The sequence below is a fragment of the Protopterus annectens genome, chromosome 4.part0 (assembly GCF_019279795.1).
Source record: "Protopterus annectens isolate FY-2018-M chromosome 4.part0, PAN1.0, whole genome shotgun sequence".
In the NCBI taxonomy this organism is placed as follows: Eukaryota; Metazoa; Chordata; order Ceratodontiformes; family Protopteridae; genus Protopterus; species Protopterus annectens.
This window is the reverse complement of record NC_056733.1, coordinates 1,340,907,493-1,340,979,581: the sequence shown is the minus strand read 5'-3', so window position 1 is coordinate 1,340,979,581 and position 72,089 is coordinate 1,340,907,493.

Sequence of the window (72,089 nt, the reverse complement as noted above, 5' to 3'; positions counted from 1 at the left end):
CAATAATTTATTTTCTGGATTATAAAACAGTATTTTTCAAAGCTACCAATACAAATGTTAATTGTGTTTCTAAAGTAAAACAAACACCTTGAGTAGTATTCCAGTAACCTATTATGATAACTATGTTAGAATTGTATGTACTGAACACAGGTAAGCCATCACAGCATAGCAGAAAAGGAAAAGAAAGCTCAAAAAAGTTACATTTCATTGACAGTACATGTGCCTTCTTACATTGGCTAATGTAGTGCCATAAATGGAAAAAAAAAAAAAAAAAAAAAAATATATATATATATATATATATATGGATTCCATACATTTGGTCGAATTACACTTAGTCGAAAATGATTCCAGGCATTTCACTTCACTGAAAGCTCACATGACTGAAAGCTCACTTGGTCGAAATTCATTTGGTTGAAAATGGAATATAGCCCCTGCCACACTGTAGTGCAAACCTGGAGTGAGAATATTAAATAAGGGTGTGTGTGGGGGGCACAGCCCCCCACCCCCCAGATTATGCCAATAGTTTTTACTAAAGATATATATATCAATGCATTTCTAATGGATATACCTTCTTATAATAGTGAATACATTAAAATTATGTGGGGGGCACCCCCCCTTATTTAATATTCTCACTCCAGGGTTGCACTGCAGTGGGGCAGGGGCTATATTCCATTTTTGTCCAAATGAACTTCGACCAAGTGAGGTTTCAGACAAGTGAGCTTTCAGTGAAGTGCAATGCCTGGTATCATTTTCGACTAAATGTAATTCGCCCAAATGTATGGAATCCATATATATATATATATATATATATATATATATATATATATATATATATATATATATATACATATAAAAATAACATGTGTAGATGCTGGCTAATGCCTGGTCAATTGAGGGTGGAGGGAGTTGATCTATTGTACTTATGGAATAAGATTTAACTGGCAATAGATCCTCATCAGCCATTACTGCCCATTTTTATGGTAATCAAAATATCTCACTGATGAGGAGACCACTGATGGCCACAGGGTTGTAATGCTGCCACTTTTCCCAGGTCACATTCCCATGATGCCAAATTTATGAGTCAACAGAAGATCAAAGTACTCTTAATCAACTATTTATTTATTTACATTTGTTAACAGAATAGACTCTAAAACATATGGACCAACTTCAGGCATATCCTGGAAGATGCATAAACATCAGTGAAAAAGAAAAATATAAGCAGAAACACATACTTGTTGAAATTGTCAAAATTCCAAACATAGTCTTTACACAGCAATTGTATGAGGATCACAAAGTATGTCAAATGTAGTGTAAACACATAAAATGTAGCATTAACTTATGTATGTATATATATATATATATATATATATATATATATATATATATATATATATATATAGGAATTTATCAGTTCCACGAAAGAACACTTACCCGACGACCAGATCACCGAGACCACATCGTCGACAGACCAGATCTCCGACAATGGTAAGTATAAGTAGTGCAGAATGGGATGTATTCCTGTTTCTGCAATGTGGTGTGATCTCAGAGTTGGTATATTTAAGTAGGGGGGTGTGGGTGTGGGGGGCACAGCCCCCCACATGGGGGGAGCAGGGGTGTTTGCTCCCCTGCTTTATACATGTGTTTTTTTATTTTGTTGCGGAAACGGGAATACATTCCATTCTGCAGTAGTTCTACTTACCATTGTCAGTGATATGTTATGTCGGCGACGTGGTCTCGGCGATTTGGTCATCGGGTAAGTGTTCTGTCATGGATCTGATATGGATCCATATATATATATATATATATATATATATATATATATATATATATATATATATATATGTGTGTATATATATATAAACCAAAGGGTAAAAAGTTCACCCACAAACTATTCAGTAAAAAGTACAAGAAAAACTCAGCCAAGCTACAGCTTTTACTGTGTGATATCTTAAACCTCCAGAAATGGAGGTCCATGGGATATATGCAAATAACCCATTAAGTTCACTAACCCCTGGATTTAATAAAGTCCATGTAGGCACAGTGTAGAGCCTACACAGAATGTATCCAGTACACAGCCACGTTTCCCCCTCGGCAGCATGCCATATATATCAATGATGACACACCGCCGAGGGAGAGCTGAGGAACATGGATATTGAATTAGTGTAGGTAGAGGTGTAGCAGCTACCGTTGGCTGCAGATGAGTGTGAGGCTCCCTGTAATACTCTCTTCCACTGTTGTAATATTGTGAAGTGTGTCAACTGTATAATATGTCATTTTTATGATGTGCTATGATTTTTGTAATTATTTTTTTTATAGCGTGTTTGCATGGCATGGCACGGAGTGCAGTAATGCCAAACTGTGCACACAAATAGACACATGATACTTGGCAGATATCTAAAAATAGAAATCAGATGTAATTAATTATCATAATAAAGTTTTTACTGTTTTTCTTACTATTCCTTTATTTTGGCACATTGTGGAGCACAGCAGAGCCAAGCAGAGCTGATACATACATGGATGACACCTGCCAGACATCTAAAAATAGAAACCGGATGTAATTAATTAATTATTTATAGTTGTGTTTAGGCATGTTTGCGTGGCATGACTTGGTCAGCAACTCTAACAGGTAGCCTAGTAGTATATGTAAAGATATACTAGCTTTCATATCATCCAACTAGCTACATGGGTAGAGTTATGGTCTTATGTGTTGTAGGTTCTGGGTTCACGTCCTTAGCAGACAGAGTATGTCTGTAAATGAATGCGCTATTTTTACTTAAGGTATTGTGAATTTTGGCATGGCTGCACTTTGCTAAGTACTGCTCATTCATGTTAACCAGTGCATAGACATTATAATGGCTACCAATGTTTGTGCAGTGCTAAGCCTCACTAAAACCATGGTAATGTGAGTTTTCATGCTGCTTGGCTTTGCTTAGCTGGTTTGCATGCTGCTAAGCAATGCAGTGTTTTTTTGAATGTTGCTGAATGACGTCTAATGCAGGAAAACAGCCTATATTAAACCCAATAGACAGGAATCCTGCATCATTCATTGGAGTTCAATCTACTGTTGGTATGGCTGGCGGTGTTGGTAAAGGTGTGGGCTTTTGGGTGCAGAGGTTGGACATTCACAAGTCCAGGGTCATGGCCAGGCTTCTTGTTTAAAACCATGAACCCCGGCTGATGCAGGGCTCAAAGTGTAAGGTGGAGGCCTGGGACTGTTTGGCCAAGGAACTCACCAGTGTTACTGGTATCCCCAGCACAGGTGAGCTGTGTTATCACCACCATGATGACTTAAGAAGAACAAAAAGGGGAACCTTGGATACCTGGGTCCAAGAGGCAAAATCAGGGAATGCCCCATAAATATGTAAGCAATTTTACATCTGTTTTACCAATATGCAAGCTGAATGTCTGCAAAACAATTATGCATAATGTTGTGTGTCTCTCCCCATAGATGTAGCTGAGAGGGCTCACAATGTTGAGTCTCATGCTGGGTAACTGACCAGGTTGTGCCATGAGCTTGCTAAGTACAGAGTTAGTATACTAACTGTAATGCAATAAGCAAGAAAAAGTAAAGCATTTACTGCAATAAAGTATAAATAAGAAAAACTTGTAGTGCAATAAATGTTCAAGTAGGACTGTAGTGCAATAAATGGGCAATTAGAGCTGTAGAGCTGTAGTGCAATAAATGAACAATAAGAACTGTATTTCAATAAAACAATAACAATACCAATAACAGTGAGCAAAATGTTGTTCAGCAGGATTGTGTTATCAAAACCATTGCAGTAGAGCTGCATGCATTGATTGTCTACATTAAGTTTGCTGCAGCCAAGAGTAACACTGTAATTGCTGTAGCCAACAAATCAAATGGCCTGCAAACTGTATTGTTTAACTCATAGTACTGTCCAAGGCTGTCTCTAGGCCAATATTGGTCACATAATGCTCTCTCGTCCTCAAACAGCAGGTAATAAAGGTATATGGGTGAAGTAGCCCAGTCCATGGGCAGATATTGTGTGTGGACTTCCCAGATATTTCAAACCAGTAACAATAAAATGTGGTCATTAGCAGAGTTGATTCTAAAATACAGCATTTTTAATGTATGTAGTATGGTTGTATTCCATGCATGTGTGTTCTAGTATCACTGCAGTCTAGTATAACACTGTAATAGTACTAGAATGTCATAGGAATGTCCTGTAACTTGCATTGCTCAATTCATAGTATAGTTCCAGGTGATTTCCAGGCATGTATGAATCACTCAGTAGTCAGCAGTGACTCAGTAGCTCAGTCTGTTAAGTGCTTTGTATGCAGTACATTTTGCCACACACAGTCCTGGGCTCAAATCCTGTGGTATATACCACTAAAGTTTCAATATCAGTCATGTAATGCTCACAATTTCTCTCTCACCAGGAACACAACAAATATATGGGTGAGGTAGCCCATATTTTGAGCAGGTATTGTGATTAGAATTCAAGGAATGTAAACATCAATACCAAGAATGTGTTCAGCAGCATTGCTGATTCATAAATAAAGCTATGTAATCCCAGTATGGCTGTATCCCTTGCATGTCTGTACTAAGTTGCTGCAGTCAATTAATACATTATTTGCAGATGTCCCTTGCATTCACAGCTATTGGATTCTACTCCCATGCCTGCCAATTAAGGCATGATGGCTATCTAGTTTACTTGCTGTACACAAACATGCCTCTCAAGTGTCACAATTTCTCATAATCTACTTAAAACTGCCTAATCCATCTGTCACATGATTAGTAAATAAAGTATTATCTGGAATGCAATGTATTACCAAATCCGTTTACAGAACACCTGGGTAGTTATATAAGTCCACATTATGTGAAACTGTCCTGTGTAGTGGTGTACCTGCATTTGTTATTGCTTGGCCCATACTGACCCATGCTAACAGCCTGAGAGGTATGTACGTGCTACTTCAGCTATATGAGAATTGTAGTCACTGTACTCAAATCTGACACTAAACAACTATACAGTATATATTTCAGTGTTTTCAGGGATATAATCTGCAATGTCAGCAATGGAATGTTTTTCTCTCTCCCTACCCCTTATCTTCATTTATTTATTGCTGTTATTTATTATTATGATTTAATATTAACATATATTGTTAAACTAACTATATTTTGGAAAAATGTGTTTCATTATTGTTATGTTTTATTATGATTTAATAATAACATATTTTGTTAAACTAACTATATTTTGGAAAATGTGGTTGATTATTGTTATGTTTTATTATGATGCAATGTTAATATATTTGTTAAACTGTTTTGTTAGCCCTATGGTTTTCTTTGTAATGGCATGCAGTTACTATACAGACTGTTATGTTACTTAATGTTGTGTTGCACATAATACACATTAATATGTATTTGGATGAATAGATATATTTTTATTTTATTTATTTATTTTACATTTGTTAACCGGGCTAGTCCAACTGGATATATTTCCATTTTCAGCAGAGGCCCGAGGAGAAAAGCTCCACAGTAACATTTAAATGTTTATAATGTACAATTTTGATGGGAAAAAAATGAAAATGTAAGACAAACAGTACATGAGAGAACAGTAGTTCCAAAGTCAATACTAGCTAAGAAGATACCATATTCAAAGAGAAATATTTACACCAATATAAAGAAATGCATTAGTTAGAAATAATTAGAGAGCCTTAGCTACAGTAAAATAAGCTAATTAAGAAATACAGAAACTTTGAAAGGAATTAGATACTCCTACAGTAAGGTATGTGAGGTTGTTAACAAATATGTTCACAGTTATTTCATCTCCTATTTTCAGGAAATAGTTTAAAATAGTTTACACTACAAGGGGTAAGTAGTGTTTAAAAAGTAAAGGCGAGAGACGATAGGGAAAGATGGCAAAAAAGAATGCAGACAATTAGTCAGGTTAACAGCAAGGGCATAACCAATGTATTTTAAGATGTTGCTTCAGCCTTTGCTTAAAGAGTGGGAAGGAGGGAAGTGCAGTTAGATCTGATGGCAACATGTTCCAATATTTTCCAGTGGTATTAGAAAACAAGGAGTCACCTGCCACGTTATTAGATTTGGTAATGCTAGCCAGTAGTTTAGTGGAAGAGCATAAGGAATTGAGGTTTACATAGGGGGTGATAAGGTTAGAGAGTATCAGTGTGTTCTTGGGCTGGTAGAATATCCTATGAACAATGGTAAGTTGGGAGAGTATCAGAATGTTTTTTTAGTTCAAGCCAGTCAAGCTGCTTTAAGTTCAGACAGTGGTGAGTTCTAAATGGGTTCCCAGTGGCAAACCTGGCAATATTATTATAGGAATTAGTTAGTTTAGTGAGATTATTTTTCTTTAGGTTGGTATAAATGGGGGAAGCATAAAGAAGAGTGGAGATTAAATGGGAGTGGGCAATAGTAGCTCTGGCTGTTGGTGTTAAGAAGGGTTGTATTCGATATAGGGAGCCCAATTTTCTATTTACGGATTTTATAGTGTTATTGATATGATTGTCAAATGTAAGGTTATTGTCAATTAAGACTCCTAATAGTTTGGTGGTAGAGTCTGGGGTTATAATGGTGCCATTATTTGATTTGATAGAGAATTTGATTGGGGGGGGGGTCTTACTGTTAGGTGTAAAGAGTAACAGCTTGTTTTTTTTGGCATTCAAGAGGAGGCAACATTTTAGGAACCATGCCTCGACTGAGTTGAATACTATCCGAGTTTGGGATTATAGTTCAGATGCGGAGTTGGCAGAACATATGAGTGTGGAATCTTCTGCATATTGTATGCAAGTAGTTTGAGGGATTGCTAAGTAAAGGTTGTTGATGAACACTGAGAATAGAAGTGGACCGAGAATGGAGCCCTGAGGTACTCCAAGGGAGACTGGTACGTTGGAGGATAGTTTATTCTCCCAAAGGACTGCTTGTTGCCTATTGTTAAGGTAGGACTTAAACCAGTGAACAGCCTTGGTGTCAAGAGCAAGGGATTCAAGAGTTTTTAGGAGTAGTAGGTGGTTGATCATGTCAATTGCTTTTGACAGATCAATAAAGAGTGCAGATGAGAGGATGTTGTTACGGTTTTTATTGACAGAGTCAGTGAAAGGTAGGAGGGCTGTGGTCATACTATGAAATGGCCATAAGCCATGCTGACACTTAGCTAATATATTATGTTGGGTTAGGTGGTTGATAAGTTGATAGTGAATACATTTTTTCATAACTTTTGCTAAGGGTGATAAGAGTGCTATTGGCCTATAGTTGGAATACTCATTGGAGTTTCCACCTTTATGTAGAGGGATAATGTGGGAGATTTTCCAGATATCTGGGATGGTTCCTTCATTTATGGTTCTGTTTATAAGGATGAATATAGGATAAGACACTGCTTTGGCTGCTTTTTGCAGGTATTCAGATGGTATTTGGTCTGCAGAGGGAGTACATGGCTTAATTTTATGTATAAGTTTTTGGATGTACGTGGTAGCGATGGGTTGTATTTGGAATGTTGGGAGAGTATTAGGTAAAGAGGTTTGGAGATTAGATTTGTTAGTGGACAGTTGGCAGGTTAGAGATTTTATGGTGTCAGTGAAGAAGGTATTGAACGCATTGGCAGTTTGAAGGGAGGTACTGTTATTGGCCCCTAGAGGGGGTGGTGTACTGGAGTGCCCTGGGTGTAGGAGTCTATTAACGCTAGACCAGAATTTTTGTGGATTGTTATGGTGAGATTGCTATAGTTTACAATAGTAGTTTTTATTGTCAGTCTTTATAGCTTTTTTAGTAGTATTCCTTAGCTGTCTGAATGTTTGTTGCTCTGAGATATTTGATGCTTGATTCTGTTAATACTAACAATGGTTTGGTTATTATTAACTGTAACTTATTTCTATATCACATTTACCACAGCACATCAAGGTAGGCCGGTTCTGGCTGATCCCTCTACCTTGCCTTAACTGGCCATGGCACCGGGTCCCAGCACATCTGGGACCCAGACCATTAGTGCCCTCTCTCTGCTGCCTCTGCACTGCCTGTGGCATCAGGTAGTTCCAACCCAGGGGCCAGGGCCCGGCTCCCCTCTGGGAGCAGTGGTGGAAGGGGGTGTTGTCACTCATGTGGAACTACTGGTCTTGGTGCACAGGATAGTCCACTGTGGATATGACCGCCACCTGCACTGAACTGAGGGCATGCTGGCCAACCTGGTGGAGCAGTCTCACTTTGCTGCCCAGCCTCCAGCACAGCCACCATTAGGGCAATGCTGGAGCAGTGTTGACAGTCCCATGTGTTGGGATGTGAGTCACACTGCTGCTGTCTGGTCTGCTATCTTGTCTGTCTTGTCTGTTTGCAAGAAATGGATAGCTATTGTTGGTGCAGAAATACATCCATATAAAGCCATGCACATACTATGCAGAAAATGCTGCCTGCTTACTTCCACCATTGGAACAACAGTGCAGCCTGAGCTCTTTTTCAGATAATCCATTTGTAATACCATACAGAAAACAAATGTTCATATCTCTTTAACAATAAGAGCTAGACTAAAAATGTAAAAGTGAAAGTTGTTCAGCAGACACTGATCTTTCCAACAGTGTAAATGTTGATAGTGTGTATCTAAGTCATTGTTAAATATTTGCCAAGGAATGCTGATACTGTGCATAATTTTTACCTTTTTGTTAAAACAAATCACAATATCTTGGTGAATGTGCCATGTAGACCCATACAATTTGTAATTACTTTGTATGAACATCAGCTTTAAAATGATACCATAGCCATTATTGTGTGTTGCTCTTTTACAGAGATATTCACAGAAATATGATTAATATAATATTTCTCATACTTTATAAATAAACAAAGCATAATATCTCATCACCTGTAATAGACAGTGTACAAGTTGTGTGGCTCAATGTCAGCTTCAAAATGATGCATCATTTGTGTGATCACCATGCTCCCTTTGCAAAGATATGGGCATAATAATGAGTAATATTGTGAATGTATAATTTTCATAATCCTACAAGACTAAACAAACTGTGATATCTGTACATATGTACAGTATACAAACATAGTTCTTTGACCATGTTGTAAGGAGTAATACTGTCTTCAAAATTATGTATTTCTGGGACATTGACTGCTCTCTTGCAAAGTTATTTATCAAAATATGAAAAAAAAAATCATAATTTCCATAACCTAAGTCCAAAACAAACTTTGATATCTGTACATTTGTAAAGCATGCATACACAGCTCTTTTACTATGTTGTAACTATTAATACTGCCTTCAAAATGAGGTATTACTTAGCACATTGACTTGCTCCCTAGCAAAGTCATTTACCAAAATATGAAAAAATCATAATTTCAATAACCTAAGTCCTAAACAAACTGTGATATTTCTACATGTGTACAGCATACAGACACAGTTCTTTTATCATGTTGTAAGGACTAACACTGTATTCAAAATGATGTATCAATTGGCACAATTACATGCTCCCTAGAAAAGTTATTTGCCAAAATATGAAAAAAATGTAATAGCTTTCATAACCTAACTCCTAAACAAACTGTTATATCTGTAAATGTGTACAGTCCATGGGCACAGTTCTTTTACCATGGTGTGAGAACTAACATTGTCTTCAAATGAGGTATTACTTAGCATGTTGATATGTTCCCTAGCAGAGGTACAATTACAATTATTTCACTGTGTTCTAAGTAGTAAAAAAGGTTTTCATGAAATGTAATAGGTATTCACCTACCATACTGATCCTACTTGGTGATAGTTGTTTACCATCTTTTCTCACTAAGTGCATGTTGTCAGTATGTCATGCATTGCTGCCATCATGCAATTTTGCAGATCACTCAAGAGCCATTCAATGCCATCTTCATTTAGTTGAACTCTGTCATTTCTGAAAAGGTGAGCATCTTCTGCAGTGATGCTGTTATGGCTAATTGTAAATCCACTGACCCTGAGCATCAATCCATGCATGAACCCATTCTGCAACTGTCTGGCCTTGTGTGCTCCCTGTTGGCTGTTTGCATGTCTCCAGGTCTGGCAAGGAACTATGTCAGACCACACAAAATGACAACATGGCCACTCTGGCTAGGCTTATAAATGCCCTCAGGCAGATAGCCTAGTACCTACCTATGAACCTATGACTGCACGCATTCAAAAATCTCCTTAATTTGAAACCTCAGCTGTGCAAGTGGATGAGTGATAACACTGTTCCCGCCAATGTGCAGGACAAGAATGTCAGGCTCAGGTTAGATGGAACACTTTTTTGCCAACAACCACAGGAGTCTACCCAATCCACACCTCTTCTTGCAATCCAGTGCACCTTCATGCTAGATGTGTGAAAGCTCATGTTGTAGTATTCTTTATTTCTGAAGGCATGTCTGGAAGCCCAGTGAATGTAGAAATGGCCACACATCCACAATCTCACTTGTCGTTCCCCTGCTCTTGAAGCCATTTCACTGTCACACTGTAGAAGTACCTCACAGGGAAGAAATGCAAGTCAGTTACTGATGATGTTTGAGGGATATATTGCATTACTATGACATGTATATGTATATAATGTTCATTACCTTGTTTGCCTGTTGGGATCTTCACTGCTATTCACATAGGCATTATTCTTTTGGTTCATTATTTGCAAAGATGATGCACAGGTGCATACATAACAACCTGAAAACCAGCAGCTCACACACACTCTCAGATCAGTAGTAGACACATATCACTGTAAACATACACATTTTTTGTAGCCAACATACTGATGAATGGCTACTGATAAAGGACTACTGACAGGGCACATGTAAAGAGAAAAAACAAGGTAAGGACCACCACTCCACTAATGAACCCAGAACAGGCATGGGACTTCAGTGGCACTCGAGGGCATCTGATGTGTCCGATACCTGTGCTGGCTACCCACTCAGGCTGCTGATACAACTACTGTCTCATGACCTCATTCAGTGTCAGCAGTCTGCCTTACCTCTGCCTTTTCCCTTTGCCTCACCTCTGCCTTTTCTCTTTACATGTGTCCAATCATCAATGGACATAAGGGATCAAGGACGGAAGCAATGTAATACTTCCTACCATGACCTACATACATTTACAGTGCCAGAGTGGAGGAAGAGTGAAAGGACACATCACAAAAGAAAAAAATATATACCAAGACTTGCAGGATGATCCTAAGATTCATTGTGTCTAGGTAATATGCCCACTGATGTACACACCATCATGAGGACTTTACTGTGTATAAAACAAATTGTAAAAAAATGACAGAAATAAACCAGTGGGGGTGGCTTGACATTACTCAAAAACAAATATGGCTTGTGTATTCATCAATGTGATAATAACTTCTGCTTATATGAATAACAGTGACAGCTGCTGAGAGTTTTAGCTGAAAAGTGATAATGACTCAGTGCTATATTGTAACTGCACTCATTGTTAATGTGCTAATCACCTGCATTTCATTACTGCAAAGTTATGCATTCTCAGACACAGGTGATAATTGCTGCACATGACCTGTTGAGTAGGCATTCATTATATTACCTTGTGCAGCTGTTATGTAACACATACTCAATATCATCTGTTAGGAGAAGACCTGAGTAACTGCGTAAAAACAGTATAACACTTCCTTCCTCCCACCTATATAAGGTAGCTCCATGCTGGTAGTAGTCAGCAAGTAATAACCTTTGTCTTACTCAGGCAACTACTGAGTATAATCAGAAGTAGAATAATACAAGCAGAAATGTCAAACTTATCTGGTTGATCCATATAAGAATTAGTCCAAAAAGTATTAATTCATTTCATCACACCTAACCATCCCTCTGGTTACAATAAGACAGTGAAGTAAAAAAAGCAGATATATTGTCCAAATTATCTGGTTAAGTAATGCCTACAATCAGCAATAAAATATATTTAACTAAGCCTCTCATACCACCCAGACATTATTCTGCAGAAAGAAAGACTAAATCAGAATATACGTGCAGAACGTTTGGATATATTTATCAGCATTGATTCTGTTATCCACCATTCCAACATTTCTACATAATCAGGGACACTTTTAAAATATTAGTATTGTTAACTTGAGATATTGATGGAATAAGATTATGTGACTTACTAAACATTTTTTGAAGTAAATGAAGTCTATAACCATAATTATAATATTATTTTCCTTTATTAAGGGTATTTCACAATCTTCTTTCCAGAAATCATCTGTTTTAGGAGGGATAAAGAAGGACAGAGCTAAAATTAGCATGAAAACCAGGGATGTTTCTGATAATCAGGGACACTTTAGAGGTACAGCGCTACAAACAGTGTTTTGTTTAACACTAACACAACCATACCAACTGTTTATGCAAACACACTTGGGTTAACTATAAAAATTAAATAAATAATCATAGTAATCGTACTTGGGCGTCTGTCCTCTTCATCATTATTTTATCCATTAGCCCCATATCACTCACATTTCCTCATCCCTTTCTTCGGTGACACCTACTTGCACAGCTCATGCTTCACCACTTCTGCATTCTGCCTCCATCTCTTACTAGACAAGACCCATAGCCAGCCTTAGGCATAGGCCAACTAGGCAGCCACCTAGAGCGCCTCTGTAGTAGAGGTGCTTTTCCAGTAATCTGGATGGTGTAGGTAGACCAGGATGGGGGCACAGGGTGATGTTGGGGGTAGCTGTGGAGACCTTTTCCCTAGGGCACCAGTTGACCAAAGGCCTGTCCTGATAAGACCACCAACTCATTATTCCCTCCCCACTTACACTATCTCAGTACCATATTAGGTCCATGATTTCAAAGGCTCAGTGCTTCCCACACCTTAATTTCATATGTTAGAGCAGTACAATTATTTTCATCCATCCTTCATAACCTCCCCATTATCCTTTATCTCTGAAATGTATCTAACCCATCTAGAGCAAACATACTGGCCCAAAATGTCATCACTACTCTTTCAGACTGCATTGCCCCTTTCTACGCTCTATCAACAACTCTATCCCCACTTTTCTACTTTCCATCCTGTTAGTTGTTATATCCTATGCAGGATATACCCCATACAGCTTAGGCTACTGCAGCGATAATCTATTTAAACATCTACTGTTATGGTAAGTTTACTTATACAATGCTTTCTAATGCTACTTGTTTTGCAGATATGCAACAAATCCCTCACCAGTTGTAGAGGGTGCCTTGCTGGCTAGGCATAGACTGTCATGCAGCAGTTTGTAGAAGTCCGAGTAAATAGATAGGGTGTTGAGATAGTCTGCACAGGACTTGTTTACTCTCTGTGGTCTATCAAGCTGTTGCGCATGTCTGTTGGTACATGTTGAGGGATGCGTTGTACTCATTGATGGATTTGATGACAGAACAGTACAGTACAGCACAACAATGACCTCCTTGGAGCTGGATGTCATGCCCTTACTTAAAATTGTGCAACACAGAGTGATTTTCCCACCACAGAAGATACGTAGTGGTCAAAGGTCAGGTTACTGTCAGCACATGTTCCCATATCCATGACCACTAGTCCACATTTAGGGGTGTATTATCAACATAGTAATTTCTAGAAGTGGCTGTCTTTTCAAAGGGTACTATTATGCATTTTGTCACATAGCACTTTGAAACTGTCTGCATAGCAGTTGTTTACTGTCTGTAAATGTCAGTTACTGAGAAATAAGGGTTAAAAAGCAGCTTTACTAGAAAAATACAGAAAACAGAAGAATGCACTGTAAACTCTGAAAAAGACAGCCGTGATAGACACATATAATTTAAACTTATCAAGACTTACATTTCTAACAACTCAGATCTCAACATATGCACAAAAACAGAAGAAAAAACAAGAATATAGAAAAATACAAAATAAACAACGTAATCAACTGGCAGAACAGTAGAGCAGCAGATAGCATTGTCACCTCACAGCAAGAGGTTCCCAGATTTGATTTTTGGCTGGGGGGGGGTGCCTTCTGTGTGGAGTCTGCAGGTCCTCCCTGTGTTAACATGGGTTTTCTCTGGGTGCTGTGCTTTTCTCTCAAATTCCAAAGACAAGCAATCAGCGACTAGGACTCTCCAAACTGGCCATAGGTGTGAGCATGAGGATGCATGCATGTGTGGTATGGAAGACCAAATGTGACAGGGCCAGCCACCCAGCAGAGTGATGCCTGGCTCAAGATGATTGTCACTGCTGAAGTGACACCCTGACCCCATGTACAAAAATATGAAAAAAGCGTTGTGGATGAAAACCAGAGAGGTTACATAAATTTTAAAAACCTCTAGCCCTTGAGACAATTTATTTTTTACTCTAGGACTCATATATTAGAATAACACTTCCCCATACAAAACAATCGACTTTAACTATATTCTGGATAACCCAAGTTATATCTTTTACCAAGTTTAAAAATGCTATTGTTACACATTAATTTACTTAATTAATTTGTCCGGGATCAATTATCTAGACTTACCAAATGTGTTCATTTCTTTATGAAGGCAACTGACTCAAGTCTGGAACCGTAACACTGTGCAAAACTGAATGCATACCTGCCTTACTTTTTAATAGATTCTGAAGTTAAAAACAAAAACTCACTTGTGTATACCTAAAACACATGTATGCAAAATAATCTATAATAATACAATATTATCCGAGATAATATATCATTGTCATAGACCGTTTTGTATGTACTTAAGGTTTTTAATATACAATAAATTTCATCTATCACAGAACCATGCCGCTGAAACATTCCGTCGTGAAAACCTAAGAAAGAATAGTTTCACATTTTTGGAGTTCAAAGAGGAAATGAGTACAGTTACAATAAATAATGAAAAAAAAATTGAAAACCACATGATGCAAAAAATACACGACTGCTACAGCATTAAACAACTTTTCTATTCAACAAAAAATACATATAAATATCCAACAAGGGTAACTTATGGGCGCAGCCATCTTGCAAAATGTAATCAGGCATAACGGAACAAACATCAGCCCAGAATTTGTTTTCCCAGGTGAATAAAAACAATTCTGGGACTGTCACTAAAGGGCATACATAATTAGAAGATAAGCAGGCAGGATGAGAAAATGGTGTCATCACGGTGTGGGAAGGATTATTGAAGTACAGTGAACACAGGACACTGAAGAAAAAAGAACACTATTAAAATATGTCTAGAAGAAGGAAAAAAATCAGGAAGTAAAAACTAAGTGTCATACTAATGATGTATGCTATCTACTGGGATTAAAAAAAATGCTTTTCAGAGACACCCAACGTTGACACTTTCCCTTGGTATGCATCCAAAACTCTTTGTATACCACATAGTGAAGCGAGCCTGGCCATGATTACTCTCTTCAGTGATACACTTAGCGGCAGAATGAATGTAACAGATTTTCAAAGAGTGCATCTTAACCCTTGGTTTCTATTTCAGGAGACAGAGAATATGGTAAATTCTAAAGGCAGTAAATATCCCATTATGGTTAAGCTAGCACTACATTAGCTTCTACAGGATCATTTGTAGCTTTGGAATACATATTATGAAGACTGAAGTTTTACACAAGCCTTATGTTGACAGAATAACAAGGTTTGCAGTATGATTAACTTTCCAAAGGATATGGAGTCTGTAACTGTAATGGCAGGCATGAGTTGTCAGTATTTTGCCAGTAAAATGAATTGCTATGAAAAACAGACCACAAATACTTGTGGTGAAAGGTTGACAGCTAGGAACCTAAAGTAATGGTTTGATACTTGGCACTTGAGAGGGCTCCAGCTTTTGTGACCTATATCAATCAGTAACACACACACACACACACACACACACACACACACACACACACACACACACACACACACACACACACACACACACACACACACACACACACACACACACACACACACACACTTGACTTTACAGCTGATTTTCTCTGAAAAGACAAATATAAACATCAGGTAACTCCACACTGAAAAGTAAATTGAGAAAGTACCTGAAAAAGTTCAGGTACTTTTTCAACTTATTTTTTAACAGTGGAGCTACAATATGGCTGTAAATCTAGATGCACTTGTGGAAGGGAATCGGATTTAACTGCATACTTACTACCATATCACAGCACACTCGGATGTAAGCACAGAGGCACTGTGAGATGGTACTCAGCGTTAATTAGTTAAAATGAAAGCAGCTGGCTATGGGCAAATATTCTGTATGAGACTTTCCTCACACAGAGCACACCTTTGCGAAACAGTACTAGTAGCACATTTCAACAGAGGAGTATTGCACTCCACCAGGTATGTAACTGTTTTTTGTGTATAATAGGATGCAGATGGGAAGATAGAGATATGGTGAATAGGCAGTACAGCATTAAGCCTGTCTTAAACCTGTGGTAAAGACATGTTATTAATACCCTGCTGTCTTACACATACAGGGGATGTACTCAGGGTTGCATTGTCTTTTGTCATTGTGGCACACTGGTGTTGTTGGACTGTCCAATATAGTGGTCATAATATCACACTGCTATTTGTCTGGCATTGGTCTTATGATATATTATTGGGTGGCTACCAGAATGTTGGGTGTATAATCATTCAGCAGAATCTGTCATGGCACACAGGGAACTTCCTCAGTAATGTTACTATCTTGGTTGTATCCACACACATAGTATGTTGTCACACTATGGGGTATGATGTGTGAGTAAGCAGTGGATAGTGCCAGCCATTTTGTTCTTGCTGTATCTGTACATAGTGGACATCCATGTATTTGATCCTGTAAAGTGTTTCCATTTTGGTGTGTTTCAGGACTAATGTATTGCAGACAGCATTCCCCCTTCTCAGATGCAGAGAATGAACTAATACTTCAAGGACTACAGCAGCATCATCACATCCTCCTATCCAGGGGGAGGCATAATAGGAAGCAGCAGGCAGAATTGTGGACAGACCTTGTCTGGGATGTGAATGAGACTGGTCACCAGGGCAGGACATATGAGGATGTTCGACACCGCACTACAGACTTGGTGAATGCTGCATGACAAAGGGCAGCTGATGTAGCCAGGAACCATGCTCTCACCAGTGGAGGGCCTGCAACAGAACAGCCACTCATGGCCACTGAAAAATTCTTGGTTAACCTAGGGACACATGACAGTTCCAGGCATGCATCACAGCATACATTGTGGAGGTGGATGCCACAGTGTCCATAGCAGAGGAGCATGCAGGTAAGCTTACTGTGATCACCATTGTAATACTGTAGCAGTCATTCTGTCAGGCTGTACATATCCTTACGTGGGTGTCAGGTCTATGTGCTGTGGGGGAGGGAGTTTAGCTCAGTTGTACACTCATACTCAGAATGTCAGCAATACATCAAGTAACACAGTAGCTACTGCACATGTGTGATATATGCAGGTATTACCTTGTTGTACTGCAGCATGCGGTGGTACTGAAATTACCTCACCCTCACCTTTTTTAAAGGTCCGTCAGGAGTTGTCCAAGGCCATGGTCCTGCTCCTGGTAAGCTTGATACTGTTTTGTTATGGAAAATATACATCATATTAAGGGTAAGAGCCAGGATAATTCTCTATGTCCAGTTAATGTCATGTGTAACCAGAGTAGAATGTTTGTATGTTCCAGTCTGGAACAGTTACCTAAGTTTGCTAGAGTGAGTAATCACAGGAGTGTAGTTGAACAAGCAGAAACCCTTTTGCAGTTATAGTTCAAAGTGAATTGAATAACCCTCCTGGTTTACATGAGGCAATTAATCCAGCATGCCTTGTACATACCAAAAGGTTGATGGTACATATAGACATTGAAACTTGTATTTTTATATATATTTGTTAAGGTAGGTGTACTGGGTGTTATGTTTTGTTTTATCAGGTATAGTGTCATATTGCATACCTAAAATGTACAGTGTACTAATCAAGTGTCACATGATTTACCCGATGTGCTTGTTATAAGGGCTTTGAGTCGAATGTGTATTTTGTTGTGAGGAAGTCTGTTGTGGATGAAAGCAGAGATGAGAAGATGTGAGAGGGATAATGCAGTTCTGGATCCTCATTATTATGACTCTTTGTGGATTTCCCATGCATAATAGTGCAGGTAGTAATGTACTGCTTTTGTCTTGGTTTCCACAGGTGACCAGGGGGTTGGGGTCTCTCCCCCACACAACCTAATGTTAGTGTCTCTTTGAACTCTGATCATGATGATGGTCACAGCAAGGCACAGGTGGGGTTGACGGGGGCTGAATCTGTCCCAGAGGTTGACATCCCTCTTCTGCCCCCACTGTCACCTCACACAGTCAGTATACCCACACATACCCAGTCCCCAGAGGCCACATATATTGAGCAGTCAGAGGGTGGTGACATTGAACAGGCCAATATGGCAACTATGGGTTCAGTGAGTGTAGACACTGGCCATAGCCAGAGAGCTGCTGAGGTCCCACATAGGCGTATTCACAGGTGTGCTCATACGACTATTGCTGTCTGTCCATCACCTGTTGCAGCTGTCACATCATGGGAAACTCAGTGAATGATTTTGGCCAACATGGAGGCACAGACACATTCTGAGCAGAACAACAGGCATATGCTTAGGGTTATAGATGCAGCACAGTCTGACATCCATGACTGCCTCCACCACATTGGGGGCACCCTTGATCAGTTCACTGATGTAGTGAACAGACGGTGGGCTGAGACAGTGTCTGTCTTAGACTGCACATTTTCTGTGATGGAACGTGTGATTGGAGTTGGGTGACGAACTCGTGGACATAGGTTAGTAACACCATCTGCTGATAGTCCATGCGGCCATGCACAGTTATGATCCCATAGTGGCAGTACATCCAACGCTACAAAGAAGAGTGTGCTGTACACACCATGACATGGCAGGCCATGGGCACATGGTCCTGGGTGGTCCCATGGGGGACACAGTCCCAGCAGACGGCAGTCAACATCAGGTACTAGCACCATGTCTGACCTTGGGCATGGTGGTGCTAGTGCAACTCCTGGCAAAACCAGTTCCCATGTTCAGGGCCAGAGATGGTGAACTGTCAACTCTGCCATGTACGGTCCACAGCTGTCCATCATACACGCATGTAGAGCTAGCACTGAGCTTGACTGTGTACATGCACATACTCACACAACACTGTCACATGCAGGTCTCCTACAAACACACACACCACCTCTCCATGGTCCATCTAACTCACTCCCATTACTGCCTCACATAGATGCTGTCAACCATGTGGGCCAGCTTAGGCATCCAGCACCCCTACACATCACCTTGTGCAGGTGATGATGCCTGTGCCACATCCCTGTCATGCTTCCCATCAATGCAGAGGAATGAAGCTATGTGTCTGATGCACAGGGTGACTATATTACTTGACATGTACTTGTGTAATGCAGTATTGTTTTCCATGCCACTTGTAGTGGTCACCAACATACACTGTATGCTGACATCTGTCATGAGTATGCAGCATACATTTGTGGACCTTATGTTGTATGATGTTGTACTGGCAGTATTGTTACAAAATGACTGGTATGTCACAGACCTGTGTATGTTTCTGTTACAGGAGTCTGAGGGGATAACCTATGGACACACAGTGTCAGTGAAGCATCACAGCATAAATATAACTTCAGCAAGGTACAGCAGTATATGTGCATGGCTCCATAGGTTCACATCTGTATGACAGTCTACCAAGGACAATCACAGTGGTCAGCATACTCATGCAGTCAGAATTTGTGATAAGGTCTGCTACATGGCAAGGTGTGACTTTGCTGGACTGCATATGCTACCTATCTGTAGGGAGCATAGTAGATGTATAACTCACTGTAGGGACATTAACTTACTATGTGATGTTAGCACTACATGCTTGTGGGAAACATATGTCTAGCAAACATAAACACACCTTTGAAACAAACCCTGCCTAATTGTACACAGAGCACCTCAGTGCACCTCAGCACATACTATCTGTTTGACTGGCTTGGTGGCCGTCATCTCAACACACTTCATTTGCCTGTGTCCATCTTGGACTGAGGTAATATGTGCTGGTCCTGTGCTGAGGGGTATACAAATGTCTCTGATCGTGAGGATGTATGACCATTATGCTAGTTTCATACACAGGCCCAATGGCTCCATAACATGATGTATACTACTGTAACAGCCTCACATGCAAACATTGACATATTCAGGCTGGCACCACTTCCACTTACAGGACATGCCAAGGCACACACATACTGCAAGTTGGCCATATGTAGATTAGAACGCTTACCTATGTACTGGTACACACAACAGCTCACAGTATTCAATGCATGCAACACAACTCATGTCTGCTAGTACTATTAGCTTACAACATATAATGCTTGTTGATATCAGCAAACCTCATTGTGATCTGTCATTTGGGGGACCACATCCCCTGCTACAAATAAAATGATGCAAAACATGAACTATGTCTATGTTACAAAGGTTATCATACATATGCCATATAGATATACACATGCACCATGTTGGGTAGAGTGAGATTATTATGCCATATGGATATACACATGCACCATGTTGGATGGAGTGACATTAGAATTCTTACCTATCTAGTCTTATATACTATTGATCACAGTACTTATGGCCTACACCACGGCTTAAATCTGATACTATATTGTCAGCTGGCAGTCCTAAGGTGCCTGACATCAGCAGGCCTTGTAGAAGAGGGCAGTTTGGAAGCCAGCAGCAAGTTATGGGCCCAAAAAGTGCATAACCATTGCTGCTGGATAGGCAATGATGGCATATCCGTTGTTTGATAGGGGTGTATATACATATACACATACACACCAAGTGGGCTGCAGTGAGATTAGAACCCCTACCTATCTAGACATATGCAGTATAGATCAAAGTATTTATTGCATGTGCCACATCTTATGTCTGATACTATACTGTCAGCTGGTAGTCTTAAGGTGGCTGACATCAGCAGGCCTTGTAGAACAGGGCAGTTTGGAAGCCAGCAGCAAGTTACAGGCCCAAAAAGTGCATAGCCATTTCTGTTGGATAGCCCATGAGGGCATGTCTGTTGTTTTGCTGAAGTAAATATACAGACACAAAAATTAAATGGGAAATGGACTGTAGTGAGAGTCGAACCCCTACCTATCTTGGCTTATACACTATAAATCCCAGTACTTATCGGATGCGCCATTACTTACATCTGATACCATATTGTCAGCTGGTAGTCTTAAGGTGGCTGACATCAGCAGGCCTTGTAGAAGAGGGCAGTTTAGATGCCAGCAGAAAGTTATGGGCCCAAAGAGTGCAAAACCATTGATGCTAGATAGCCCATGAGGGCATGTCTGTTGTTGTGCAGGGGTGTATACACACACACACACACACACACACACACACACACACACACACACACACACACACACACACACACACACACACACACACACACACACAAAGTGGCCTGCAATGAGATTAGAACCCCTATCTAGGCTTATACAATAGAGATCACTGTACAGGTTAAGTCTGTTGTATATGTGATTGCAGGCACAATACTTGTGCTGTACAGAAACTAGGCTTGTGTTGAACAGCATCTGTGGCCTGCAGGATGATATTGTTTCATACTGTTATCTGTATCTGGTATCCCAGCAGTGAGATAACTGTTGTTATCCTAGTTATGTGTGTACAGTTACCAGTATGGCCATATGTGGCTGCTTACAGTTAGACAGGTAACACTGTGAGCAGGGACAATGTGCCCTGCCCATACGTGCATTGACACCATTATACATTACACCACCTGCTCACCTGCATCTGTCTACATGGTGACATCCAGCAGGCACAGGGGTCTGTAGGTAAGTGGATTATGTACTGTTGTGCCCTTAGTTTGGATCCTTTGAGCAACATTATGGCTGTGTGATAGTGCAGTGCACTCACCATTATTAGGGTATGTCAGATAATGGGGACATCCACACACATATTTCTGTATATAACAGGGATGTATATATGCATGTAGCTGTGTGTCTGTGTATGATATGTATTTGTGTTATGTAAATATATGGGGGAAGTCTATGTATCATTTTAATATATATATATATATATATATATATATATATATATATATATATCTATTTGATTATATAGTGATAGATATACTACACATGTGAGAGACACTGACAAATGGATATGTATACGTATATGTCTGTATGTACAGACGGTTATACATAACAGGTAATTTCAATGAAGAGCCAACAGAACTGAGGTCATTTTTACTAAGTGTACAGGCATGCCAGTGGGACAGTCAGTACTTATAATGTGACTCCAGGCCACATGTACCTGTATTCCAGTCCAGGATTTTGTCCAGGATTTTGTATGTTACAGACATTAACATTCTCCCCTGTTTTTTTAGTACTGCACTTCACTCCAAATGTCCACAGGATTCCCCAGCTGTCTGCTGTACTAAATATTTGCTGAGGTTGGTAATGTTACACCACCGATAGAATTACAGTCTGCATACCTCTCAGCTGTCCTGATTTTCATAGAATGTCCAAAGTTTTGCCTTATATGTTTGGTCTATTCCTCATAGATTCATGGTCTTCTGGTGCTTTATTGAATGTTGACATCAATATATTTTACTAACTACAGACAAACAATTGTGTGTCAGACTTTATATCCCTCAGAAAATATGTACTATCTCAACACCTTTAATTCCAGCAACTGTCTAGGTTTATGTGACCAATATTTAAACTCTATCCCCATGTTTGGGCCTTTGAATCCCCCCAATCTTTCTGGCTTTGTTCTGATTTCTTGCACTAAGAGGTTGGGAGGTATGACGTTTTGTGAAAACATCAACATACTACTACCTCACATGCAAAAGATGTGAGTAATTCCAGATTAGTACTACCAACACCATCACCCATGTTAGCTTCCCTAGTCCACTGAGCCATGCAGGTCACTAGACAGAGAGGGGCCAGTCAACAGCATACATATGTAAATTGTTATCCTGTGTGAAGAGAGACATACAATGTGTGAACGCTATCTGTGTTACAGCCCTGAGATTACTTGGTCCACTGATACACCATAGCTGATTTTCTGTTAACGTGGTTATATGGGTACACTGCTGTGTTGGGGTGGGGGAACAACAGCACATGATCAGCATTTGGTAGACAGTAGTCCAACTATCATGTGTGCCCACTGTTTAACATCTCCCTTGTCTGATGTTGTGAATATTCCAACCATGAGGCCTAGTGAAAATTAAGGAACACATACTACTGGATTGGGTATCAGTTTTTCCATGTGGATGTTAACTCTGACCAAATAGCCCACTATATTTCCTTGCATAGCAGCAGCAGATCCATACATATGATACATTCTAGTAATCGTTATGATTACTGTGTAGATTAGAGACATCTTGAGAATGCAACAGTTCACAGAACTGTAGTTCAGGGCTGACTCTGTGTGATGCAAGTGGTACACAGCCAATACATGGATAGGTACAGGTTGTGTGGGTTGCCTGGCATCAGGTATTTCACTATATGTATGTGTGTATGTGAGTAGGGGAAAGGTGTCAGTCCCTCAAAATGCAATCACCTGAGGCACACCTTAAAATTGAGAACATCGACATCTGTGCAGTGACAGAGACTTGCTTCAAGGCTCCAGAAAGCACTGCTGCATTACCAGGCAATAATTCATACCACACTTTTCAGCCACCTAACCTGGACTGAAACACTAAAGGTAGAGGTGAGTCCATATTCATTAAGGATATCCACACCTCCAGGCTAGTTGCTCAGCATAGTGCATCCAAGATTATTCAAGTGCAACTAACTCTGGGCAAGACCGCAATCCAAATTGTAACTTGCTACAGATCCCCCACCATGCCCCAGGATTCCCACTCCTCATTTCTTGATACAATATAAAAAATTAGGGTACAACCCAACATCCTAATAATGGGCGATTTCAACTACCCCATTAACTGGGAAAACTACTCATGTACCAACTCTTTTGCTCAACGTTTTCTGGAATTTATAAATTCCATCGCCTTAGATCAGCCTAGCCACACCCCCACCAGGGGCAGCACTATCATAGACCTGGTCATTATCAACATGGGTGACCAGTGTTCCACACCAGAGGTCAATTCCTTGTTGGTCAGATCTGACCACAAGCTAATCATCCTAGACATCCAAATCCTGCCCCCACCCCCATTAGGGAAACCACAATAAAAAATTTCTCCAAAGTCAACTTCACGCTTTTTAAGAGAGAACTGGCAAACTTCACAACACCCATGCAGATGGACAATAGACGTACAACTGCTGAATCCTACACAAATGCACTTTATAAGCATTTACATGAGTGCATGGAGCGTGCTATCCCTAACAGAACCAAGATACTGTCCTCCAAAAAAGGAAGCCAATCTGGTGGTCCCCTACCATAAACAAACTCTACAACAGAAAAAAAAGAAACTGTTGCAAAAAAGAGTAAAATCCCATGATTGGAGGAACTCCCTGGTCAGTCTCATTAAGAAGCTGGGATCCCTCTTAAAATCCTCCAAAGCTAGTTAAGAAAACAAAATTGCCACTGATTCTGAAGACAACCACAAATCATTCTATAGCTATGTCAAGAACCTCTATGGCAATACTCAGATCTGCTCTGAGTTATAGCACAATGGCACTAAATATACAGAACCAACTGATATTGCCAACATCCTAGCAGATAGGTTCAATGATAACTTTACCCCCCTCTCACCCCCTAAAGGGCCCATCTCTATACCGGAAGAATACAAAGCTCCTGTAATCACAGCTGCACAGGTAAAAACCACACTCTCCAAAGCCAAGAACACAGCATCCATGGGACCTGACAACATCCCAGGCTGCATTCCACATGAACTACAGAATGAACTGGCACCCCACCTAAGCACCATGTTCAATCATAGCCTCTCCTCAGGCTTTGTGCCCACTGAATGGCGCACAGTGATGGTTATCCCACTCCACAAAGGGGGAGCCACCACGGACTATGGGAACTACCGCCCCATTAGCCTAATGAGCCTGGTCTGCAAGGCCATTGAACATGTCATCATGGAACTTATAAACAAAGACACTGGTAATCTCCAAACTCTGGACCACACCCAGTTCGGGTTTGTAAAAGGCAGATCATGTCTCCTAAACTTGATAGACTTCTTTGAAGCAGTCACCAAAGCTGTAGATGAGGGTAAGGTGGTTCACACAGCCTATCTAGATCTCACTAAGGCTTTTGACACCATCCCCCACTCTGGAATTATAGATAAACTCACTAAACTAGGTATAAAGCCCTATGTCACAAGATGGGTTGCCAACTAGCTCACTGACAGAAGCCACACTGTGAAAGTTGCAGACTTCAAATCTGACTTCTGACCAGTGACAAGTGGAGTACCACAGGGTTCAGTCCTGGGTCCTCTCCTGTTTGGTATCTACTTTTCTGAAGTACAGGTTAACACAGAAGGTCTTTGGCTAATGAAGTTCACAGATGACTGCAAACTAGGAGCCATAATTGAAACTCCTAATGATGTGGACATCCTACAAAAGGGCCTCACTGAGACAGATGCCTGGTCTCAAAGCCATGGCCTCAAGCTAAATGTCAAAAAGTGCATTGTCATCCCATTTGGTAAAAACTCTGTACCCATGAGCTACCACCTAGGTGGTAGTCTACTTAACACTGAAAGTGTGGTAAGAGACCTAGAGACACAGGTGGACAGTAGTCTCTCCTTTGTTAATCACATTGCCACAGTAGTCAAGAAATCCTTTTTCATGGCACACCTCATCACAAAAGGTTTTTCATCCAGGAAAAAAGAGGTCATTGTTCCCCTCTACTCGTCACTCATTAGACCCATTATAGAGTACAATGCCCCTTTTGGTATGTACCTCACAAGACATCTACAACAACTGGAAAGGCCGCAGAAATAGCTCACAAAAAGGATTACTGGCCTCAAACATATGCCCTATGCAAACAAACTGCTGGAGGTAAAGACAACAAGCTACTGAAGAAGGCAATGAGAGTAGTAAGCAAAGCAAAAATGTTATAAAGCGCTTTTCATCCTGCTCACTAGCAGGACTTCTTCAGATCAAAAGAAGAAGTCCTGCTAGTGAGCAGGATGAAAAGTGCTTTATTTTTATTGCTGGGTTGCAGTTTGTGTGTACTTTTTAGTACCTTATGAGTGTTTGCTTCTGGATATAACATCGTTGGTTTGCTTACTACTCTCATATGCCCTATGCAGACTGTCTCAAAAAGCTCCAGCTTTACTCCATCACATATCGCCTACTCAGAGGTGATCTCACCCTAACATACAAAGCTATGTCAAACCCAGAGCTGTTAGACATGCTCCACTTAAAGAAATCCCAATCCCTTTGAGCTACACGGTCTAGGGCCTAAACCTTGTCACCACAATAAACAGAACATGCTGGAGGGATAGATTCCTGTCTCAGAGACTTCCCATACTCTGGAACAAACTACCTAGCTATATTAAATGGGTCTATTTCACATTATTAAAAACTGATAATGTCAAACAGCCATAAAATGAAAGTGCCGTTCATTGAAACTGTTCTTGTGGGGGACTGCCTCCCCCCACACCTTCCGCTAATTATATATACTAACTCTGAAATCGCACTACAGTGAGGAAAGGGCAAATTTACTGATCCTCACTGTACCGTGATCCCACACAGATAGTTTCGATGAATGGCACTTTCAATGTTATGGCCATTCGACATCATCAGTTTTCGATAATGTGATAGGAACCTGATCAAACAAAGCTCCTCATTAGCACTCTTCAAGAAAAATCTTGATGATTAGATGGGAAATAGGAAATTCACCCCAGGGATCACCTCTGTGGCTCTGCTCAACAGGGGCACAAGAAAATAATTTTCTTGGGTGGCGAAAGCCAGGGTACCTTTTTGGCTAGGCTTATATAAGCCCTAGGGCCAATAGCCTTGTACCTACCTATGAACCTATGAACCTAGGACTCTAGGTTGTCCGTGAATGTGCTATGGATTGTCTCTTAGCCAACACCAGGGAATACTGGGCACACCTACATCTGCCTGCAGGGGACATCATCGGGGGGGGGGGATCCTCCTCAAAGACCTCCTGTGAGTGCAGCCATGGTGACCTAGGCACTGGTGGCTGCTGTGCATTGCTTTCCTATGGTGATTCTACTGCAGCTGCTTCTGCAGGATTATATTGTATAGCATGGCATATACAGTACTGTGAACATATGTGCACATGTGACTGGAGAGTCCTGCAGGGCTCCACCAGATATATCGCGGTACCAGAACAGTGACTTCAACAACCCAAACACACACTCTGTGATGTTCCTGGTTTGTGTATGTGCCTCATTATGGCATTCTTCCATAGGTGTGTGTGTGTTTCTAATGGGTGTCATCATCCATGGTTTCAGTGCATAGCCAGCATCCTCCAGTAAATGGCAATGTGGGATGTCCCCCTAGCAAACATCTGGTACAGCTGTGATACATTCCAGATATGAGAGGTGTGATAACTGCCAGGACTGCCAACAAACACATTCATGATAATGCCCTGGACATTGCACATGACCTGGCAGCTGATGGGAGTGGTACACCTTGTGGTTGACATACATTCTACCCTCATCACCAGGTGGTGCCTTGATGTGTACATGAGTACAATCTATGGCACCCGGTACCTCAGGGTAGTGTGCTACATGGTAGAAGTGTTGCATATTGCTGGCCCTCACCTCAGGGGTGAGGGGAAAATATATGTGCTCACTGCATGTGGTAGCATGGCGTCAAGGAACTGGTGGCGTACCCTGGATGCTCATGCCTGTGAGACCCCCATCATGTCACCAGTAGGTACCTGTCGCTATTATCCTAAGGGATACACATACCTTTGTTGCCACTGTGATAGGTTATCCTTTGTTGGCTCTGGGCCTGAGTTGAGGGCAGCATAGTTCAGTGAGTTCTTATAGCATGTCCCTGTCCACCCTGTAGCACTCTGCAATCTCCAGTTCATGTAGCTCCTGGAAGGTTACTCTGGGCCTGAGCACTCTTCTCTTTTTCTGCCTAGGCCTATTGTCAGCAGCAGCAGCATTGACTTCAGCATCTAATACATACAAATGTAGGAGACTTGCAGAAGCCCCCAGCATCCTTTTAGTTAAATTCCCAAGTCTGTACTCTAATAGTGCAGAGTATGGAGGAAAAGTCAGATTGTAGGGGGCACCTGCCTAATATATCATTGATATAATTTAATGGCCCTAGTTGAAGTTAAGCAAGGATGAGCACTAATTAATACATCATTTTCCTTTTAGATACTCTGAACACTGTGGTGCATGGTGCAAATGCACACCCATAGGTAAACACTGCTTAGCAGACAGTGCACACCCCACCAAAACTTCCCCACTCAGCACAGTGGCATGCCATGCAAACATGCGGAAACATGTGCCCCATAGGTAAATAAAGCTTAGATGTCAGTACATCTCCCCCAGAATTCCACGCTCAGCATGGCAACTCCCACTCAAACAGGAGCAACTAAGCTCCAATCAGCTTAGAAGTTATTGGACACACCCTCTCCTGATGTCAGCTACCTCCTGTGTGGACACCAACATGGTTCTCTACCTAGAAGTAGGGGATATGTGGATACGGTTACCCCATTATTCTATTCAGTAACTCCACCTCATTTGCATAAGGATCAGTGGTCACAACCTGGATACTAAACACTTCCAAGCCCTTCCACATTACCAATAGCTTCAGTGCAGCATTGTAGATACTGCACACAGGGACCTGTTATATATTTCTGTCTCATGATATTCATATTTGATTTTTCCACTTTTTTTTTAATAAGGCATGTTTGCGCACTGTAGCATGCCTCCCAATCATGCCAGCATTATTAAAAAAAAAATTATTGTAACATATTTACTGTAACTTTTGGAATACACAAAGGATAGTTTTTCTCATATCTGTGTGCACTATGGCATTTCTATCTCCCTACATTTTTACAGCCCCTTTTGTATGTCTGCAGTCCTGTACACAGAATATTTCTATGTACACTATGGACACTGACCCAGGGTTTGCAGGGTTGCCTGTCTGCTTGCTGGATCGCTCTACCTGCCTCCTTTGCATAAGATTCACCTACTTATGAGGTGATTTGCATGCCATGGAAGTTTCCATGTTGGTGTGCTCGTGAGTGCTGCTCAGCAGCGTTTGCTGAATCTATATCTGTTTATGGCTGTGTTAGCAGCATAACATGATGCTTACACAGAAAAAAATGTGTAGTCTTTATTAAATTCCCCACTAAGTGTTTCAGCTACATGACTTCTGAATGCTCATTAGTTTTACTTTTTAAGTCTTTAGGGATACATTCAGGCCAGTAAAGCCAAATCAGACTAACTGTTAACATGCATGTTTTGATCTTCCTATACACACAACAATTATTTGAGCTGTCTACCTTTTAAAATATGATGTTTACAGCAATTTTTAAATAAGCATGAGAAAGTGAGGAACACAAAAAAAATGAAAGAAAAAGAAGAGAAGTAAAATGGTGAATCAAGCACAGACTGGGGAATATTCATTTTTTTTATCTGAGAGTTTCATTTCTTTGAAGCTCTGCCATTGAAGGAGCTGTGAAGTGATGTTATGGTGCCACAGTTTAATAGTGTAACTTGAAATCATGCATTTGCATTGAGACTAATTATGAAGATGTACATGTAATTGAGAAAATAATTTGTTACAAGATATTAAGTCTTGAAAACTCCAGCAAAGCTAGAACTTCCACTGAGTGACCTCCCCAAACCTCTTGTATCAGAGGCACATGGGATATACGCAAATGATCCTTATGAGCATCAGGTGTTTCATCTAATTTGTGATACTGAATGCCCATGACTTGTTTCATCATATTAATGGACAATTGTAGGCCAATAAAGCCAATGATAATGGGCATCAGCTCGGTATAACAGCCCTGCATTTCTAATGCTTAGTCAAACACTCTTGCTTGTGCTGTGCTGATGAAGTCACAACAAGGCCAAAATATGCATATCCACAGCTATTGGGATTTGGCTTTATTGGCCTGAAAATGTCCATTAAAATGATGAAACAAGTCATGGGCATTCAGAATCACCAATTAGCTGAAACACCTACTGTTCATAAGGATTATTTGCATATATCCCATATGCCTCTGATACAAGAGGTTTGGGAGGTCACTCAGTGGAAGTTCCAGCTTTGCTGGAGTTTTCATTTTATTTTTACTGATTGGTTTTTCAGTGACCTTCTTACTCATTGTTTATTGATATTAAATCTTGGAAGTCTGAAATTAGTGACTCTCAATTTAATCTGAGAGAAGAAAAGCTGTGCATTGTGCAGTACAAGTTTCTCTAGGATGTTAGTAGTTTGAAGAAAGAGTGTGTCTGACTGCTGAGTTTGTAGGGTGAAATCTTCATTCTATGTTTGTCTGCTAAGGCAGAGAACAGTTCTAGTTTTAAAGGTTTAAATACATTTTACTCTAGCCTAGTCTTTTTTAATTGGTAGCCATTTTTCTTTTTTTGATTGTCCAGTGTTGATACTTGCCTTGTCTATGGAGTTCATGAAATGACATATTTTGTTAAAAAGAGTTTCTAGTGTTTTATTATTTTTATTTATTTATTTATTTATTTAACATTTGTTGACCGGGAATGTCCGACTAGGTTCCACAGATCCTGTTTTCAGCGGAGGCCCGGGGAGAAATGCTCCAGACGCATGTCTTTAGAAATTACTTTTGTTTGAAGTGGATACTATTAGATGCAAGCAGACCCACATCATGGAATAATGGCCTTAGGCTGGGTAATAGACCCCCCGACATAAAATATATGCCATTATTTGTTTCTTCCCATTTATCATAAAACACCGTTCAAACTTGGCAGTGCACATACTGTTTTCTTCATTTTTACAATAATCACATAAATCTATATTTAGTTTTAAAATGTTTATTTCAAAATTTACAGCAAAAGCCCTGACATACATTTGCTAAACAAACAAACAAAAAAAAAACCTCTCATATTGAAATGATTTAGTATGGGCAACAGTAAATTTCTCCTCCCTTGAAGTTCACATTTATTGAAAACACAGCTGGCAAACCATCAAACTACAACTGATACGCTGGGATTCTTAGTTCACTAGCAAATAGAGGAGCACTAATTAATGGTTATGTGATGGGTGTAGTTATTCAAAAGGCAATGTATAACACATTTGCTAACTGTCTGGATCAGCCCATTGGTGCAAGTGCCCCTTTGCCCCTTTTCAGGGCCAGCCCACGAGCAGTGTCAATGAGGTGAATTTGGTTAGGATTTAGAAAGAACTGCAGCCAGGGATGAACTCTAACACAGGCTGTTAAAACAGATGGTGCCACTTTCTAATTCAGTCAGCCCTACTGCAATGATCCTGCATGGCCTGTAGGATACTGTGGTGAACCATATCAGCAGCCATGCTACATGCTATTGTAGTATTCTGAGTAGCCAGACTATGCTAATTAGCCATAGTATTTATTCAGTGAGCAGTACTGCTCATCAGCATACATTAGCATTATTGGCAGTGTTAATGAACACAGCTGAAAAGCTCTGGTTCCCCATTGTAGTCAATGGAGGATAACATACAAAAAAGTAAGATCAGCTAAGTGTATGCAGTGAGGTGTGAGGTGGTGGCATACCTTTCAACTGTCCAGATTTTTGCCTGATATTTTTGGTCTGCTCCTCATAAAACCTGTGGTTTTCTGGAAAATCATTAAGGATTAAAGTCACTAAATGAAGACAAATATATGAGTTTCAGACTTCATATCCTTCAGAAAATGCATGTAAATGCAGAACTTATTATTCTAGCAACCTTCTATGTTCATAACTACAATATTTAAAATATGTCCCTATTTGTGGGCTTTTATCTCCCTATTATTTTTGCTTTTGTCCAGATTTCTTGTGCTAACAGGTTGAGAGGTATGGGTGATGGTGGTTGAATGTTTTGAGTGTGTGTATGTGTGTAACAGTGTGTGTGGGCATGTCTATAGAGGTGCGAGTGGTGTGTGTGTGTGTGTGTGTGTGTGTGTGTGTGTGTGTGTGTGTGTGTGTGTGTGTGTGTGTGTGTGTGTGATTGTGTGTGTGTATGTGAGTGTGATTTTGTGTGTGTGTGTGTGTGTATGTGTGAGTGAGTGTGCGGTTTGCTGAGTGTATTCGTAAGTGTGATTGTGGGTGTGTGAGTGTGTGTGTGTGTGTGTGTGTGTGTGTGTGTGTGTGTGTGTGTGTGTGTGTGTGTGTGTGTGTGTGTGTGTGTGTGTGTGTGTGTGTGTGTGTGTGTGTGTGTGTGTGTGTGTGTATGTGTGATTGTGTGTGTGTGTGTGTGTGTGTGTGTGTGTGTGTGTGTGTGTGTGTGTGTGTGCATGTGTGTGTGTGTGTGTGTGTGTGTGTGTGTGTGTGTGTGTGTGTGTGTGTGTGTGTGTGTGTGTGTGTGTGTGTGTGTGTGTGTGTGGTTTGCTGAGTGTATTCGTAAGTGTGATTTTGTGTGTGTGTGTGTGTGTGTGTGTGTGTGTGTGTGTGTGTGTGTGTGTGTGTGTGTGTGTGTGTGTGTGTGTGCGGGGGTGGCTGCCATACCTATGGATTCCCCTAGGAGACACTGGATTGCAGCATATGGAGGAGGTGCTGCTCTCTTGAGTGTGTTATTCTTCGGATGAGATGTAAAATCGAGGTCCAGGCTGTTCCAGTTGCTGGTAGCTTAGATGGATGTGAAAGATTATACAGTTGTTGTGTCTTTCGGCTTTTCCCGGTTAGGGGCCGCCACTTATTAAAAAATTTGTAGGGGAAGTTATATGAAAAGAAGCCATTGGCCTAGTGGGTCTAATCCAATCAACAAAGTGAAAGCAAAACAAGTAAACAAATATGTGAAGTGGTACAAAAATGGAATGAATTGGGCATTTTTTACATTTTTTACTAAATGACAATGTGAACAGTTCAAGTATATAATTTAAACAGTTTTAAAAGTATTTGACACAATATCCGCCCTTACATGTACTGAATTAGTTAGCCTGACACTGCTCTCTCAGTATATGAAAACATATGGTCAGTTTGGTGAAATAAGCGATATTGCTGAGCATTAGTATGTGACTTTAAATAAAAAAAATGAATTAATGGGAAAGTTGAAACAAGTAGATTGTCAGCTTTGTTAAGTAAAATTTATATGATAGATATTGAATTATGGGAATGCAATCACAGGCATGCATTTGCTAGGCCTTCATTGTATTATTATTATTATTATTATAACTAGAAAAAAGCACAGTATAGTAAAATAAAGATAGCATGTTATTAAATTATTCAGAAGTGGTTACTACAGCTGTTTGTTATATTCTTCAGGATACTTGTGGCATATCTGAATGCACATCAGCTGCTAGTGTTTCCTTTTACGTGAGCAGGATAGTTTAGAAAAGAAAATAACTTGCACTAGTTTTTCCTACGTCATTCTTCATTTAGATTCCATAATACCCTTTAAAAGTGTTTAGTGAGGAATTGAACTGATGGATGCTGAGAACTAATGTCATTTACCAGGAAGTTGTCAATTAAGAGTTTAAGTAACTATTGTATTCCTTTCTGAATGGCATAAGGATCCAAAAGTAGGGGTGTATTCATGGATTCTTAGTTTCTAGGAACTTCTGTATGAGTTTATAATAAAGAAAGAAGACTTTATTGCATTTGTGTAAAGTGCTTGCTCTTAGTGATAGGAATGTCCAGAGTTTTGACTGCTGCAAATCACAATTCTTGAAGAAATGTAGATGGTAATATGATACATAACTAAACTAGTTGTGTAAGTCAACATCCCATGTACATTACGTTGTATAACCATGTGGTTGTCAGATATTACATATGTAAGACAACATCCTCTGTGCATTAAGTTGTATAACTGTGTGGTTGTTGTTAGATATTACATGTGTAAGACAACATCTTGTGTACATTAAGTTGTATAGCTGTGTGGTTGTCAGATATTATGACAACATCCCATTTACATTAATTTGTATAACTGTGTGATTGTCAGACATTACATGTGTAAGTCAACATCCCATGTACATTAAATTGTATAACTGTGTGGATGTTAGACATTACATGTGTAAAACAACATACTCTGTACATTAAGTTGTATAATAACCCATGTAAGCCAATAGCCCATGTACATTAAGTTGTATAACCAGGTGGTTGTCAGGCATTACTTGTGTAAGACAGCATCCCATGTATATTACATTGTATAACTGTGTGGTTGTCAGACATTTCTTCAGTGTCAGATTTATCAAGTCTTGTTTAAACATAATTGGTCTTATGAAACCCCTCTTTGCTCACAAATTACCACATAGGTGGTAATCCATTAAGTACAGAAGAAGTAATTAGAGACCTGGGGACCCAAGTTGATAGCAATCTCTCATTTGACAACCACGTGGCCAAAGTGGTTAGAAGAACATTTTATATAGCCCACCTAATCATGAAGGGATTCACATCTAGATCAGGGGAGGTAATCGTGCCTCTTTACTCATCCCTCATCAGGCCCATAACTGAGGACAATGCCCCTTTTGGGATGTACCTTACCAGACACCTGCATCAACTGGAAAGACCCCAAAAGTACCTCACCAAGAGGATCAAAGGGCTCAAACAGATGCCATATGCTGCCCGGTTAAAGAAACTCCAGCTCTACTCAGTGGTATACCACCTACTCAGAGGCGATCTGTGCCTGACGTATAAAGCCATGTCCAACCTGGAATTAATAGACATGCTGCACCTCAGAAAATCCAAATCCCATTGAGCTACGTGCTCGAGAGACTTGAACCTCAGCACTGAAATAAATAGGACATGCTGGCGGGACAGATTCATAACCCAGAGGCTCCCTTCATTCTGGAATAAAATCCCAGTCCAGGTTAGGCAGAGTCCCTCATTGACTCTCTTCAAGAGGAATCTTGATGAGTGGATGGGAGATCATAGGTTTACCCCGGCTATCACTTCTGTGTCACTGTTAGACAGAGGCACAGTATACTAACCTCGAAAAAGGGCATAGCAAAATTAATTTAAAATGGGTGGCGAAAGCCAAACACACTCTGGCTAGGCTTATAAATGCCCTAGGGCAGATAGCCTAGTATGAACCTATGAAATGCAACACAACGATTTCTGTAGATGGGGTAGAGACCCCATTCTCAATGTCAGGGCTATTATCCCCATCAATACTAAAATAACTACTTCCCTGTAGAAAATGACATTCTTTTATGATAGCAGGCTTAGTACCATAAAGTATCACAGAGTGTGTGCCAGCACCTTATATCTCAACTGGACACTGCAACCCAACCTTGGTCTGTGCTACATACATTTATAGCCAGGAAAATAATTTCCTACCATTCAGTGAAAGCTACTTTCAGCTGAGAAAATTGCTTTCAGTGTCAGTAAATGAAAAGGGGCTTCAGTACATCTTGTTTTTACACCTCATTATCTCTCTACCTACTTCTATCACTCTGATCCATAGGGAATTAAAACTTTTGCCCACATGCTTACTGTAATTTTTCAGGTACAGTTAAAAGTGTTTTGCCACTAGTTACAAAATTTTGAATTTCATCCAAACAGCTGCTGTACCCTTTACAGAAACTCCTGTATGATAACTATTTAGTTATACATTTCATTAAAAGACTAGAGTCATAAGCACTGCTATGCATAAGATAGACATTCCATTCTGAAACTCACAAGAGAAAAAGAAATGAAGCTGCCTATCTTTCTTTAATGCCAATTTTCTTAACACAAGTTTGTATAATTTGATGGCTTTCCTGGCTCTAGAGGTTGTACACAGTCACAATGACAGTATTTAGGGGTTCGGCTAACTTTCACTAAATTCTAAGATGACTTATTTACTATGTTGAGGGATCAGGCAATAAGTGAATGAGGTTTGCTAATGATCTGCTACACTGACTGATAATGGTCTCACTCACGTTTGTGCAACAATTGTCTACAAAGCCTATCACATAGCATATGTGCATATATACAGACATGCAGAGCATTTTTCTCCCGGGCTCCCCCTGAAACAGGGCTCTGTGGAACCTAGTCGGACATTCCCGGTCAACAAATGTTAAATAAATAAAATAAATAAATGTAATCCTTAAAAGGACAATCTGTCACTCAGTAAAGGCTATCATTCTGGAAAAGGTCATTATGTTAGGGTTTAAGAAAAACATGACAGTTACCTCATTAAACCACAGAGAGATTGAACTGGTAATGCAAAGGAAGCTACTAGGTGTCATTTTTGGCTATAAAGCTTAACTTTGATACACAAATGGATAGCACTGCTAAGTAACAAAAAACAGACAAAAAATGTGGTTTGCTATATCAAAAATGGGTTACCTTACACACAACAATCACTTAATGACTGCTGCATGCATCCTTCTGCCTGGTCTCCTCTATGTCTCTTCCCTTGTAACTAATACACACAAAACCCAATTTAAAAAGCTACAACAAACCTATAACAAATTAGCCAAATTTACCACCAGTCTCTAAAAATTATCCCTTTACTGCATTGCACTAAATAAATTATAATGGTTAGAACTTCAAATCACATGACTTCTATCCCATCTTAAAGGAGTCAATCACATTTTCTTTAAATCAATTAAATGCCTATCCATAATAAACTTAATATGAGTATTTCTCCATCCAGACATCTTCAGTCTGAAAAATCAGAATATAGTAACCGTATAAAAATCAAACAATCATTATAGTGATTCTGTGTTCTCAATCCATGTTGCAGAATTCTGAAATATCATACCAAATGACCTGAAGACTGAACTCAGTGTATTTTATGTTACAATTTGCTCCTGCTGCCTGCTGACCATCACCCTTTCCCATCAATCAAAACATATGACTTGCATCACCTGGGTGAGACTCGACCAAGAGAGGTTATCACTGAGGTAGACATCAGGAGTGGTTTGAGTTTTTTCAGCTGAACATCCTCATGCATACTTATCTGAGCATGAGTTATGAGAACATGCACTGGACAGACCATGAAAGACATCCCCTTCACTTCCATAAGGGACTTTGCCTTTCAAACAGCCCCCTGAAGCATGGGAAGTTGTTTACCCAAGTGTCAACAGGGAGCTCACATCTACTCAATGTGCCATACCGTGTCTGCAACTTTCCCCGTTCACAAAGACAGGTTAGCATGCCTCCCGCTGATAATTAAACTCTTAACCATAGTTGTGGCTTCATCCTTGCACACTCAAAACTGAACTTTAAAACAAATCAAACCAAATCCAAGTAAATATCTACTGTCAAAATGGAAACAGTTACAATAATTTTACATACCACATACAACTACTACTGTTTGGACTTGTCTTTCTTCGCACACCTCAGTGAAGCCAAACTGTACATATCTACTGGCATATTTTCCTCTTCTGAATCTAAGACCTTAATAACTTTTCTCTTACATATCTAAATCTATATATCAATATGTCTATACCTCTAGCTATCGTTCTATCTATCTATCTATCTATCTATCTATCTATCTATCTGTAATCTGCCTAGATATATTACAGACCATTTCAGTTCTATTTTTCCATAAATATATTTGAACACTAAATTTCATCAACTATCTTTGGCTGATGTATGTTTGGGCAACAAAATTTGATCAGCTAAGCAGATGATTGGCATATGTAAAATATTGCACATTTCTTGGTATTGAGGAATATGCCATTTTTGTGACATTGTGCAATCTCAGAATTAATACATATGTAACTAGTTGGGGGGGTGCAGTTACCACATGAGAAGTGTAGCTGGGCCAGTCCCTAGTTTTTTTTTGTTTGAATTTTACTCATGCCACGATTGTTACATGGGCAGTAGCATGTTAATGTTCACATCATCAACGTTTTATGGTCCACATTTCAAATATCAAATCTAGGTGTTTTGGCAAAATTCAGTGCACACATATATAGATGGATACTCCACTCCTCAATTAAAACTGCACCTACTGCCTTCAACACCCTAGTCCTCTTAAAATCTCAACATGTTATCTTAGTCTTTCTCTTATATATGAGATGCCTCTACATCTAGCCTAACTTAATGGAAAATGTTGATTTGTACAATTTCATCCGCAACTCTTTTGTGCTTTAGATGACAGCTCCAGTCTGGATTTTCCTCTCTACTGTGCCCTTGATATTTATATGAAGTTTAGTTCAATGTTTATTTGTTCATGCTACATGTTACTGAATTTACACTTGGATAATATCACTTATATAATGTATTTTGCTATCAGCAATTTTATTTTATTTTCGGATTTTCAGAGCTTGCTTTTTCAGACTTCTGCTGAAAAGAGTCTTCTTTTTTTGTCCAGTCAGACAAGTCTAGTCAACAAATGGAAAGAAACTGGTAAATAAGTTATTTTTGAGTTTGCACTCTGAAGTGTGAAACCTTGAAAATTTAAGTTACATATTATCTGACATTAAAAAACAGTGAATACTGAGTTATACCTTTTAAGCACATTTTGACCAGAAACTAAGTTATACCTTTTAAGTACATTTTGACCAGAAACGTTGCCCTCCCTACAGCCCTAACATGTGTCCTTGCTTAACTGACACCCATTTTACTTATTTTAACTATAAGATCTCTGTACTTCAAACAAAGTGTGAATTCCCTGAAATACTTCAAACTTAGACTTGGTATCTATCTTACTCAGTTATACTTGAAGTTCTGTTATTCTGTATATTGCAATTGCACTGCAAATAATTTTAACAGTAACCATTTATTCCTCCATATACCATTGTAATCTACCCATTTACAGAGTTGAATTGCTCATTCTGCAGGCTCCTAATTCAGCAACCTGTGTGTACAGAAAGGCTAGAATGGTGGATATTTATACTGCTTTCACAGCCTTTATTCAAAGCACATAATGCAACTGGCATTATCCTATGCTTACAAGAATATATGTTGATTTATTGAAATGCACATGCATCAAAATGCTGGTGATGCTGCCATTTTGAAAAACCCAAAACATTAAAAAAATGCAAGAAGAAAACAGTTTCCTTTTTGCAATTGAATAACCAATACTCTGCTTCTTAATTCATATATAATTTATAAGAATATTGGTAGTGTTACAAAAAAGGTTTTCTAAGGTAATGTGTAGAGGCAAAAGCAGGGTTATAGCTAGGTTTAGCATGCAATAGCAAGAATAAATCATATATATATATATATATATATATATATATATATATATATATATATATAAAGGATAAAAAAACAACTTGATTCCTTTAATACAAATCTAAACAACTATACTGCTTCTCTAATAAATCTATAAAAAACTATCATGAATGGGGGCAAATCTTACCCCTCATAGCTATTGCCCTTGGTTGTAAAAACAATCACCATTAAAATATACAACTTGTGAGTTAAGGTAGAATTGTATCAAAATTATTTTTTAACTCATATCCTTTCAGGAATAGTTCAGTAGAAATGATACAGTCTCACTCATGAATGTACCAAATATAGGCTTCCAGAAATCTAGCAATATGACCACATACAATATTCTAAATATAGTTTATGATACTGTGTGCATATGACTTCTTTTCCAGAAGAAAAATACATTATAAGTTGACAGGTTTCTCTATATGTGACCAAGCAGTTTTTGATTGGGTTGTAATTGCCCAGACACAAGTGTTTGAGACTGAAGGGTTCAGATTTATGTTGTACAGCATTGCCCATTATACAATACTGTTGTTTATTTCAGTTGGGAGTTTCACTTTTTTCCTACCGTTTTATTATCACAGGAACTTAGTCCTGAAACAAATACATTTTAGGTAGTATTTAGAAAATTAATTTCCTAATCTGGTGTTTTCAATCAATCATGTACCAGTCTAACAATGAAAATTGCCCAGAAATATCTGCATCAGTTTAGCCATACAGCTGAACCAAAAGTAATATATGTTTATCCACAAAAGTAACATTTTATGTCACTGCAAATATGCCACAAAAACAGTCCTGACTACAAAGTGGTGACAGTTGCAGTGGGAATAAGATGCAGTGTCCTTGGATGTTTCTGTAAATCCTCACAGAGTCTCAGTTATTAAATGCATCAGTTTGGAATACTAATGATGACTTGGTGTACCAGTTCCTTATCAGTGCAGCTACATATCATAAGAGAATGAATATGAGATTGTGCAAATGCAGTTTAGGGGAAACTATCAATCTTACGAGTGTTAAATGTTTCTGGACAGTTTGCAATTCAAGGTTGGTATATGGCAAAACCTCACACCTGAGCCTATAAAATTCACATACATGTTCAGACTTCATTGAATATTCTTATAGACTACTGGATACCTAGGACATTCAGTTTAGCAAAATATGCACATTACTTGTTACACCATTCATGTATAGCTCAGTAGTGCATGAATTGCAAAGTATACTATGCATGAGATCCTGTATACTGAATTTTGCCAGCACCAAAATAAAGAAGGACATCTTGAATGGCCCTGGGACATTGACAGTGTGGATCACAGAAGCTTGTTAAGCAACAATATGAACATTCTAGCAGTTAGACTGCCACAAAATTTATATAAAGAAAAATAAATGCTGCAGATCTAGCGTCTATGGTACTCTTTATGCAGCAATGCTGTACTGCAACCTAACCCAGTGAGTGTTCAATACAGTGATACTGCAGGAATCCTGCCAGTAAGAACACCAGTCATGCAACATCACTTGTTAATAATAACCAGAGATACAAATCAAACTCTCTAGCTTATATCTGTGAGGTCAAGACCATGATCATTAAGCCATCCCTCTTCCTAAATGTATTCTCTTCAGTGGAAATTGACACAGTACATTTGACATTGAGTCACAACTTACCTGTTACTAGATCCCCCCAACACACACACACACAAGTTCCCCACAATGAGAACTGAACACCCTATCTATTTAGTTACACAACCTAGACAGCACCATAGTAGTTGCAAGTGTTGCAGGTGATGTCTAGATCAACTCCCATCATGGGAAGAGGATACAGCACACACACACACACACACACACACACACACACATTTTTCCAAATTGAGCATTGAACGTCCTACCTATCTCATTACACAGCCTACAGATCACAGCATTAGTCGCAAACACCATAGAACAGGTCTCACAAGCACCACAGGAGAACTGTTGCATGATGTATGAAAGATGTATGTCACACTACAAAAAGATGATGGTGTGTGGCCATTCCTATTTGTCATACTAATGACCAGTAGTGAAGACAGCAGCATCATTTGCATATAACTGTTTCACTATAAACAGCTGCTATAAATACATTTCATTGTAATGCCCCCTGTACAGCTCACTTAGGGAAGAAAAATCAGGTATAATTCATCAGAGATACTTTCTATACCTCCACTGCCTTTCAATATTTTCTTAGGAATTCTGGTAACTTGACATACTTTCCCCTTTAGTAAACCACTATTCTAGATCAATCAAAAACATTAAATATCAATGAATGTCACACATGCATACTTTACCTAAATTTTGTATGAAATAATCTTATGAAACTTCTATTTCATACAAATGAATTATTTCTATGAAAGTCAGATATGGTTAGAGCTTTACTTTAAACCTTTCTTGTAAGACATTCCATTCTTGTAATATATGTCCATGGTTGTTATACATCTCCTTCTGATCCATTTTATGGTGTCTAATAGGATAGCATGAATATAATGGGCAGTTAAATCCTAATAGGCCCAGCAATGAATGATATGCATGTAATTCTGTACAGGTTGTGAAAACTGAATAGTTTTGCTCTGAAGTTTTAGCTGAGGGCAGTAAAGCCAGTGGCAGCTAGTGACTTCAAATCCAAGGGGGGCTGCAGGTGACAGTTGAATAGGTGGGGCCAATGGGAAGGGATGTGACCAACTAGAAAGGGATGGACCTATGCTCAAAACCACAAAAACTGGGACTTTAATTAAATACGTTGCCCTGGGTGTCAAACCATCATTATGAGAGTCCAATCAAGACAAAATAAAGTGTGGAATAAATAAAATATTTCAATGCATTGGCTACATGACAGCTTACTTAATATCTACATGGAAACAAAAAGGTTGTGAGGCATGAAAAAAAATAAATTACTTTCTAAATACATTACTGGAATGCCAGTCAAAATTAAGTATAAAAAAACAAGCAGCACTCAGCTCAAACCACTTCTCATTGCACTGCAGTTCTAATTATAATTTATATTCAGCTTTATAAAAGTACCAACTAGCATGCTGAAAGTAGCAGTCTCTGTGATATCCCCACTTGTAAAATATTTATTATCCAAAAAAGACTGCTGTCTGGCAACTATCTACTTGTTTCGTGGGGAAAACATGATCAAAGTAAAAAATGAACACAAATAAGAAACAACCTCAAGATAAATTGCTTAAAGGATTACTACACAGGTTACGGACCACACATGATAGATTGGCATTCTGTTTAGTTTGCGGGTAAAGCCTGCAAAGATGACTGCAAGTCTCCAACAAGTATAGTGAGCTTCTGAAAATACTGTAATCCTCTCCTTTATTACAAATGCTGTCATATGCATTTCAATACCTAAGGCTTATATGTTATCTAGTTATGCAAATATTCTCTGCAGGGCAACAACAAAAACGCTTTCAATGTTGGTAATTCTTTAACAGTATGCGTATTAAAGCTTACTTGCATCTTACAATCTCAGACAAGCTTACCTGATGGTCATTAAGCATTGCTACTTAAACACAGAGTAACAAGCAGTGCAACAACATGCATTTCTGAATAATAATAAGCATAAGTCAAATGTATAAAAACATGACAGAAAACCAGAACATTCAGCAAAATCAAGGACAGATGAAAAGCCACTGTCATACTTGTGTACAGCTTGGATGGGAAGATACTCTGCACACTTACACTGCATAACTGCTCCTTGCCTTGCTTGGACACATCCAGAGTCAGTACATGAGGGAATGGGTTGCAACATGCATGTCACAGTTTGAAATGTCCCTGGCTGATGGTGATGGCCCTGACACATTTGTAAAACCTCTTAACCTCAGAGCCAAAAATCTAGACAAAGCCATAAATAGAAGTAGGACAAAGGCCCAAAAATAAGGACAATTTTTAAATAGTGCTCTTATAAACTTAGAAAGATAATAGGATAGTAGGTCTTGCATTAGTATGAATTTTCTGAAGGATATGAAATCTGAAACTCAAATGTCTGTCATTATTTTCTAACTTCAATCTTTAATGATTTGCCACTAATTTGCCAGAAAAACACAATTTTATGAAAAACGGGCCAAAAATGCGATGCAAAAATATAAAATAGCCACACAATATAGCTGAGAACCTGTCAAAGAAGAGACACTTTTTAATACTAGTAATGTTAAGTTGAGCAGCTGACAAAATAAGATAAAAGGGTGGCGAAAGCCAAACATACTCTGGCTAGGCTTATAAATGCCCTAGAGCAGATAGCCTAGTATCAACCTATGAACCTATCTACATGCATTTCTAAAATAAAAGTTATCTATAACTCTAATCATTGCAATTATTTCTTAATTGTACACCCTCCACATTTTCTTCTAAAATTGCCATTTTGTGGAGGGATTATTAGGGGGAGAGCAACATTTTGAGCCAAAGTCGGGACAGTTGAGAGGTTTGGATATACCTAATTCTTTAAAGCAATTGATTTGCACGTACCTCTCAACCTCTTAATGCTAGAAATGTGGACAAGGCCAGATATATTGGGGGAACATACAGACAGTACTAAAATTGTTGTTGTATAAACTTAGACAGTTAATTGAATAACAAGTCTTGCTTTAGCATGCATTTTTCTGAAGGGTATGAAGTCTGAAACTCAATGTCTGTCATTATTTAATGACTTCATTCCTAAATGACTTGCCAGAAAACCACACATTTTATGAGGAACAAACCAAAAATAAGAAGCAAAAATCTATTCATTACGTGAAAATCTGGACAGCTGAGAGGTATAGTTCAGCCATGGCAGTCTTTGAGTTTTCTGCCCTTCCCCCCTCACAAAATCATGGTCGAACGGGGCCTTCCCCTTGCAGCCATTCCAATATCCCATTACTTGGCTGTTTTATCCCATTTACCATAAACACTGTAATGTGCACACTGCTTTACTTATATGATGATTTGGATTTCATCTAAAAGTTTTATGGGTTCATAGGTTCATAGGTAGGTACTAGGCTATCGGCCCTGGGGCCTACATAAGCCCAGCTAAAAAGGTACCCTGACTTTTGCCACCCAAGAAAATTATTTTCCTGTGCCACTGTCGAGCCTTCAATTATTTAGATGACTTTTACTTCTGCAGAGATTGTGTATATTTACTGATACTGGTGGATTGTAGAAGTTTGAGTAGACTTTTATGGGGAAGGGCGGAAAACTCAAAGTATTTTACATTTTACAGCACAAACACTAATAGACATCTGCTAAACAAAGCAATACAGTCTCACAATGAAAATAGACTTAGCATTACAACTTCTCTGCTCTTGAAACTCACATTCATTGAAACAGCATTGAAACCCACATTCAAAGAAAATACATCTGGCCAGTGGAAGATTAAGATTAACTTTGGGCTGTTTTCAAATCATAGGCCCCTTGCACACAAAACATACATATGTTCTTTGATACACCTTCCTGATTGTATTAAATTATATTTCTTGTATAATACAGTACAGTTGTTAGAGGGTGTTTTAAATTTATTGTTTTGAACATTTTTTCAGTAAACAATGAAACAAAATGCATGCACCAACAATAACAAAACTGCCCAGTTCAGAACATTTCCATCATAAAAGTCTACTCAAACTTCTACAATCCACCAGTATCAGTAAATATACACAATCTCTGCAGAAGTAAAAGTCATCTAAATAATTCTGCATTAAATAGATATGTAACTAATGAAGAGGTTGCTGCTAGCAAACAACTTTATATTCCATTGTTTCACCTAAAAATAAAGTGCATGTTGCGCTTATGGAATAAATTACCCATGTTACATTAAAATATGATAAGCTAGTAATATTGCAATAGGGAATGGATGGAAAACTGATAACAGGTTGATAGTTACCAGGTATCTCCACCAAAGGGGACATTCTCAGGACTGCAGGATCCACCCCCTTTAAAAGTAAAACACAGTACAGTATCAGCAATGCATCTACATACTGTGGGAGTAGAACTCACAGCCTTTTCCATCGAAAGCAAGTAAACTACTGATTGTGCTATTAACAATGCAAGCAGACTCAGCATAAGCAACACTAAACTTCTCTTCCCCTGAAGCTCTTCGCTCCTTGTAAAATCCACTCGACACTCAGCTGTATCTCTCAACTTTGTAGCACATGAGCACAATAAATCTGGAAAAAGCCAACATTTATGGGGGGGGGGCAAAAGCCCCAAAAAACAGGGACACATTTTAAACATTGCTTGTATAACCTTGGAAAGTAACTAGAATAAAATGCTGCACTACCACCATGCATTTCACTGCCAAATCTTGAACCAAGGACCCTGTGCACTACAGTCAGAGCAACATACCACTATGCCAAATCAGCTGTTTCTTGAAAGACAGGAAGACTGAAACTTAAATGGCTATCATTTAGTGAATTCAGTTCTCAGTCCATAGCTCTCAACCTCTCAGCACAAAAAACCTGCACAAAGCCAATAATGGGGGAATACAACCCCAAAAATAGGGACACATTTCAAATATTGATCTTATAAACTTAGAAAATTGCTAGAATAAAATGTTCTGTGTTACCATGTACTTTCTGAAGTATATGAAGTCTGAAATTCAAATGTCTGAAAATCCAGAAAACCACAAATTTTATGAGGAACAGAAAAGAACAAAAATATGAGGCAAAAATTTGAGTGCTTTTCACAAGTGGTGGTGGGTAGGGAATTCAGGTTCTTGCTACCTGAACCCAAGGTTGAGGGTTTGAACCTGAGTTACTCTCTCTAACCACCAGTTATAGCTAACTGGGGCATTAACACACACACACACCACTAAAGCAAGTGCGTACCTGGCGATCGCTCTGTCCCAAGTCCATGTGCTCCGATGCCCAAGCCAGTTCACCAAGCTTCATTCAAACCAAAAGCAGCAGACCTGTTTAGCAAAAGCAGCCAGCCATTTCTTCCATAAGCCTCATTCAAAGCAAAAGCACCCACCTGTTTCCTCCATAAGTCTCATTCAAAGCAAAAGAAGCCAGTAGTCCTGTTTCCTCCATAAGCTAGTTCCCCAAGCTCCTGTGCTTAGTGCTGGAATGTTGAGGATGCATGCATGTGATGCCGCTATGCATTCCGAGCATGCACAGACTGCAGACCTTCCAGTCTAATCCTCTTCCAGTCTATGCAGTTGTAACCACATAGACTTCTGGGGCATCTGTAAGACCGCTGCCTTCTACTGAATCTGGATGGGTTAAACAGCAGTCTGGATTCAAGTTTCCATGCATGCATGCCTGAGTTCTGGGAATTTTTTTATTTTGATTTTCAGCTGGGGGGGGGGTTGCAGTCCTGCAGTCCAATAACATGAGCTGCCACTGAGCAAAGCACTCAATTTTATAATAAATGATCATGTGCTATTAGTTCATGATACACTTACTCACTGTCATTTGTTCTAAATGACAAGTGCCTCACCTTCCACTAGGCCATTCCCAATGAATTAGCTAGCCATTTCACCATCTGACCTTTATGAACTGCACAGGTCTCAAAGATCCCTAACTCTAGCCTTTAAACTCTTACCTTGTGACCTTTATGAGCAGCACAGCTCTCGTGAATCCTTAACTCTAGCCTTAAAACTCCTACCTGATCACTAACCTTAAGCAGAATCTTTGCTCAAACCCTAAAACTTTCTTTCTGCTCCCCAAACCTATAATTCTATTCCCATTTGATAACTCTAAAATTCAGTTCCCTTTTATTTGGTATATATAAGTGAAATAAGATTAAATCATAACAGAAATACTTTATTTAAATGCATTAAAAATGTATAGAACTTATTTAAAGTTTTGGTGAGAAAAATAGTATTTTACTATATTGGAATGATGTCACATAATCTGGAAAGTTATTCCAGTGGTGATGAACATACTTACATACTGTCAAAAGAAAAATATACTTTAAAAATGATCAATACATGGTAGGTTCAGGTTAAGGCACTTTAATCTTGCAGCAAGGAGACAAAAATGTGTTAATACAGAGTTTGTCTAACTAGAATCAGGAAATACCAGCATTTTTATACATTTTCTAACAAGACATTGCCTACCAAGCTGACGTAGCAGATCACAAGTTTTAACATCATCATTACATGGCAGTTGTTTTCATGCTTTTCTGCTTGTACTATCAATTTTTGTGAGAAATCTCCTAAGAAAAACAATGTGGCCTTGACTACCACCGGTTAGATATATGCAATGTTACCATTCAACGTACTATGGCTAATTTGAGCACAAAGCAAGTATAGATTGCAGTTCATTTCTCCAACAGTTCTTTGTCTGTCTTTATCTCTTCCTTCTGCAGCTGTGCATGTTCTCATACCACGAACAGAGCTAATTGTTCAAAATCATAACATTATAGAATATAGCATTGTTCATTCATTGCTTCCTGACCTAGCAGATAATCACCTGTTTTTCAAGTACATTTCCAAAAGGCATAAACATGAATTTTGCTGTGCTAGCAGTTACTAGGTCAGAGGGCATCTTGCAAGTTTTCAGAAAGCACACTGCAGTTTCAAAAGCATCTTTTAGTCTCATATAAAACTAAGCTGTATATAAAATGGTGTATATAAAATAGAATGAAAAACGTGTTAACTCTTTTAGCTTCTAATTAGCATTAAGCACACACATTAATACATATTTTCTAACATTTCCCCCCTGTTAATACTTTTTAATTCTATTTTCAAAAGCATAAACAATTTGCTTCTTCTCCTAACCTCTTCCATTCAGGATTTGCAGTTAAGAGAGTCATTCAGTTTAGACTTATGAAAGTGTTTCACTTTTCAACAACTCTTCAATTTCAGTACTTTGATACAAAGTCTCAGAAACTGATGTCTATAAAATCTTTGATTAACTTCTTCATGCAGGGAATACCACAACAAATGCATGCTCCTAATAGGAGTAATCCCACACAAATGGCAATCAGGATGTTCATTAGGATGGAACCCCACCTCCCAAACAAATTCTGGAAAAAGTCCATCAGAGGGTTTGGGCCTGGTTTGGTCATGGTCAACACTTGCTGGATCACCTCAAGATGGTCGTTTATCTCGTGCTGGTTGTCAGGAATATATGAACAGCATTCTTCTTTGATTAAAGCGCATGTACCACCTCTCGCCGCTAGGGTGAAGTCAAGAGCCATGCAGTTTTGAAGTACCACAGTTCACATAGCATTTAGTTCATCAGTCACTAATTTGAGAGCAGAAAAAGATGCATTGCTCATAACTTTGAGAAGTTTAGACAGTTTTCTCAGCTCCCAAATTGATTTCACTGTGCCATATGCAGGGGCTATGCCTGCCCACGATATAATGGTGTCACTCAAGTCCATGTGTGTCAGTTTATCTTTATTTTTCACGGAGTTATGGTTTCTCCACCCTGCTTTGATTCATCCCACTGGATTCTCAGGTCTTTTGATTGGACTTCTAGGTTTACTGCTGACCTCTCTGATGTTTCAAATTTTTCCCTGAGGCAAAGATGCAGTGTGTCATATGGCCGGAACCAGGTAACCCAAAAAACAACTGCCGGACCAATTCTGAGGTAGCCATTTATATGCTTTTTTCCCCACAAACAAAACAACAATTCTCTACTTTAGTATTGATATAAGCTTGCCCTGCATGAAACATTTTCTTATCAATAATAGAAAGCTGTTTTAAAAGAACAGGATTATGTTGTATTTCACTAACACTTCTATGCATCTTTTTGAAATATGCATCATAGTTTGTATCACAAATAGTTTTTGTCTTACTGGCCTTAATATAACATTTATAAGAAACAGTCACATTGCAATTGCTCCAACCCACCTGAATAGTGTCATTTTTATAAAAACATACAATCCCTTTTTGTGTAACAGGTAGTTACAATGCTATTTTGTCTTGTGATTTCACAGGTGTAGTATCAAAAATCAAGTTTTCCCAGGTCTCATTGACCCCTAGGGGGACAGCAGTCATCAATAATCCCCCGTATGCTGTTGGTATAGCTGTGCAAATCCAGCAATTCAAAACATTAACAGTCTCAGCATGCACATATTTAATTGTTTGGTAAGTGTTAAAGTTTGGATGCCAGTCTATGAGTAATGCGTCATGTTTGTTCAGTTCAACTCGTGTGGCTGGGAAAAGGAAAGGCCACAGCAAAAAGATCATTGTTATCAGTATAGCTATCAGAATAATCATGCAAATTTTCTGAGGTTGTTCTGCATCTCTGTTTACTCTATACCTGGTCATTTTGTTCTCATTGTACAACAGTAACAATGTTTTTGTCCAGTTCAAAGTTCTTAACCAATTTACAGTGTGTCAAATAAATCCAGGACGCTTGCTCTGCGATCTTGACAGCAGTGGGTGTTGACAGTAGCACCTGGTACGGTCCTTCCCACTTCGGAGAACTCCAATTCTTTTTCTTCATGCCTGGGACTATCGCTGCTTCTTATGGTATGGTTTGCTCTTTATCTGAAACAGAATTTAACTGCAAAAGTTTGTTATTCAAAAATCGCCTCATATACTCTGCAAGTGAACTGTCAGCCTCCTGGTCTGCAGGCATGAGAGGTTTCCACTGAGGTGTATAATATGCCCTCCCAAACAGAATTTCAAAAGGAGTTAACCCTTTTACATTTGGAACAGTTCTCATACTTAACAGTGCCAGAGGTAGACAGTGCACCCAGTTCTTTTGTGTCTCACTAATCAATTTCCTGAGCTTATTTTTCAAAATTCCATTGTGCCTCTCTACTAATCCTGCAGATTGAGGGTGGTATGCACAATGTTTTTTCAGAGAAATCCCAAAGTAACAGCTTAATTGTTGTATAGTTTGATTTACAAAGTGTGTGCCATTGTCACTATAAATCTTTTCCGGTATGCCAAATCTAGGAATAATTTCTTTAACGAGGACTTTTGCAACAGTAGCTGCATCTGGATTTTTAGTTGGAAAAGCTTCCACCCATTTGGAAAACATATCTATAATGACAAGGCAGTACTTCTTATTTTTGCATTTGTTCAGCTCTATAAAATCCATACAGATAGTATGGAATGGATACGGTGGTGTAAGGAAACTCCCTTGCTTAGGTTTCAATGCCCCTTGTGCATGATCCTTGTTACAAACATGGCATGCTGCACAAAATTTTTTTGTGTAGTTTGTAAATCCATACGTTGTAAACACTCGATTCACTAACTGTACCATCCCCCCTGTTGAGACATGGCACTGCCCATGGCTCAACAAAGCTGCATATCTAAACAAGTTAGATGGTAAAATTGGTTTCCTCTCTTTGGAGATGTACAGCCCTTTCTCAAGAATTGCTCCTTGTTTTATCCATTTTTGTTTTTCTACATTTGTAGTAAGTGTCTGCATTGTTTTAACATTTCTAAGTCTAAAATCTCAGATGGTTGTAATTCCACACTCAAAAGAAATACTTCTGAAGCTGAAGCTGCTTGTTTTGCAGCTGTATCAGCCCTCGCATTACCTTTTGATATCCTATCCTGTTGTTTAGTATGAGCTACGCATTTGCAAATAGCTACTTTTTGAGGTAACTGAATAGAGTCTAACAAATCTAAAATAAATTGCGCATGATTAATTGGTTTACCAGTAGATGTTATCATTCCTCTATTTTTCCACTGCTGCGCAAAGACATGTACAGTAGAAAAAGCATACTGGCTGTCAGTAAAAATGTTCACTCATTTATCCTTTGCCAAGGTACATGCCCTTGTTAAAGCAATTAATTCTGCTGCTTGTGCAGATAAGTTGTGCGGTAGAGACTTTGCTTCTAAAATCTCACTATCAGAAACTACTGCATACTCCACTAGATTCTGTCCTGTAGGACCCCTCCTACACGAGCCATCCACATAGTATGTCACCTTGGCATCATCCAAGGGAACATCCGTGAGATCTTTTCTAGGTAGTGTCTTTTGCTCAATCTCCTGCAGGCAGCAGTGTGGTTTGCCATCTGCAGGGGTTGGGAGCAAGGTTGACGGATTCAAAGTTGTGCATCGTTCAATTGTCATATGAGGTTGGCTCAACAGTATAGTCATACAGGAAAGATGTCTAGCAGGAGAAAGATATGCTACTTTTTCTTGCAGTAAAATAATCGCAACTGCATGAGGCACTCTCAATGTGAGAGGGTGGAATAACACTACTGAGGCTGAAGCCTGCACTGCCATTGCATTGCCACTGCTTGTACACAGTGGGGCAGGGATCGCGCCACTGGGTCTAACTTTGATGAATAGTAAGCTATGGGACATTGTTTGTCCCCATGCTGTCGTGTTAACACTGATGTAATATAACCCTCTTTACAATCTACAGTTTGGAAAAATCGTTTATGATAGTTCAGTAATCCTAAAACTAATGAGGATGCTATCAGTTGTTTCAATTTGCAGAAAGTGGATTCTGCTTCTGGTGTCCACTGTAATAAATCTTGTGCTGCCATAGGCTTTTAGAATATAAAGTTGGTCAGTGGAGCAGATTCCAAGGCATAGTTTGGAATCCAACTCCAACAAAAATTAGTAGTACCTTTGAAGGACATCATTTCCTTCTTGGTAGTTGGTTTAGGTGCTTCTAGTATTGCTGTTTTTCGGTCTTCATCTAATATTCTGCCCTCTTTGGATATTACATATCCCAGGTATTTGACCTGTTTTTTTCCAAAGTTGCAGTTTGTTTTTGTTTACCTTGTGTCCTTGAGTAAAAATTGTAGTAATGCTATGGTATCTTCTCTGCATTCTTGCTGGGTGGGGGCTGCCAGCAGAATGTCGTCTACATAAAGTAAAATCTGGCTGCCTTTCGGTGGGATAAATCCCACCAGGTTACTTGCCATTTCCTGTGCGAATATTGTGGGACTTTCACAATATCCCTGTGGTAGTCATGTATATGTATACCTTTTCCCCTGAAATGTAAATGCAAACCAATATTGACTGTCAGGGTGTATCGGTATTGAGAAAAATGCATTGCTGATATCTACCACAGAAAAATATTTTTGTTGAGGTTTCAAATCATTTAATAAGGTATGTGGATCTGGCACCGTAGGTGCCCTGGGTATAACTGCATCATTTACAGCTTGTAAATCTTGGACCATACACCATTCTCCATTTGCTTTCCTAACAGGAAATAAGGGTGTATTACATGGTGAATCAAGAGATTCTATCAATACTCCTTTCTTAAGTAAGGCTGCTATTATAGGTTTAATTCCTATTTCTGCATCCTTTCTCAAGGGATACTGTCTCTTTTGAGGTCTAAATGCTGACTTTGGTGTGATAGTGACTGGTCCTGCTGTACGAATAAGTCCTACATCTGATTTTCCTGTTGACCAGAGAGTCTCTGGTATGTCTCATAAGCCTTTTTCCTCTTCTTCTAGTAAGAGTGCTACTCAGCTGTTCTGACTTGCCTGCAAGTGTACAGCTGGGTGTGTCTGTGTTATCCAATTCAGCTTCTGCTTTTGTACTCCCTGTTCGGAAAGTTCTAACTCTGTCTGCTTCTCCCACCTTGTGACTTTTTCTCCTAGGTCTGCCCACTTCACATTTCTATCTTTAGTCAAACTCACATGTGGTAATCAATTAGATTTGTAAAGTGCTAGGAATTCCTGGGGCAATGAACAGCTTACTACACTGTTTCCTTCTGTGTCCCAGTACAGATTTCGTAATACTAATCTGTTAGCATGGTTTCTAAATAGTTCTTGCTCATATTCTTTATCAGGTCCTGGTTTGCTACAGTAATATAGAGTGCAATGCAACAAATGCTGTTTATCAGTATCAAGGGAGGGGGATTTACTGATGGCTATGTTCATCAGTTCTTCGGTTACTGCCCCTGGACCAGTTGTAACCAAGTCCTGGCTGTACCAATAAAATGTTTCACCCTCCGGTCACACTACATAAATGTCCATTTGTCGCTGTGCTTCCATACCCTGCATAGTTGGAACTACTACTATGCCAAATATCTGCATTAGGTCTCTGCCCAAAAGATTTACTGGGCATTTTGCAGAAACAACAAGTTTGCTTTTCTGGTTCATCCCTGAAACAGGGTCAGTTATTGCTATGTTGTGGGAGAGTGGCTCCTGATACAGCTGTCCATTAGCTGCTTTCACTAATATGTAATCGAGTGATTCTGAATTTTCTGGTAGTTTGGAAGGATGTATCAGGGTCCGTGAAGCCCCTGAGTCACACAGGAATTTAACTTCCCTCCCTTCTACCAGAAGTGTAACTTCCGGTTTTGTGTCTGCTAAGTAGAGCTCTAGGCTCAATAATGCTAAATCCAAGATTTCATTTTCTTCATTATCTGTGATTTCATGCACATCCGCTATTTCTTCTACCACATCCTCTACTCCTTCTATCACATTTGCACTTGTCTTTTCTTGTTTATTCCTTTCCAGTGCTTCTTAACTATCATATAGTCAGTCCTCACTCTCCTTGTCTTCTGTGGTTACCTTTTTATTTTGCCTGCAATCCCTTGCTAAATGTCCCTTTTTCCCGCATTTAAAACATTCACCCCTTTTCTTTCTCTTTTCAAAGTCCTCTGATCATTTATCAGATTGTTTGTTTTCCTGGGCATTTTTCTTACCCTTCTTCCCAGTTTGTACTACAAAGACTTCTGATCCATCTTCTACTGCAAATACTTGAGTTTTCTTTTTGCTATTAAAATGCCTTTTGGCATGTCTTGCATATTCAAGTAATGACTGTAATCTACTTGTACGATGATCTACAATGTGCTTTGTAATAAAGCTGCTAATGGGTGCAATACTGCCTTTCAAAAATGCATTCTTTAGCTGCTGCTCATATGGGGAATCATGTGTTTGATCTTCAGGTACCTGCATTCCACAATGGTTATTAAAACACTCTAATAATCTGGCATAATATCTATCAACAGTTTCACCTTCTTGTTGTATGCAATAATTAATGCAAGTCCAGTCAGCCCTAGGCTTCCATTTCTCAGAGAGTCAGTCTGTCAGACCTTTCACTCTGTTATCCAGTTCTGCGTTACTATGTGGGAGTGGTCTAAGTTCTGCTTCATGGGGATTCCAGTTACCACTGATCATGTGCCAATCTGGACCCATGATTTGTCTGACTACTTTCTCTACTTCCTCTCCATTCAAATGATAACTTAACCTCATGCCCTGTAAGTCTTCTAAGAATTTTCTAAAATTAACTTTCAGATGGGGAATTCCCTCTGTGGCTTTCCAGATGTCTTCCGGTGTCCACGGTCTATATACTAGAAGAGTTGGGTCCTGTCCTGCCTGTCCTGCCTGTGGATTTGGTACTTCTATGAGTGGACATATATCTTCTTCACTCATAGCTTGTGAATTTTTATTTATTTCATACAATTCAATATCCCCTCTCAAGTTGCTTGTTCGAGACCTAGTCTCGATAGGATCTCTGTCAAACGGTTTTGGTTTTGCAGGAACAGCTGGGTATAGCGGAGGTGGATCAACTTGTCCACTCGCTTCATATTCTGGCAAGGGAAGCGGAGGGGGTAGATGGGCTGTTGCTATTATCAAGTTATTGTCTTCTTTATCTAAAAACATTGCTTTTGAATTTTTAATCTTTTGTTCCCTGCGGTTTGCTTCCTCAAGCCACCTGTGTGCCTGAGGGACTCCTAATTGACGTTGCTTTTTTAGCTGACCTTTCGCGTCTGTTTTAAGTTGTTTGATAAATGAAGGTTTATCTAAATTACCATCAAATTTGTATTTATTAACCCATTTTGTATAGTACCTAACATTGTCGGCACACTGTAATTGCATATATTTCACGTCTTTGGTTAAGGGCGGATCTCGGGAACTTTTTGTGTACTGATTTCCCATGTTGTCTTAGCTAAGTTAGAAATTGTTACGTAACCCTTTTTATCATGTGGTACCACGATTTACACTTCTTCACAGTTTATCTAGAATAACTGCCTACCTATTCTGTTTCCCTGATCTATGACAAGACAGCAATTTTTTTTGTCTCTGATCTGCACTTTCAAATCTCCCTGACAAACAAAAAATACTGTTACAAGTCCCTGATCTAAAACAGAAAAAAGGTAAATTCCTCCTTACCTGAGCCTCTGTGTTTGATCCCACCGGAACATTTACTCGTCCTCCAATTGCAGATCAGAAACAGTGGCTGGCCTCTTTTGAACAACAATTTAGTCGGAGGTCTTTTCAAAGCAGAAGAACTGATGTGGCTTCTTCCCCGTACGGTTTCATGCCACCGGGCCCATCTGACCTGAACTAGAGCGAGAGATGGTTTCCGGTCCAAAGGACCAATCTGTCAAAGGAAAAATATACTTTAAAAATGATCAATACATGGTAGGTTCAGGTTAAGGCACTTTAATCTTGCAGCAAAGAGACAAAAATGTGCTAATACACAGTTTGTCTAACTAGAATCAGGAAATACCAGCATTTTTATACATTTTCTAATAAGACGTTGCCTACCAAGCTGACGTAGCAGATCACAAGTTTTAACATCATCATTACATAGCAGTTGTTTTCATGCTTTTCTGCTTGTACTATCAATTTTTGTGAGAAACTTCCTAAGAAAAACAACGTGGCCTTGGCTACCACCAGTTAGATATATGCAATGTTACCATTCAAGGTACTACAGCTAATCTGAGCACAAAGCAAGTATAGATTGCAGTTCATTTCTCCAACAGTTCTTTGTCTGTCTTTATCTCTTCCTTCTGCAGCTGTGCACGTTCTTATACCATGAACAGAGCTAATTGTTCAAAATCATAATATTATAGAATATAGCATTTTTCATTCATTGCTTCCTGACCTAGCAGATAATCACCTGTTTTTCAAGTACATTTCCAAAAGGCATAAACATGAATTTTGCTGTGCTAGCAGTTACTAGGTCAGAGGGCATCTTTCAAGTTTTCAGAAAGCACACTGCAGTTTCAAAAGCATCTTTTAGTCTCATATAAAACTAAGCTATATATAAAATGGTGTATATAAAATAGAATGAAAAACGTGTTAACTCTTTTAGCTTCTAATTAGCATTAAGCACACACATTAATACATATTTTTCTAACACATACATACATACATATATGCATATATGGTTCAATACATATGACAGCATGTACTTTTGACTGAACCACAAATAGTAAAAACAAAAAAAACAGCTGAAAATTATAAATTGTAGTAATCTATAGATAACATTTATGGTGTCATTTTTCATCATGGGAGTTATTAGGGAAGTGACAATGACATCCAATATCATCTAGAAGATGCTTGTGGATTGGCAATGCCCAGCCCAGCATTAAATTGAACTACCAGATTGGAGATGTTTGCGCGCTACCACTGATTTACTGTGTTTATTGTCTGGGGTGTTTTTTCTTTCCTTTCTTCACTGTAGGTGATCATGGTGTTAGAGTGGGGAAGGGGGGCTTCGTCCCCTGCAAAAAAGGTTTTTATGATGTACTATATATATGTATATATATATATATATATATATATATATATATATATATATATATTTATATATATATGTATACACAGAGAGAGAGAGTTACTTGGTGTGTGTGTGTGTGTGTGTGTGTGTGTGTGTGTGTGTGTGTGTGTGTGTGTGTGTGTGTGTGTGTGTGTGTGTGTGTGTGTGTGTGTGTGTGTGTGTGTGTGTGTGTGTGTGTGCTATGTAGAATGTTTTTAATTAAATAATTTTTCAGTCAAATGTACTTTCAGTCATTTGTGCCTACAGAGCTCTCTTTCAGTCAAATATATTTTGATGAGATATAGAATCATATATCTATATCTATATAAATGTTATTTATAGGAATACAGATATATAGGTCTGGTTGATAAGGTCAGTTTAATACTGGTTTGATATGTTTAACATCAACACAGTAACAGTGAATCTAACAACACTGACACAATTTTGCACATGCTCTGAGTTTACTTCTTGGATCATGCACTCTATAAAACAGTCCTCTGCACTGCCCTACACCCTCTACTAATTACATATAATTATGTATACAAGTTCTAAGATCATATGATCCATGGGGAAGGGGTAGGGATCATCCTTTCTTGTGCAGCTGTTGACCTTATGCAGTGTTGTTGACCACACACTGGTCAGTCTTACCCACTATTGACCAGTCTAATATTACACACACACATATATATATATATATATATATATATATATATATATATATATATATATATATATATATATATGTAGAATATATATATATATATATATATAGATATATATGTGTGTGTGTGTGTGTGTGTGTGTGTGAGTGTGTGGGAGGGGGTATGTACATATTTATATATAAGAATGCTTAGGGAAATATGGTTGCATTCATATTATATTGATCATTGCTCATCAAAGCATGATTCATTGAACATTGAGGTGTGGGGTATATAGATGTTTATATTAAGTGGTTGAAATACACATACATTGAATAACTGTTCACTAATATTATTCCAGAAACCAGATAATACCCTAGCTCTCCAAAATCTTATAAGACCACACACCTCCTCTAGATCCCTCCACTCAAACAGCAAACTCCTCCTAGATGTCACAAAAGCCAATAATTCAGCTGGGGAATCACTCTTCTCCTATTACATTTCAAAAATATGGAACAAAATCCCATCTACAATAACCACTAGCAACTCTATGACACAATTTTAAACCCTTCTAAAAATCACTCTTAATAGACACTTGGCTTTGCCCTTGTAACTATCCTGGCAAATCTTACTCTCAGCCCTACTAACCAAATATTACTCTCGGCCTCACTAACCAAATGCTACTCTTTTTGTCAATTATTGTACCTACACTCAAACTCTCATACATTAAACTAATCCCCATCTCTCCATCTTTCTGAACTGTGCAGAATCAAGCATGAGTCAAACTTACCTACTCATTTCACACCTTTCCTGTAACTAGTCTTGTCCAGATACAGATTTACTGTATCCAGGAATGCTTGTATGCTTCTGAGCCCCCCATGCCTTTCTGTGTTGGAGGGAAGCCTTCTATCTTATCAGTGGGATTGGTAAGCACTAGGTAGCCTATCTACCACAAGAGTTGTTTCTGGCCCAGAAATTGTAGTTTATTGGCTGTTTGGGCAGTTTTTCCATCTCTTTAAACTTTCTGGTTTAAAAGCCCAGGTTTGCACTTGTTTCCCACCCTTCCTGTAACTAGTCCAGTCCAGTCACAGATTTGCTGTATCCAGGACTGTTTGTAAGCTTCTGAGCCCCCCAAGCCTTTCTGTGTTGGAGGGAAGCATTCTAGCTCATCAGTGGGAGTGGTAAGCACTCGGTAACCTATCTACAACAAAATCAAGGTACAGATTCTTAGTTTTAGCACTTGAATTTGCTTATTCATGCTCAGCACTTGTACAGAACTTGTTGTTAGCACTAAATAAGCTACAAATGACCCCAGCACTCAACCTTCCTCTTTACCTTGAGGAAAACAATTTTGTACTTACTTTCTTCACTCGCTTAGAGAAAAACAGCTCTTATACTCACTTTCCTCACTTGTCTAGAGGAAAGTAGTTTTTTTATTCAGGCATGTCCAAGCATCAGCTCCCAGTGTTCTCTCCTGTCAATCTGATGAATCTGGGCATCTTGAGGCAATGCAGCAATTGCCTCATGTACACAGACAACCCTCTCCTCCTCCTATCCAACACCACAACCTGTGAGAGATACACTTATCTAGCCAAACTGGAGGTAAAGCTCTCTCCAACCAAGACTGAACTTGACAGTCAAGAAAAGAAGGTAAACACTTGCACCACACCACACACATCACATAGTCCCACTAAACCTACACCACCAAAATCCACACATAGAAACACAAAAACATTCACTGAGGCTATCAATAATAATCTGCTCAAGCAACAGAGAACTCCAAAGCAGCAACTTCTACCCCCCAACACAACCCAAATGACAGATAGCCCACAGACTCAATGTGCCAATAAACCACAGCCCATAAGGCAAACCAATGTACCCAACACACTTGTTATAGGTGACTCTATAGTCAGGCACAGTGATGTCCCACTCACCAGGCTAAACAAGGAGAAGGTTAGTGTCAGCTGCCTGTCAGGTGCCAGGATCCGCCACATAACCCATGCACTCAGGTCACTCCACAACAAGTACAAATATGACTCTGCCATTGTCTATGTTGGTGTGAATGACCTGAGATGTATCTCCCTGGACTACATGAAAAGAGACATGGAAGAGCTCTCCGATCTTGTAGCATAGACAGGTATGATGTTAGCCCTGAATAGCATCCTGCCATCGCCCAGAATGATACAGCAGTACAAGGACAAAATGACTTGAGTTCAACAATTGGCTAAGCTTCTGGTGTCATTCTAAGGGGATCCAGTATCTGTCTGCCTGGGACGTCATGGTCAACAGACCATGATGCTTTGCCAGAGATGGCCTGCATCTGTCACCCCTGGGATTCTGGATACTGGCTAAGGTTCTTGCTGCCTCTATAGTGCCTTTTTTAGGCAAGGTTCAAATGACAAATTCACCACCGTAACAGAAACAGGCATACAAAAACTGAGAGTAATGCTACTCAATGCTAGAAGTCTAAATCTCAAAATGCACTCACAAGAGGCACTCTTTAAAATGGAGAACATTGATATATGTGCAGTGACTGAGACCTGGTTCAAGGCTCTAGAAAGCACCCCTGCATTACCAGGCTATAACTCATACCACACTTTTCAGCCATCTAACCTGGACCAGAACACCAAAGGCGGAGGTGTGTCCATATTTATTAAGGATATCCACACCTCCAGGCTAGTTGCGCAACATAATGCATCCGAGGTTATCCAAGTGCAGCTAACTCTGGGCAAAACTGTAATCCAAATTGTAGCTTGCTATAGATCCCCCACCATGCCTCAAGATTCCCACTCCTCTTTTCTTGATATACTGGAAAATAAAATATTAGGGTTCAACCAAACACCCTAATAATGGGCGAGTTCAACTACCCCATCATTAACTACTCATGTACCAACTCCTTCGCTCAAAGCTTTCAGGAATTCATAAATTCCAATGCCTTGGATCAACTTATCTACGCCCCCACCAGGGGCAACAATATCCTAGACCAAGTCATTACCAAATGAGTGACTGGTGTTCCACACCTGAAATCAACTCCTCTTAGGTCAGATCCGACCATAAGCTAATCACCCTAGATATCCGCATCCCACCCCTATCTCCCATTAAGGAAACCATGGTAAAAAATTTCTCCAAAGCCAACTTCATGCTTCTTAAGACAGAAGTGGCAAACTTCATGACACCCATGCAGGTAGACAATACAGTTATGACTGCTGAATCCTACACAAATGCACTCTATAAGCACTTACACGACTGCATGGATAGTGCTATCCCAAACAGAACCAAGACGCTATTCTCCACAAAAAGGAAGCCAATCTGGTGGTCCCCTGCCATAAACAAACTCTACAACAGAAGGAAGAAACTGTTGCAAAAGAGAGCAAAATCCCATGAGTGGAGGAGCTCCATGGTCAGCCTGAGTAAAAAGCTGAGATCCCTTATAAGATCCTCCAAAGCTAGCTATGAAAACAAAACCACCACTGATTCTAAGGGAAACCACAAAGCATTCTATAGCTATGTCAAGAATTTTGATGGCAACATCCAGATCGGCTCTAAGTTAGAGCACAACGGCATGAACATTTACAGAACCAAATGATATTGCCAACATCCTGGCAGATAGGTTTAGTGCTAACTTTACCCCCCTTTCACCCACTAAAGGGCCCATATCTATACAGGAAGAATGCAGAGTCCCTGTAATCACATCTATGCAGGTAAAAGCTGTACTCTCTAAAACAAAAAACACAACATCCATGGGACTGGAGAACATCCCAGGCTGCATTTTACACAATCTTCAGACCGAACTGGCTCCCCATCTAAGCACCATGTTCAGTCATAGTCTCACATCAGGCTTTGTGTCCACTGAATGGTGCACAGCAACAGTTATCTCACTCCACAAAGGTGGAGCCACAACTGATCCTGGGAACTATCGCCCTATTAGCCTGATGAGCCTGTTCTGCAAGGCAATGGAATGTATCATCATGGAACTCATAAACAAAGACACTGGTAGCCTCCAAACTCTGGACCCCACCCAGTTTGAGTTTGTGAAAGTCAGATCATGCCTTCTGAACCTGATCGACTTCTTTGAGGCAGTCACCAAAGCCATAGACGAGGGTAAGGTGGTTCACACAGTCTATCTTGACCTCGCCAAGGCTTTCAACACCATCCCCCATTCTGGAATTATAGCTAAACTCACTAAACTAGGTGTAAATCCCTAAGTCATAAGATGGGTTTCCTAACTGGCTCACTGACTGATCCCACACTGTAAAAGTTGCAGACTCCAAATCTGACTTCAAACCAGTGACAGGTGGAGTACCACAGGGTTCAGTCCCGGGACCAATCCTGTTTGGTATCTACTTTTCTGAAGTACAGGCTAACACAAAAGGCCTCTGGCTAATGAAGTTCGCAGATGGCTGCAAACTAGGAGCCATAGTCGAGTCCCCAAATGATGTGGACATCCTACAGAAGGGCTCACCAAGACAGATGCCTGGTGTCAGAGGCATGGCCTCAAGCTCACTGCCAAAAAGTGCATTGTCATCTCCTTTGGTAAAAACTCTGTACCCATGAACTACCATATAAACAGCAGTCTACTTAACACCGAATGTGTGATAACAGACCTTAGGACCCAGGTGGACAGTAGTCTCTCCTTTGATAATCACATTGCCACAGTAGTCAGGAAATCCTTCTATGTGGCACACCTCATCACAAAAGGGTTCTCATCCAGGAAAAAAGAGGTCATTGTTCCCCTCTACTCGGCACTCATTAGACCCATTATAGAGTACAATGCCCCTTTTTGAATGTACCTCACAAGACATCTTCAGCAGCTGGAAAGGCCACAGCAGTACCTCACAAAAAGGATTACTGGTCTCAAACAGATGCCCTACACTGACCATCTCAAAAAACTCCAGCTTTACTCTGTAGCATATCGCCTACTCCAAGGAGATCTCTGCCTAACATATAAAGCTATGTTAAACCCAGAGCTGATGGACGTGCTGCAGCTAAAGAAATCCCAATCCCTCTGAGCAACATGCTCTAGGGATCTAAACCTTGTCACCACAATAAAAAGGACATGCTGGAGGGATAGATTCCTGTCCCAGAAACTTCCTATACTCTGAAACAAGTTACCCATCTATGTTAAGCAAACTTCCTCATTAGCACTCTTCAAGAAAAATCTTGATGAGTGGATGGGAAATAAGAAATACACCCTGGGGATCACTTATGTGGCTCTGCTTGACAGGGGCACAGGAAATTAACTTTCATGGTTGGAGTAAGCCAGGGAACCTTGTTGGCTAGGCTTACTTAGGCCCTTGGGCCAATAGCCTAGTATCTACCATTAACCTATGAACCTATAAACTTCTAGACACTAGTATGTTCCAGCATTAAGCATATGTATTGAGAATGTCTCCAATTAAATGTTATCTTAGTCACCTAGCTGTTTTTTCCTATATATGTCTCCATCTATACATTTTGTACCTTTGTTAACCAACTGCTTGCCTTGTTGTAAATTATTACAATGATTACTTGTACATATCCTGCTAACTAAAATGTGTTTGTTTCTTTAATATCTCTAATTGCATAATCTGATATGTGCTTATTGTAATATGTAACTCTTACTACTTATAAATGGAGATTTTTTTTTCCCAGGGCCTCCGCTGAAAAAGGACCTGTGTCCATTCAGACTTTTCTGGTAAACAAATGTTAAATAAATGAAATAAATAATGCCAGAATATTGAAGACACACTTACTAAAATCAAACATTATAAATGTCTGAAAAAAAAAAACACTATGGTTTTGCAATCTTATAACAAAACCCCCCTATATTCGAGTTTATACAAAATGTGTCTGAATAAGGGTATAGTTACATTGAGGGTTTTGTAAAGTAAGGTGTAGGGTTAGAGGAAAGAGCAGGAAAAGATTCCAGTTAATGTTAGTATACACTACTAATTTTGCCCCAGCACTCCACCTTATTGTGTGCTAAGCCTAACCATACCTCGCAACCATACCAAATGACTTAGTTTTTACCGAGTTTTGGGGTCCAAATAATGGGGTGCCATGATTCCCGAGTGACACCCCTTCATTTCCGATTTTTCATAAGTTTGTTTTTATTTTTCGTGCTTTCTGAGCTGATGTCATTGCATGAGTGATGACATCAGCTCTGTCAAGGCTACCAGCCTGTTGGAAGTGAGCTCAAGAGGGGCTCACGTCGTGCACGTATTTCCAGCAGGCCTGGCTGTTCAAATGCTCTGCGAGTGGGAACGGCACTCCAGAAAGCCTCATGACTATTTAGTGCTTGTCTTGTGGCAGTAATCCCTATAGTTGCATGCCTTCAGTCTTATACCTTAAGGCTTGATACATATGCATATTGTTTTTGGAAATTACAAAGGGTAAAAAGCTCCTACAAGACTTAAGTCATGCTTTTTACTAGGGTTCTCACCGAGGAGAAGGTCCGTTTTGGATTATCCTTCATTAATGCAGCAGCAGTATAAGAGTGGATCTCTAGGGTGTGTGGATCACTTGTCCTAGACATGGTTCTGTAAGTCTTGGCAGTACTTATTTTCAGTCACTTAAATTGTGTATTCCTTTTAAACACAGTCTCTCTGCACAGTTTGCCTTTTAAAAATGATCTGTGAATGAACGCACATATAAAAGAATGGCTGATTAAAAAGGTAGACTCCTGTTTGGTTCTGTAGTTTAAGTTTGTTAGGAGACTTGGGTAATCCTAAAGCTTCCTACACAGCAAAAAAGAATGCATCCCCCTTCTTACTTTACTTGTATGGAAATGTGTAACATACCTTCCTGTACTCAGAAATCAAAGCTAACATTAGTAATATGTTTATGTTCAAGAGATCAGGATGGAACCAAAGAGATTTTTGGATGGAGTTGCGATGACCTTTCTGCAAGAGCTCCTTGGAACTTTCCAAACATCACACCTTTTACTATTACAGGCTGAGGCAGGGGGAACATAATACTGCATGGTAGCCAATATAATGCTTTTCAACTTTTTTAATTTATTTACAAGCCCCTACCTAGAGGCTGTTCAAATGCAAGCAGGAACAGGAATGGACCTGAATTTAGGGAACAGGAAACATTTATTTTATTTAAGTTAAGTTCGGAAAAGGTATTTTATATTATTCTAGATGGTGTGTGTGTGTGTGTGTGTGTGTGTGTGTGTGTGTGTGTGTGTGTGTGTGTGTGCACATGGATGCATGCATGCTTGTGTCATGATTCTCATGCTGCCAGTCTGAATTGTTGCAGATTCATTTAGATGTCTGTTGATATTTTGCCCCATGGAGAGGAGAGCAGAATCATGTTATGTTTCCTAAACAGACAATTCAAGGACTGGCAATTGTGACCATATGTAGGCTCATTTTAAAGTGGCTGTCTCGTGTGACCTGACAGACCAGATGACCAGGGCAGATGGTAACCCATGCAGTGGTATGATTTGTTGTATTACAGCCACCCTGAATATCTGTAGGTAATGGTAGCAGCGGTGAGACAGGGATGCCTAGAATGGTATAGTTAGGTTTGCCATTTGTGCAACACATCCTACTTTTTATACACTTTTTCCTTTTGTTTTTCAGCAACGTATTAGCTAATAAGAGACAGTATAACTAATAGAAAGTGGAAAGAGTTTTTAACAAAACATTAAAATTGTGAATCTAGGTTGTGTTACAGTGGAGAGATTAATTGCTATCTGTTACTTATTATTCATGTTTTTGTATGTGTTTTTATGTTGTCATAACCGAGAGCCCTGCATGCTATTGAGTGGTATCATGAGATATGACATGGTGGGAGACAAGAAAATGTATTGCCAATGTTAGTTTATATCACAGTATACCCAAGATATTGATCGTTGTTTGCTAGTGATTATGAAAATAAACAATATCTCCATATGTACTTAATACTTCAAAAACAATGACTTCAAAGTGTTACATGACATCAGATGAAACTTTAGATGTTGTTGAAGAAAACTTCTCTTTGGTATCTGCACTGTATATTCACTGTTATTTTTATTGTCAATACTAAAATTAAGCATATGTTTCATATTTCTGTAAATATCCCAATAAACATGCATTTATAAATGAATTTCTTGTTGTCATGTGAAAGCTTATGTCTGATTAACAGAAGTGTTCTAACAGTATAATGTCTAGGTTATATAGTTTCCAAGATATGAAAAGCTGTTTGTGAAAGTTTAGAATAAATATAACTTTGGTTTGTGTGCAATATAGCATACTATTTATGGAAAGACAATGAATGTAGTATTACCACTGTAGAAAATACTTCTTACTGATAACATTGCTATTTTTGCAGTTTTAATAGTTCACAAAATATTTGTTTGTTTATCTCATGCATTTTATTTTTTTCAGGTAATGCTCAGGAATGCTAGCTGTTTGTAGGCATGTTAGAGGCATGACATTCCACACTACATAGACGTTAAGCAGTTAATTACCACAGGAAGGTGCTGATCTGTATGCTTAACAGTCAACAATGATTCAGGAACATGCAAATTAACTGATAATGAGGTCTTTATTCATTGTGGATAATGTGCCTTCGAATTGCAATTCTGGGCATTGTAGAAACAGGGCCTTTTTACTGCAGCCCTTGCCAAGTCTATTTTCATTGAGAAACAATGTTGCTTTATTTGACAGATGTCTATTAGTGTTTGTGGATGGGCTGTAAAATGTAAAAATAAAATCCAAATAATCATTGTAGAAGTAAAGCAGCATGCACACATTAGTGTTTATAGTAAATGGGGAAAAATAGCCAGGTAATGGGACACTGGAATGGCTGCAGGGGGACTCTGGTGCCATATTTTGGTTGTCTGTTCTTCAGTTTGCATTTGAAAGTTGGTATCCCACAATCCCATTGGAGTGGGAGGGGTTATATAATTATGTATGCAAATTTTATGTTAATCAACATACAGATTTGTACCTATTTTTCATGGGCCTTTTCCAGGTTTTTGATGTTTCTAGGTTGAGAAGTATGAGCCTAACCCTAACCTCCTCCTGCTCCTAACCCTACAATGTACTTTACGATAACTCTTTTTATAATGCTACCACTACACACACAAGACTGTTCGGACACACACACTACAAACACACAGACACACACACACACACACACACACACACACACACACACACACACACACACACACACACAAAACTAAGTCTAGCCCCTTGTCTAGCCCTTATTCTAACCATAACATGAACATACACTAAACTTATTCTCTTTTCCAGACCATACTCAATCCTGAACCAGAAAACACTTAAACACATGAAAACCGTCCTATTACCTCATCTTAAACCTATCCCACAAGCACTCACACACACACTCCTAACTCTTATGCCAAACTTTCAGTATATGTAGACATTTCAGCAATGTAACTGAAACCCACATACCTGTCACTCAGCAAATAGATCCTTTCAACAGCTGAAACCTTTGCCAACCTAATCTTTCAGACATAAGTGTAGTCATATAACCAGTTTTCTGTGCACAAAACAGTTTCAAACAAAAATACATATGACAACCTAAGGTAGTCCTATACATATCTATAGATATAGTAAGTCCAACAACAGCACCACGTATGAGGCGACCAGGCTCACTTGAATTATCCAGAATACTCAAAGAGTGTATAAAAGCAAAGATATTTTAGTCACATAAATCCAACAGGTTAGCGCTTTCACGTACTGCTTCCTCAGACCTTAAAAATTCAAATGCTACAGTTGCACTCTTTAAATACTGCAACAGTCAAGGGCGAGACCTTCACTTAACCATTTAAAGGGAAACAACTTAATTTTTTACCTGCTGCCAGATAACACAATATAAAACAATAAGTATGCATACTTTGTCCCTAAACATGGACACTAAAAAACTGTCATTATAACAGATGCAACAATACATAATCAAAACCTTAAATAAAACACTACACATGTTGTCATTGAGCATACATTCAAAATTAAAACTATTCTACCTAAAACATTCAGAGTGAATCAGCTGACATATTAGCCATTCTACCTATATATAAAAAATAAATGTAAAATTTCAGAGCAATCAAAGGATATATACATCCTACAAAACAATTTCTAGACAGAACATAAATGTACCTATTTCACTATCCATAAATGTCATGGAGTCAAAAGGGAGACATGGGCACAAACTCAATATATCTCATCCTATCTAAAAACCAAAGCTGCATTCATTTCCAACCTCACTTCTGCATTCAAATATTATTGTCTTGCCCTGATCACATATTATATCACAAATTTATATATGACAAAGGTGAAAAAGGCTAGACACCCCCTAGGCTAATGTGAAACAACCAAACTCTTAGATCTCAAAATAGGTTTGATAGAGGCTCTCTCATTAAGGCCATAGCCTTTATCAGTGCTCAGCCTTACTATCCAGTTGGTTTCTTTCCTCTCCGTATTGTTTCTGATGTTACCCTCCCTAATTATGGGGTGCACATAGTCTATGACCATAAAGTTAAAGTGACGTTCTTGCCCAAATGCTAGAACATGTTTTGCTAATGCATTTTGCATGTACTTAACCCTAATGGCATATAGATGCTCCATCATCCTATGTCAGAACAATATGTCTGTCTTACCAACATAGAATGAGGGGCAACCTTGGCACACTGCCAAGTATACTACATGCGAACTATTGCAATTAGCTGACACCCTGAACCTATGCATCTGTCCAGTGTCTGGATGTGTGAACCTGTCAGTAGTCATAACATATTCACAAAAAGTACAGTGGCCAAAGATGTAGTCCCCATACAAACACCTAAACCTGGTCTATGATGTTGTTGACATAACAACTGTTTAAGATTAGATTTATCTTAAATCTAAATATCATAGTGTCCCCTACAATTTCTCTGATGACTGAATCTGTGGTTAGGACATGCCAATGACGGTTGATAATGTCTATGATGGCACCATTGTCCATTGCGTAATACATCTGTATTCTAATACCAGACTGTTTTTTTCTATTGGTTCTAGCATTACTGTTATTACCATAAAAGTATAGGGCAGCTCTCTCTACATCTTGTGACCACTGTAATTTTTGTGAATATGTCATGACTACTAGTTACTTAGAAAATCTGAAGACTGGTAACCCAGTGATGAAGCTTGGTTCAGATGAGGATGATGATGATGTAGAGAGGGAGAACTGGCCATGGGTTATGTGAGCCTTAGTGCTGTCATACAATCTGAAATGTGAATTACTAAAGACCTAAGGGGACTTGGTCGATACTAATGCATACAATCATCAAAAACAAAATAAATTTAAGTGGAGACTCCTGTTTTACCTGAAACTCAATTATGTAGATTCCACAACTAGACTTCCAATATAGACAGACAAAAACGGTCACAGATGGCAAAAATGATGTCTAGTTTCATAGGTTCATAGGTAAAAGTACTAGGCAATCAGTCTGCAGTGGATTACAAGCCAAGTCAAAATACTCAGTCAAAAGTTCCCTTCAGCCTTAAGGAGGAAAAGACAAGACAGACCTGGGGAGAGTCTGAAGGTGACCTTGCAATTCTCTAGGTTTACCTATTAGGTGGTGAGGGTGCTACACTGCTTCACCTTTAAAGGAAGTTTGTTGCAGACCTATTGGTTACACTGTAATATCAATCCATCACGTCAATGAGACTTATTTATCTCTGGATGAAAGTTTACTTCTTTTAAAAAAAGTATTTGAAATACCATTTGATCTGTGAAGGAACAGAAGGTCAAGGAGGGTTAGGTCTTTCATGTCTTGAAAAGCTAAACACAGATCTACACAGAGGAGTTTATAAAAGATTAAGTAAAAGAGAAGGTCACCAGTCTGTCTTGATAATTAAGATTATTTTTTGAGGCCAATGATCTTTTTAGTTATCAATCTCTGAGGCCTTTCATGTTGAGTGATATGTTTAGACAAATACATTCAAAAGATACATCACATACCATAATGGGCCTGATGAAATGGGAATTAAGACTTCTTTGGATCCAGTGATTGGAAATCGGATGAGCCAGTTAGAAAGCTTTCTGAACTACTGCGGAAACATGATGGTCAAATAATAAGAAATTATCAACAAGAGTGCCTAGACCCCTTATGACAGTTTGTAATTGGAGGGATGTGTCACCTATATGGCATGTGAAACATTTTTTTTACCAAACTGAACTATGCTATTTTTTTGTATTTAATTTGAGGCCATTGTCATTGGTGCAATTGTTAACATTGTCTGATGCATTTTGGATCAACTGTGAGTTAATGGAAGGTCAAACAAAAACACCCATTTTACAGTCATCTGCATTAGATAACTAGGCCATGAGTGTTGGCTCTAAAGTCTGAGAAATAGATACCCAATAGGACAGTGCCCGATCCTGAGTCCTATGGTCCATAACTGGTAGCTTTTTTGATTCATATGTGACACCTTTATCTTTAACCACCTGGGTTCTGTCAGACAACCAGTTGGCTATCCACCAATTTATATTCAGATTTAAAAGTATGTTAATAATGCCTGCATGGAGAACAATGGCAAATGTCTTGGCTAGGTCCAGATATGTTGTATGTGTTGCATAACTGCTATCCACTGCTTCAGTCATGTTTTTTCAAAGAACTTATGGTTAAAGAGGCAGAACCTTCTTTTGACAAAGCCAGATTGGTAAGTCCAGGAATAAGACATTTTCAATGACCTAAATAATGAAGTGTGAGATCTTGTACTCCATAGTTTTACATCTGGGGTTAGTGAGACCAATAGACCTACATTCACATGGACTATGGTTAGGCCACCCTTACCTGCATACATACATACATACATACATAGAAATATTTCAAGCATGAGCATTAAAGCCCTTCTAGTTATTGCCATACGTCTAAACTAGTACTTGCATTAATGTAATTTGGTAGTCTATTCCATGCATCAGTTGCTCTCTTGGAAACCAGTTAGTACATTTCTCATTCTTATAGAATCTTCTGCATAGGTTATCTGATGATTCTCTATTACTTTTTGATAACCCAAACATTCCCAGAGGTACTTGTCTCTAAATGTGCTATATATATGAATAAGGTCTCCTCTTAAATATCTATATAAGACACAGTACAAGTTCACATATTTCAGTCTTCCATAATAACTTAAATGTTCACATCCACGGATGCCCTTTGTATATTTCTTTCCAGTTTACTCATGCTTGTTTTCTTATAAAGCTTCTGTACTGTTATTGCATATTAAAGTTTGGATCTACTGTGACTAACAAACAATGACTTCATCATTTATGATTTCCTAAACTTTATAAATCTTTTTATACAACCTATAGTTCTATAGCTATAATTAACCAATTGGTTGATATGAGCAGAAAATCTCAAAGCTGCTTTTACCAGTATACCCAGATCCTTAAATGAATCTACAGTTTCAGTCACTGTGTGCTGTATTAAATATTCACATTTCAATTTATGTCCCCTAAATCTCATATGCTTAGTTTCTGAAGTGTTTATCTGCACATCATTCTCCTGTGCCTAAATGGTCAATTTAGTCAAGTTCTTTTGCAGACATAAAATCAAAAGCACCAAGAATAACCAAGAAAAACTAAGAAAATTATCTGAATGCACCACACAAACTTTTAATTATTAAAACAGTATTAAGCGCTTTCATCTCATTATCATAGATTTCATCAGAATACAAAACAAGACATTTTCTACTCTATTTAACTAGCCCATTAAAATGGCATCATGAATTCACTGACCAACTAAAACTGTGAGAATGAAATTACATCTCCGAACACCATTATACTGGGTGACTTCAACTACCCAAACATAGATTGGGAGCATTACTCTAGCTCCAACACCCTTGCCCAAAGGTTCCTAGAATTCATAAACTCAAATGCTATGGAACAACTTGTTACCACTCCCACAAGAGGGGAAAACATACTGGACCTGATCATCACCAACATGGGGACTCTATGCTCCAGACCAGAAGTGTATCCCTCACTGGTAAGATCAGACCATAAACTGATCTCACTGGATATTCACATCCCGACCCCACCCCCTTCCCAGAAAACCACAGTGGAAAAACTTCTCTAAAGCAAATTCCACACTCCTCAAAACTGAGGTGGAATCCTTCAAAGCCCTCGGGCCTGTGGAAAATACGGCCCAGACCGCAGAATCCTTTATAAATGCATTCTATGAACACCTTCAGGAATGCATGGATCATGCAATCCCAAATAAAACCAAGACCCAATCCTCCAAAGGCAGACGACCTGTCTGGTGGACCCCAGCCATAAACAAACTATAAAATAGAAGGAGGAAGCTACTACATGATAGAGCAAAATCCCAAAAAGGGAAGGCATCTCTGATCAGTATTAGCAAAAAACTAAGGGCACTCATAAAATCGTCAAAGGCCAGCTTCGAGAGAAAAATTGCATAGGACACTAAGGATAATCACAAGGCTTTCTTTAGTTATGTTAGGAACCTGGGTGGGAATTCCCAGATATGCTCAGAATTAGTCCAAAATGACAAAAAATACACTGATCCCACAGACATTGCCAACATCCTAGCTGACAGGTTCAGCGCAAACTCCTCCCCTCCCCACCAAAAGGGCAAATATCTATCCCAGCAGAGTGCTGCCCCCCTAACATCTCAGATGCTCAGGTGGGAGCCGCCCTCTCCAAAGCAAAAAACACAGCATCAATGGGACCAGACGGTGTCCCAGGCTGCGTCCTACATGAACTCCAAGAAGAGCTAAACCCAAACATAAAACTACTGTTCAATCTCAGCCTTACTACAGGATATGTACCCAAAGAGTGGCTTACAGCAACAGTGGTCCCTCTCCACAAAGGTGGTGCCTCAACGGACCCTGGAAACTATCGCCCCATAAGCCTGACTAGCTTGGTCTGCAAAGCTATGGAAAGGATCATCATGGACCTCATAAATAAAGATATTGGGGACCTACAGACACTGGATCCTACCCAGTTTGGCTTTGTTAAGGGCAGATCCTGCCTCTTAAACCTGGTTGACTTTTTTGAAACAGTCACCAAGGCCATTGACGAAGGGAAGGTG